Raw genomic sequence first — 52,939 nt, 5'->3', positions numbered from 1 at the left:
TAATAGTAGTAGTAGTAGTATTTATAGCCTTATAAAGGCCTATAAAAGTAATAGGTATCTAAGATAAAAGATTAGTATATAAAAAAAGTAATAAATATAAAAAATAAAGGACTTATACTTTCTAAGTAAAGTTAGTTACTTAATATATAAAGAGTATAGTAAGTACTACTAAACACTATATTCTTAGTATAGTAAGGCACTATAAGGTCCTTTACTAAGTAGTTAGTATATAACTAGTAAAGAGGACACTAGATAGTACTTACTAAAAGGTAGACCTTTTTTACTATAAGTAGTATAAAAGAAAAGGACTATTTTTAATATTAGTTATAAATCTACTATAATATAAGTATAAGTTAACTTATAGACTAGTATAATAGGGGTATACTTAAGGTTAATAGTAGTAATAAAGTCTTAGGTATAAGCTACTTTTTACCCTTAGGTAAAGGGCTTTAGCTAAAAGTAAAAGGCTATAATATAATAAGTTAATAATAAATTAACAGTAGGTCTATATATATATATATATATATACTTATAAAAGTAACTTACTAGTATCTTCTAATTTTAATTATCTTTAATTAATAAAGACTATATTAGTAAAATAATTACTTTATAATAATAATATATAATAGTAAAAAAGGATACTTATAATACTAAAGAAGAGGCCTAAAAAAAGAAGAAAAAAAGAAAAAACGTTAAGTAGTCTACACTAAGTAATAACTATAGGCTAAGTTTCTATAGTTATATATAACAGAGGGCTAGTAAGGCCTAGGAACTTTATTTTTTTAACTACTAGTAGGGAGAGGGCATATATTATAGGCTAAAGCTATAGTAAGTGTAGTAAGGCTTTACCTACTATAATACATAAGCTAGTAAGGTAGGCGTACTTAGTTAGCGCTTAGTTAGTACCCCTATTTAACCTTATGTATATAATATATATACTACTATAAATAGCCTTTCTTCCTTAGTCTAGATTAATTATATTAAGTTACTATACACTTGTTAGAAGGTAGTACTAACCCCTTATAGTTAAGAGGAGGTTTCTTAGATATTCTAGTACCTTCTTCTATCTTTTAGTAATTATATAATTAGATATACTTATGTAATTAATATATATATTAATCTACTAAGTTAGTAGATTATATATATATATATCTTATATATATATAACCTCTATAATAGAGGAAATATAAGATAAAGAAGTATTAAGAGTATAAGAGATACTCTTAGTTCTTATACTTCTAACAGTAAGCACTATATCTTTAAGTATAGACTTAGTATATACTTAGTATATACTTTTTAATATAATATTTATCTTTTATAACTATAAAGAACTTAGACCTAAGTCTTTTAACTATATCTTTTATAGTTATAAAGAGTAAATACTATATCTTTAAGTGTAGACTTAGTATATACTTATTATAAATTTTTTAATATAAGACTTATTTTTAAGAACTATAGAGAACTTAGACCTAAGTCTTTTAACTATATTCTTTATAGTTATAGAAGATAAATACTATATCTTATAGTATATACTTTATATATACTTAAATTATACTAAGTATAATTTAGTTAGTTTTCTTTAGTTTTTATAGTGCTTAAGGCTTTACTTTTCTTAAACTTTTACTTAACTAGCTAGATACTCTTTTCTAAAGCTAAAATACTTCTTTATAAACTAGGTACCTAGTTTAAAGCTAAATATAGATTTATTTATTTTTTTAATTAATTATAGAGAGAGTATAAATAAATACTTAAAAGTGTAGCTACTAGATCTAAGAGTATCTTTTACTCTAGGCCTATAAAAGTATATACCTAAGTTATTTACTTTTAATACTTAACTAAGTCTATTTATATTAAAGTCTATTTATATTAAGTCTATTTATATTAAAGTCTATTTATATTAAAGTCTATTTATATACTTCTACTATTATTTTCTTCTTTTACTACTATATATATTTTCTAATTAATATTAAAGAGTTATTTAAGTATTATATAACATAACTTACACTTAAATTAGACTATTATAGAAATTTAATTAAACTATTTAGTGTCTTTAATACTTATAGTTCTAGTAAGCTTGTACAAGGATATAAGAGTATTAGTATATAAAGCTTTATATTTAATAATAAAACTATATATTTAAGATTATATAAAATACAGCTACTTATTTTAAAGCTTATATAAATATATACTATAGTTATTACTTTATTATATACCTTATTAAAGGTTAAAAAAAGTTTTCTTTTATAATATATTCTATATATACTTATATAAAGAACTTTATATTTTTAACTATATACTTATTTTAAGAGACTAAAGAGCTAGGTATTAAATAGCTAACGCTTATATAATAAACAAGGTAATATATAAAGTATAATAATTCTTTACTCTCTCTAATATAGCTTAAGATTAATAAAATAGTAGTATTAAATAGGCTTTATAGATATATATACTTAGTAAAACATAGAGGTAAATTAACTTTTTATTAAGTAACTAAATAGGTCTACTTTACTATTATTATATAAGTAGTTATATACTGCCTAAGTATAACTTAAGTTATTTTAGCTAAGTAAAAGTATAATCCCCTCTTAATATAACTAAGGGCTTAATAACTAGTCTATGCCCTTTAACCTTAAATTATAAACTATTTATAGTTACTTAACTAGGTGTTATATAATTATTAGTATTAATATTCTAATAAGTAGCCTTTATAGTTATTAAGAATAAAACAGTAGTATATACTTTTTATATAACTCTTTATATAAAAATAAAGTACTTTACTTATTCTAATATTAAATACAAGTAAGTAAGCTATATAAGTAAGTAAAATACTTTCTTATTATACTCAAAAGACTACTTTTTTTTATTTATTTCTTAAAAATTAAAACTAGGCCTAAAAAGGTCTAGTTTTAAGTGTTATATACTATTAAGATTTAAATTATTAAATAAGATACTATATAAATTACTATTTAACTATAACTATACTATCTCTTACTTAGGTCTTATCTAGACCTATAGATAAGAGTCTAGAGTTAGAGCTTATATATAGTAGAATTAAAATATTTCTAATATTCTTATTTATAATTTAAGCCTTATTAATATATAATACTTAAAACTTAACTGTTTTAGGCTTAATTTTAACGTTTAAAAATACCTAAAAACATAGTCTTTTTAGTATAATAAAGAAGTAGCTTACTTACTTCTATAGCTTACTTACTTATCTTCTATATTAGGTCTTTCTTATTTATTATTAAAGTATTTTTATAAAAGTAACTACTTAGATAAGTAAAAAAGGACTATTATATATCTAAAAGTTAAAATAAACTTTACTTATAAGAGTAATATTTAGTAAAATAAGATAGCTATATAACCTAATACTCTAGATTTCTATAATCTATTCTTAATTTCTTTATTATACTTCTAGTAGTGTACTATATTATTTAGAAGCTATAATAACTATTTTAAAAGAAATTTTACTTATTCTAAACCTAGTCTTATTAAAGTTATAAATATTATTATTATATATACTTTATTTATAATTATATATTATATAAAAAATCTAGGTATAATATAAACTAGAATTTTAAGAAAGAACTTTTTAATAGTTGATTTTTTAATAAAAATATTTCTTTAGCTTAGGTTATTATTATATAAGGCTTAAGACCTAGTTAGTCTTAATATATTATATATTATAGCTAGAAAGAAGTTAATTAGCTACTTATTAAATAGTACTTATATAGAGTAAAAACACTTATAAATCTAGGTTAATAATATATTAAAGAATAGTATTCTCTTTACATAAGGTTAATTTCTAGTTTTATAGTTAACTATTACATTTTACTAGTTCACTATAATATTAATATTAGAGGGTTATATAATATATATTATAGATTAATATAGCCTTTTATATACTTAATTTTAGATTTACTTTAAGTGTATTAAGCGCTTAGATAAAATTAGTTTTATTTAAATACTATACTATAGTTACTAGTAGAGCAAAAAATAAATAAAGATAGTATATATATTAGTGTTAAAAAGTAACCTAGTTACTTAGATAACCTAGTTGCTTATAAACTATATTAACCCCTTACTAGTCTTTCAAAGTATTGTATTAATTTTATTTATTTAAATAGTTAGGCTAGGGTAGGCTAGATGTCTATATTGTTTTTTACCTATTAACCAAGGTGCAGAAGGGCTAGGATAACCTCAAATCTAAACTGGCCCTTCTATAGCAGCAAGGCAAGGCATTATAGGCCTAGTTAATAACTAGCGGCAACACAAGAGAAAAAATGTCCCTTTATTGCCTAACAGCACCTTCGTAACTGTAGCCCACGTACAGCGAGCGCAAAGTACGGATTCCGCAAATATATATAGTCCGGCCATATCCAGCCCATCAAGATTACCCAGTGTAGCCGAAAGTCGCATATGAGTGGGCGGCAAGCCTGGCGAAATAGGTAGTGGGAGTGGTGGTGATGATAGTGATATTAACAATGGCTCGGAAGTAGGGTGGGGGGTTACGTAGCCTCTCCCTTGCTCAAAGTCGTCAACAACCCAACATATTTTTGAAGCAACACCTCGGCATCACCCTTCCCATACAGGCTTCTCTGTAGCTTGACGGTGACAAGAGGATCTTTGGTCGGGTCATCGCTCATCTCCAACACAACATCGTACGGCGTGCGCTCCCGGCTCGCCAGCACTTCGACGATACTCGCACCGCCGATAGTGCCGGACTCAGCAGCTCCTTGACGGTAGTCGAAGACGGCCTGGAAGAGCGGCGCGTGCGTCATCTCCTGCGGTGAGACGCTGTCAAGTCCCAGACGAGAAGAGACCAGGTCGTGCGGCACGACAGAGTGTGACATGGCCTGCCGCACCGCCTCCTTGGCGGACTCGATGGTGGCCGTGAATGTATCGGAGGAGACGAGGCGCAGGGGCAGCAGGTTTGCAAAGTAGCCCATGGTGGACAGGTCGGCCACGGACGAGCGGTTCGTGTCCGCCAGACCGATCGACACCTGCTCCTGCTTAGCAAGGTCTAAAAGCAGCGCGGCGTACGCAGCAAGATAGAACATCATGGGCGTCGTGCGCAGTTTCTTGGTGCACTCTTTGATTCTGAACGCAAGCACGGCAGACAAGCGGAACATGGCGGTGTGCTGGTCCCAGCTCACCAACCCGCGGGCGCTCTTCGCGCTGGGCAGGGGGAGCAGGGAAAGCGGTGCGGGCAGGGGCGTGTAGAGACCCGTCCAGTACGCGATGGACGCGTCCATCCCCCCCGAGGAGAGTAGGGCACGTTGTTTGACCGCATAGTCGGTGTACTGCGGTGCAGGAGGGAGGGTGATGCCCGAGTAGAGCTGGGAAAGCTCCGCGACGAGGTTCTCGGTGGTGGAGCCGTCGCCGGCCAGGCGGTGGTAGGCAAGCACGAGGAGGTGGGACGTGGGGGACCAGGTGAAGAGGGCGATCTTGAATGTCTCGCCTTTTTCCAAGTCGTAGGGCTCCCTTTGCAGCTTGGCCAGCTCGGCCTCTGCCTCGGCGCGGGACGCGACGGAGACGGAGCGCAGGCCCCAGGTTGGGATGGAGAGTACGTGCAGCAGTGGTGTGGGGGAGGATTCCGACTCCGAGGGGCGGAAGGCTGTTCGGAAGATCTCGTGGCGTGCGACGGTTGCCATCACGGCCTGCGCGAGCTTGTCTTTATTGAGATTGCCCTCCATCATCACTCCGATGGTGTTGTGAGAAATTGTGACGTCGGGAAGGGAAGCCTGCCGCGTGTACGAGTACTGCTGGATCAGCGACATGGGAGCCTTTCGAACCACGCCGTCGACGGTCTCTTTCTCTTCGTCCGGTGAAGTCATTGGGGTCGAGGCGCCGTCGGAGGACGTTTCGGTGGAAGAGTCGCCAGGGGAGGCGTTTGTAGCACACTGAGCGTCGGCGACTAGGGGTATGGCGGTGGCGTGAAGACGAGAGGCGCCTTCGGCTGCTAGGTCGTCGATCGACGCGCCCGAAAGGACGCGTAGAATGGGAATGTCGACTAGGAGTTGTTTGGAGAACCTGTGCTCGTGTGGCGAGTGAAGCTTCTGATTAGCGGACTGTGTGTGTGTGTGTGTGTGTGTGCGTGTTCTGTTATGTTGGAGGGGACATTGGTGCCATGTGTCAACTTGTTACTTACCACGAAGCGACGGTGATGGCGCCGAGCGAGTCAATACCTTGGTCCAAGAGGGGAACAGCCGCGTTGACGTTCTCTTCCGGCGGAATGTGAAGCACGCCGCGCATCTTGTCGGAGAGGCTCTCTGTTGTTGTTATCGTTGCACAGTCAGCCCCATCCATCACAACCAACCCACGATGCCGAACCGTCTGGAAGGCAAAACTCACCAGCGATAGCCGCGCGGACCTGGTCCATTGTCGTCGCCATTGCCAGCATTTCCTTCACACTCATCTTGCCCCCGCCTGCGTCAGCGGAATCGCTCCTGTTCTCCGGCGTCTTCAGGTTCCCGAATCTCGGGTCGTTGTAGAACTTGATCGTCTCCTTATGCCGCGACTCCAGCGCGGGAATACCGCTGCCAATCTCCGTCTCTGACATGTCAATGACCTTCTCGGCGTGCACGCCATTGACGCCAGCAACCCGGCGGCCCGACACAACTGCCTCGGCGAACAAGGTTAAGAATTCGGCTTCGCCGAGGGTGTCGACGTCGGATTTTTGTTGAAACTCGGCTTCGCGGCTGTTGCGGGTTAGGTAGCCGATACCCATGACCGCGCCGATGTGAATTGTGGAGGCCTTATTCCCCCCCCCTTTTTGTTAGCTTATCTCAGTTTACACATACAAACGATTCTTCCATCAGGATAGAACTGAAACCACTTACAGCGAGGCCCTTGCTTCGTCTATACTGCCCAAGCGCCTGGAGATACGCGTTGGCAGCGGTGTAATTCGTCTGGCCTGGGTTACCACCAAACAACGCGGCACTCGAGAACATGACGAAGAAATCAAGCGGGTCGTTGTTCGGATCGCAGAACCGGTCGTGAAAGATCTTGGCTCCGGGGACTTTGGACTTGAGCACCATGTCCATCGTCGCCAAGTCCATGTTGTTCAGCAGTGCGTCCTTGAGCACCAGCGGGCCGTACGCCACACCGCCCACCGGCGGCAGGTTGTGTACGTCGCGAAGAGTGGCGAGCCCGCCATCGACGGATTGTTCGTTGGACGCGTCCCTATGATTTTGTTTGTCCTAGTTAGATTACATCCTCTCTCTTCAACATGCCGCTGGACGGGGACAGGGGAGTCACTTACATGGCGAGCACGGTAATCTTTCCGCCCAGCCTCTCCATATCCTCAACCCAACCGGACTCAGGCTTCTCGGGATTTCTGCTTGACAGCACGACATGCCGCCCGCCATGGCTGATAATCCAAGCTGCGATCGAACGCCCCATTGACTGCGAAAGTCCGACGAGGAGGTACGTCTTGTTCCTGGAGAAGAGGGTGCCGGCGTCCACGGGGCTAAGGCGTGCGGGGGCTCCGGACTCCATCTGCCAGTCGACTACTGCGTACGGGGCGTCTTGCGCGTCGGTGGGCTTGTTGACGGGGCAGGAGGCGATAGTTTCTGCATCCAGAGCCGAGATGTTGTGGATGGATTCGGCGACGAGCTGCAGCTGACTTGCTTCCGTGGCGTCCGAGTAAATAAATGCCGCTGCTTCGGCGCGGCAGACGTAGCTCAAGTCCCGTGCAGTGCAACCAGTCATACGGGCCAGTCGTGGGCCGAGCGACGCGGCATGCTTGTTGGAGGACAGATCGTACAGAGCCGCAATACCACTTGGAATCTTCTGCTTCAGCGCCCTCTCAGTATCGCGAGGATGGAGTACAACAGCCTGAGACAATGAGGCATCTGCAGTAGCAACGTGGACACGCACATTACTAGTCTCCGCGATTTGCTTAATTGCGTCCAGGCAGAACCTCGGCGGGTCGTACACCAGTGTCGATGTGCCCGGCGGCGTATTGACTACGCCCTGCGCGATCAACTTTGCAACGGCAGATAACAGGGTGTTGACCGAGGTATCCGCGACAGGAAAGATGTGCTTGACCGGCACGTCAACGATAGACGCGTGAACCTCCGCCAAGGCCAGCACAGCGCCGTCGGCCGTCGTGCCGGTGACGATGTGGAAGTACCCCAGTGCGAACACGCGGATAGCCTTGACGGTGGCATGGTGCACGCGGATCGTCTGCTTGGCTGCATCTCGTGGCACACCCAGGGGTCGGGATGTCTGCTTGACGACCAGGACTGGGGGTGAAGTGCTCTGCAGCACCACGGGGACGACGTTGGCGTCGACAGCATCAAGGATCGGACGGCGGACAGAGTTGAGCCGGTCATTTCGAGCAGTGTCCTGCTTGATACGCGGCACTTGGGGCCGGCCGTTCACGACACAGATCTCCGGCTCGAGCGTCCAGACCGTGTTCTCTGGCGTGCCCTCTTCAAGGCGCAGAATCTGCTCGACCAGGAACTGGAAGTCCAGGTCCTCTAGCCGGTCCACATCAAGGCACTGGAAAGCAACATCCGGGTTCTCCAACCTGACAGACCTTAGCATACCGATTCCCATCGCCTGGCGCGGGTTCGAAACCCAGGCGTCCTCGGTCAGCCAGAAGATCCCGCCCGCTTGAGACCCGAAGAACAGTTTCTTAATAGCAGCGAGCTCCTCCTCGGCCAACTCCTCAAATATGGGGCTGTCAACCTCCGAGAGGATCACGTACGTTGCCTTGGGCTGCACTTCGACGGACGCCAATTCGACCAAGCTGGGGACGACGAGCGGGTCACGGCCCGGTAGCATCTCACAGATCTTGTTCAAGATGGGAGCAGATGCCGCGCCACCGCCACCTACGATGACGAGTTGTGGGTATTGCGGCTTGGGCGGAGCGGAGAGGGGATCGTCGAGGCGTGCTTGCTCGGGCGTTATGGCGTGCGTGCTGAGCAAGGTGTTGGGGAAGAGGTGGCTCTCGCGGTCGGTGGTGACGCTGTCAATCCCCGAGAAGCCGGTATTCTTGAAAATAGCATCCCACTCTTCGCGGGTAGCAAACGGATCCAGCGTGCGGCCCTCGTCAATACCCGCCCACCAATCGGCAAACAAACCAAACAAGTAGCCGACACGCATATGGTCCTTATTCGTGGCTTCACAGATAACCACGTGCCCACCAGGCTTCAACAGCGTGCGGGCGTTGGCCATGGTCTCGGTCAGGTTTGGCGTAGCGTGCAACACGGAGCTCGCAACGACCATGTCGTACGCGTGGGTCTTGAAGCCCTGCTCCGCAGGCGGTTTAGATATATCAAGCTTGCGGAATTCCATGCGGTCAAGGAAGGGGGCGAATTTCTCCTTTGCTTTCTCGAAGAAGGCAGCCGAGATGTCGGTAAAAGTGTAGCTGTTAAAGCCGAGCTCCGGGATCGCGAGGATCGAGGCTGTTGCAGAGCCTGTACCACCGCCTTTTTATGGTGTTAGTGGTGTTGTCGGTAAGACACACAGAGAGAGAAAGAGGGAGAAAGAAAGGAACAAGAGCACTCAAGGGAAACATACCGATCTCTAGGATGTCCATGTTTTGGAACCGGTGCGCAATCTGGCCAATCAAATGCTGCCCGTACTCCCATGTCGGGCCGCTGGTCAGGTAGCTTGTGTAGAATTCCGTCAAAAGTCCGTTCGCATTCATCCAGATGAACGGGTTCTTGTTCTCCCGGATCGTAGACAGGCTGTTCTCGCTGACCAGCTTGGCCAGCCGCAGGTGGGGATGGTACCAGTGTCTGTCGTTCGCATATCAGCAAGTGTATACAATGTTGTGTGCCGGCGATAGTGGCGTGGGGGAGAGTGACTTACGCCTGGACCAGCTTGTCGATGCTTTCTTCGGTATCTTGTTCCCACTCGGGCTTGTAAAACAAATGTTTGCCGTCCCTGGCCAGCTTGAGAACATGCTCGTGCCAGTAGATATACCGCTGGTTGCCCACACTCGCGTTCTTCCTATCTTCCTCCGTCAGTTCGGACAGGAACTTACGGACAAAGTAGTAGACGGCCCGTTCAATAATGGGAATTGCCTCCTTATCCTGCTCCGTGGCCCACAGCCTTTCGATATCAAGAATCTTGTCTGGGTTTAGCGGGCCCCAAACCGTCTTGGTGAAGGGCCTGTGGTCCTCGGATGCGGACGGCGGTGTCAGCGGCTTGAGGTGCATGTCTTCGACGCTGTACAGCACCGCATTGCTCTCCTTGTCGAACACCTCGACGTCGCCCGAGAGGTAGTCACCGCCGTCGTAGGTGTTGACCGCATTGTACCGCACACCTTCGAGCGAGTCCAGCGTGCTGGCACACACGGCCGGCACCAGTGCGATCCGACCAACCCGCGTCGGAACGTACAGCGAACGCATCCGCTTATCGCCGGGAGAGGAGTAGGCGCCCATGACAGTCTGGAAGGCCAAGTCGAGATTCGCGGGGTGCAGAACAATGGGGTTCGCACCATCGACCAGCCGCGGGTGTGCCATGTGGCCGGACGCCCGTGATGTGCTACGCGTCATGCTGTAGACGCATCGGTAGTTGTTGCTGTAGTCATAGCCAATGCTGTCGAGCTCTTTGTAGAACAGCTTGATGTCGACAGGGTTGGCGTGCGATGGTGCCGGGCCCGGCTCGGGGAGCACCGCGGGCTCTCCTAGGGCGACGATGATCCGACCGCGCGCAGACAGGAACAGTGACGACTCGCGAGACAGACAAGAGGCAATCCCGAACTCCAGCTCGATCTGCGCATCATTAGAGCACGTAACGCTCGCAGTAAGCATCAGTTCCGCCATGCTGTCCGCGTCATCAAACGTAATGGCTTTATCAATGCTCAGGTCCAGCATCTCCACCAACGCCACGCTTCTCCCGGCAGCAAGATACAGCGCTGCCTCCATTCCCATGACCACATAGCCTGCGGCGGGGAGTACCGCCTGGCCCTGGAGCTCGTGTCCCTGCATCCACTCGTGATCTCTTGGCCGGATGAAGTTCCGCCATTGGAGGGTGGTGGCCGTGCTGCTGGGCAGCAGTGTGCCGAGCATGAGGTGCGGGCGTGGGCCGTGAAGCGCTGCCTTGGCCGCGCGGGATTCCGACCAGTAGACGCGCGAGTGGTCCCACGCGTAGGGCGGGAGCTGCTTAGAGATGTCGAGGACCGGCACGCCGGATTGCGTTGCGGCGACGAAAGTGGTGCCGTTGATGACGTTGAGCGCACCAAACCGCTCCCAGATGTACCCCAGACACGCGGCGAACGCGGCCAGGTCATCGCTGCCGCGCTGCAGGCACCCGGTATACGGCATCTCATCCGTCATAACGGTAGCCAGCGTATTCTTCGCGGGGGCTTGGAGTGTCGGGTGCGGACCGATCTCCACAGCGGCGTCTAACGTCACCTCCAACCCTGCCTGCTCCAGCGCTTGACGGAAGCGTACGGGCGAGACAAGGTTATCCCGCCAGTACTGCGGCGTGACGTCGGCCATCGTCATGATCTTACCATCACGCACGGAGGAGTACCACTTGACCCCTGTGTCAGTCCCGTCGGCCACAGCACAACCGCACTCGTTAAGGGCGGTTATATACGGGTCTGAACAAGGGAGCATATGATGGGAATGGTAGGCCTTGTCCACACGTAGCAGACGCGCGAATTTGGACTCGTCCTGAAGGATCTCCACTACCTCTTCAAGGGCGTCCATGTCACCAGAGAGGGTAACACTGTCGGGCGAGTTGCACGCCGCGACGCACACGCGGCCTTCGAACGCCTCGAGCTCGACCAACTCCCGCGCATCCTCAAGGGACATACCCGCCGCCAACATGCCGCCCACTTGTCCGGTGGGGGAGGCTGCGTGGCACGACGTGAAACCGCGCAGGTATGCAACACGAATGGCCTGCCTTGCGCTGATGAAGCCCGCTGCGAACGCGCAGCCTATCTCGCCGGAACTATGGCCAACAATCGCCTTAAACCGAAGGCCAGCCGCGGACAGCAACCTGACAAGAACGATCTGGACCGCCGCGCAAAGGGGCTGTGAGTAGGCAGCCAAACGCACGTTGGACGCTTCCCCTTCCAGAAGCAACTGTTCCTTGAGTATCCAGGCAGGCCGGTACTGCTCGGGAAGGGTTTGCAGTGCCGTGTCAAGCTCATCGACAATGGCCTCCACGAGGGGGACGCGCACTATCATCTGCTTCATCATGGCGGGCCACTGCGCGCCCTGGCCTGTGAAGATGCCGAGGATGCGAACTGTGCCGGTAGTTTTGGGCGTATACTCTAGCCCCAAGTCGCCCTCAATGGCCGCTTCCAGAGCTACGCGGAGGGATTCGACGCTGCTAGCTGCGATGGCGTGACGCAGAGGGAGGACGGATCGTTTGTGGAGAAGCGTCCATGCGAGGTCTGTGATGTTGACATTCGGTGTCTCTCTGATGAGGGACAGAATGCTTCCCATGTTGGATTTGAGGGAGCGTTTCGTACGCGCCGAAAACACCAGCGGCAGCACAATGGTTGAGTTGCCGTTGGTGGAGGTTGAAATAGAGGAGGGAATGTACTCCTCGATGATAGCGTGGGCGTTTGTGCCTCCGAAACCTGTTGTCGTTTGACACATATAGTTAACATCACGTACGATCAAAGCAGATGAAGAAGGGAACAAAGAGAAAGATTGAGGGAAGGGAAAGCCTACCAAAAGAATTAACGCTAGCCCTCCTCGGCTGCCCTTCAGCGAGAGCCGGCCACGGTGTTGCCTCCTTGGGGACACGCAGATGCTCGCAAAACGGCTCGACGCGCGGGTTGAGTCTTTCGAGTAGCATATTCGGCGGCACGATACCATTCTGCACAGCCAGGCTGCACTTGAGCAAGCCTGCAATGCCTGCCGTGCCCTCTGTGTGGCCGATGACCGTCTTGATAGATCCCACGTAGAGGTCCTGCACGTTCTTTGTCGTGTCGGGAAAGAAAGCGGTCGCTATGGCTTCGGCTTCTTGAGGGTCGCCTGCCGGCGTGCCGGTTCCTAAATGTTTTCCCTCAGTCAGTTTGCTGCGATTTGCTGAAAGGGTCAAGTACAAGGACAGAAGAATCATAGAAATAAGAGGGAGCAGGGGGACGTTTTGCAATCCATACCATGCGCCTCAAAGAACTGCGGTCGCCCCTCAGGTCTGCTCAGATCCAACCCAGCGCGTGCGTAAGTAGCGCGAATCAACGCCGCCTGTGCCACGTTGCTCGGCATGGTTATGCCAGTTGTCCTGCCATCCTGGCTGACGCCTGTCTCGCGAATCAGGCAATCGATTGTGTCGCCGTCGGCGAGGGCCTGGGAGAGGGTTTTGAGGACGATGCATGCTATTCCCTCCTGTGACGATTATAAAAATGTTTCAGTCAGTCTGTTCAGCTATTCTCTTATATGTGGGTATATATGTATATGTATATATATATATATATATATATATATGTACATATACTTATAAAGGAGGGAACCGGAATCACTCACCCCTCTTGCATATCCGTTCGCCGCAGCATCCCACATGCGTGACCTCCCTGTCGGTGAGAGCATGGACAGCTTACTTTCCGTGATGAAGTTTACTGCAGTTGGTTCATGATATGAGCTGTTGACCGTGGTAGACGGGACTTTTGAGAGACAAGGGGGGGGGGGGGGGGGACTTACAAGGCGAGAGCATCAAATTCGCCCCAGCCGCAACGGCAACCTTGCTTATACCACTCCGCAGCTGTTGGACAGCATGATGAATGGCAACTAGCGACGAGCTGCACGCTGTATCGATCGTCATCTATGCCCGTCAGCATGACAAACACACACACACGCACGATGGCAGTTCAATGCAATCGGTCCAAAGAGAAGAAGAAGCAGAAGTAAAACGTACACTCGGCCCATGCCAATCAAAGAAATAACTCAAGCGGTTACTCGCGATACTCGTGGCGGCACCGGTAGCCAGATACGTCGGAATCGCATCCAAGTCCCCAACCTTCGTCAGCTCGAAATCATGCGTCATGATTCCGACGTAGACGGCCGTATCGGATCCCTTTAGTTCCGTGAGCGTTTGCCCAGCGTCGCACAAGGCGTCATATGTGGTCTCCAGCAGCTGCCGCTGCTGCGGGTCCATGCTCTCAGCCTCACCGGCCTGGACATTGAAGAACTGGGCGTCAAATGTCTTGATGTCCGAGAGGAAGTAGCCGTGCCGAGCATTGGTGCGCCCGTGGTGGCTACCGTCGGGGTGATGGAAGGCATCGATATTGAAGCGGTCTTTTGGGACTTCGGATTGAAGATCATGGGGCTTGGAGAGGAAGGCCCATAGCTTGGAGGGCGTCGTCAGGTCACCGGGGAAGCGACAGGCGCTACCGATTACGGCAATGGGCTCTGGGGTCATGGCGAGATGATATGAAGTGAGGTGAGGTGAGATGAGGTAGAATAATGCCAAGGTGAGCGGGATGTGGTCGAGAAGAGGGGTGCAATAATATGATATCGTCGAGAGAGACTTGAGGATCAGTCAAGATAGGACGGGAGGAAGGGGACGCCGAGTGTGGTTCATTACCTCGGACGAGGAGAGCGTGAATGGTATATTTATCGCAAATGAGGGCAAAGCATGTCCACAATGTGCTGGCCGTTTGGTATAGTGATCAAAGGCCTCCATACTAAGCTGTTGACCGCTCAAAGGGTCACCTGGGACCATGATTTTCACTGAGTCCCTGCCGTATGATCTAGAGGTCATCAAGTAGAACCCCGCCGCTAGAATGATTTGCATATCCTGCCGTTGAGGCCTGGCGGAGGTGGACATGCAACGAGTCATGATGGGTGTTTCGACTGCGGATGATTGTATATAGGGTGCAATTTACTCACGAAAACCAACGAATTTACACCCCCGGCAACAGCACACCCCCCGAGTGAGGGAGATGAGACAAAACAGCCTCGAACCGGTACCATGGAATATAGGATGCCTGTCCCTCTGGTGGAACAAACAAGAACGACGTCGTGTCATTCCACACAATGTCATCGCTCAACTCGACGATCTCTCGACTCATGACCCTCACCTTAGTCCGAAGCGAGATCTAGGGGAGTTGTTGTCGTTTGACATAGTACATCGTACAGGCTACGAAGAAGCCCTATAGACTAGTCATAATAGGCTTAGAGGGTTATACAAATATATAATCCTTCTTGATTAGGTTAGACACTGGCACAATACCAAAACTGCACTGGCATTTGACCTGCTAATACCATCCGGGTGGGCTGACCTACGCACACTTGTCAACTGCGAGAGTCCGGGCGGATAGCGCGATATAGAAGGGAATGGGGCCATTGTTGGCCAGCACCAGGGACACTCTGAGTGGAGCTGGCCTGTGCTGGCTACCGCATAAGCGGTATGACTTTTGTCAGTATTGTTGCCGTTGAATATCGGGGCTATATCGTTGATCCGGGGGAATGCAATCAACAAAATAACAACTCGACGTCCCCTCTACACCTATCTCATACCTGATTACATACCTGAACGTCCTCAATTCAATGCGAACGCTGTAGACGGCCACTAATCCTGAAGAGCGCCTGGTAGAGGAGCGAACTGCAGCAGAAAAGAAGAAGGGAGAAAAACAGGAGAAAACAAGAAAAGAAAAAGACAGAAAAAAGAGCCCAGCATGCCAGAAGGCAAAGTGACCTGGGCCTCCCTCCCGCGAAAAGATCAGCTGGTCATCCTCTTCCTCGTCCGCTTCTGCGAGCCAATTGTCAAAGTATCCATCTCATCATATGTCTACTTTCAGCTGCAATCCTTAGACCCGTCGCTCCCCAGCGCTGCCATTGTCCAGCAGACGACGCTGCTGCAGGCCGCCTACACCATCGCGCAATGTGTGGCGAGCGTCTTCCTCGGAAGCCTCGCGGACTCGCCTAAGGGCGGGAGAAAGGTTGTTGTCGTCCTGAGTTTGCTGGGGTCTTGTACGTATCTTCATTTCTTCTTTTCAAACACGTTTGCCTTTTCATCAACGCTTGATGGTAAATATCGTGTCGACGTGGTACTGACGCCGGATGAATGGCGTATGTAGTCATCGCCTGCTCATTATTCGGCTTCGTCGCCAACTTCAAACAGGCCCTCGTGCTGCGTTTCGTCGAGGGTCTAACCAATGGTACCGTCGCTATGGTGCGAACCATGACGGCCGAGGTTGTGCAAGAAAAAAGGTAGAAAATAAAGTGTTGCGTAATATGGATTCCCGTGGCCATTTTTCTTGGCTGATGGCATTGGAAACCCCTCACTAACAAAAACCAGATACCAAGCAAGAGCCTTCGTCCTCCTCAACATCAGCACCAGCCTCGCCATCATTCTCAGTGCCCTCGTCGCGGCCGGCACCGTCGAGCTGATGCCGAAGGCTCATGGCGGTGGGTTGCTGAGCCGATATCCGTATGCCTTGCCCGCCCTTTTGAATGCTGGCTTTCTACTGGTGGTGTTGGTGACGGCTGTTTTGTTCCTCGAAGAGGTAGGTATACACTTGCACACAAAAGCATATCTATGTCTTCCCGTAATGAAGACACCGCATACCCTGCCAACAAAAGCTGACCAAGTTCCAGACTTCCAAGCTTGTTTGTCACAGGTATGATCCTGGAATTGCCTTGTCACGCTATATTCTCTCTCGGCTCCGACTGCTGCGCAATCATGGCAACAAAGAGGAGGGCGCAGCAGGGTACGCCCTCGTCGACGGAAACGAGGAGGAGATGGCCTTCCTCGACAGAGCGGAACCGCCGCCGTCGCCGTCAAAGCCGCCGTCCGAGACCAAACCCGTCGCCAGGCTCCCCAGCAGCCGCATTCTCACCAAGAACATGGTGCTCGTCCTCCTCGCGGCCGTCATCTTTGAATTGCACCTCGGGACCGCGAGCGTCGCCTTTCCGAATCTCCTTGTGACGCCTGTCTCCAGTAGGGAGGAGGAGGCGCTGCGAGAGCTGCCCTTCTTCTTTGGCGGAGGCGCTGGGTTCACGCCGGTGCCTTTGGCCGTGTACTCGGTCATGTACGGTGCGTACAAACAAAACCCACACTACTCCGCCACTCACCCATGGCCTTTCCTTTTTATTGTCTTTTTTGTCCCTTTTTTCCTTTTGGAACTATGTGCTGACCAAATCGTATCTCGATTCTTCCCCCCAAACAGGCATCTTATCCGTACCACTCCAACTCATCCTATACCCACGCTTAGCCCAACGGCTCGGAGCCCTGCGCGTCTGGCGCACCTTCTACCTCGCCTCTCCCCTCTTGTACTACGCATTACCCTTTGTGGTCCTTGTCCCCTCCAGCACGCCTCCGCCGTCTGGAAAGACTGGTGTTGCCATCTGGGCCGCCATCACGCCCATGCAGGTGGTCACGGCGCTACTGACTAGCACCGTGACTCCGTCTCTGACAGTCCTGATCAACTCGGCGTGCCCGCACCCGTCTGCGCTCGGCAGGACCCACAGCATCGCTTTCTTTTCCTCAATGGTGACGCGCGCGGGGAGCACAGCGCTGGCGGGTGCGTTGCTGGGGTACGGAACGTCGCATAATCTGACCGGATTGGTGTTCTGGGGATCTGCGGCCGTTGCCATGGTAGGTGCTTGTCTGAATCCATTCTTGACCGAGGGAACAGGTCACGAGATCCGTTTAACGGGGGATAAGTAATTCGCCATCCATCGTCGGTGACTCGATGGTGAGCAGCAAGGATAGGGGGGTGTGGGTATAGGTGTCTAACTGTGGGTGACGAGTCGCGCGAGAAGTAGGTAGAGAGGAATAACACGTGCGATGTACCACCCCGGCTATTTCTGTTTCGAAATCTGCAAGAGAAGAAAAAAGCAAATAAGAACATAAGGAGAAAAACAGGGCTGTAGGGGAGGAGGAGACGGGAAAGGAAGAAAAATGTATTTAACAGTGAATCGACGCACTGTATGATGGCGCTGTAGTACGTAGGGTAAATCACAGCGGCATTTTGCAGCAACATTTCCCTCGTTATAACCTACCTACCTACCTACCCACCTACAACGGAATACTATCATCAAAGAGAACCAAAAGTTTGAGAAATCATCTTGTCGGCATCATACAATAGCCAAGCAGCCAGCCAGCACCGCTGCAACAGTACTTGGAGATGGCCCGGTTCACCGCCAAGATCGCCCTCGTGACGTCGTGCGCATCCGGCAGCGGCGCAGCCATCGTCCGGCGGCTGGCTTCGGAAGGGGCGGTGGTGATCGCGGCGGACAAGTCGGGCCACGAAAAACTGGCGGCGGAGGTCGGGAGCAACGTGATCCCACGACACCTAGACGCGGCGTCCGAAGACAGCATCCGCGAGCTGGAAGAATACGTGCGCGCAACGCATGGGCGGCTGGACATTCTGGTCAACAACACGGGGATGGGGGGGCCGCGGTGCCCGATCCTGAACGTCACGGCCGCGGACGCCGCCGAGGTGTTTCAGTACAACATTCAAGGCGCCTTTCTGATCCTCCAGCTCGGACTGCGGTTCATGACGGCACAGGCCAGTGGAGGCTCGATCGTGTGCACGGCATCGGTAGCAGGGGTCCGCAGCGCGCCTAACTCGGCACCGTACGCCATGTCCAAGGGCGCCGTCATCGCAATGACCAGAACAGCAGCGATCGAGTACGCCAACGCGGGGATACGGGTCAACGCAGTAGCGCCCGGTCCTACGGCGGTGCCTATGGTGGAAGCGCTGGGGACGACAGCGACCGCGGGGCTGAGGGCACGGATCCCGCAGGGGAGGCTGGCAGAGCCGAGGGAGGTCGCCGCGGTGGTTGCGTTCCTGGCGGATGATGAAGATGCGAGCCACGTTACCGGCCAGGTTTGGAGTGTTGATGGGGGGTGGACGGCGTCTTAGTGGGGGGGGGGGGGGTGACGGCAGGTGGTGGGGTAGTGATAGAGGGGTACTACCTAGTCGGGCGGATACAGGGTAGTGTAGCGGGCCGATGATCGGCGACTGGGGAGGGGGGGGAGTGCTACCGTGTTAGGCAAGTCATACGTAGAGATCTTGTATGATCCTTGCGGGATTTACCGAGAATGCCTGCCTCTAAAGATATCCGTACTGAACCTAAACCCTGTTCTTATTGTGATCTGCACCTAGTTGCCATAGTGTGGTAGCATCCGGCAAGTATGCCCCCCCCCCCCCCGATTTAGCTACTGATACTGCATACTCCGTGCAGCCCCGTTAATAGCATATGCATGGTACATCCCACGTCACCGCCTCCCCAGCTATGCAGCCTGTCTGTCTGTCTATCTGTCTGATTGTTTGTTTGCACTTCCCTGTCAAAGAGCGTGAGCAATATCTACGCCTGACACAGGCCCTTTGGCCCACCTGGCTGCAAAAGGCAACTTTTGCGTAATGAATGTTGGTGATCTTTCCTATACAGCGTGTGTCTAGCATTGTACAGATGGGTGTCTCCACTTAGACCGAGAGGATGTCCTATGTAACAGCAGGTGTATGACAAGCCACAGCTAGGAGCAGCATGTGTACAAGTAGGAAATAACGTAGCAAAACGCTACACACAAAGACACCAGCAACAAAAAGAACAAGGATATCGAGGCAATCATACAGTGTATGTACCCCATCACTAGTTGGAGCGCACAGCAGGCATTAGAAATGTCAAGTGTAAGGTTTTCGATTATTACGAGAAATATTGTCTGATGAGCTTGACACACAACATGCCACATGAAGAAGAATATCCACACAGTCCAACATCATCAAGCGCTTCGTGACATAGACTGACTTGACGATTAATGGACCCACCACTAATCCACCAATCTATCATCCCGCCATTTGTACGCCCTTACTTAGAGGGGGAAAAAAAAAAAAAAAACCGTCCCGGCTCACGCAGTACTTACACAGCAGCACCACGCACGCAATACACTAGCCCGTAAGCCAAAATGCTCTACAGAGACCAATACGCCTCCCTCTCTTCCAACAACGCCGACTGCGCCAGCGACGGCGAGCCGGAAGAGTACCCCCTGACACCTAACGGCCTCCAGCCTCGCCCGCCGCCCCGCCCCAAGTCCAGCAACCGGTACACGTACGCCATCCTCGCCGTCCTCGCCCAGCTCGTCTATACAACTCTGGTCCTCGTCGCCGCTCGCCAGTTCTATTACAAGAGCATCTGTCCAGCTGTCGCGGCGCCGGATCGCTATCGCGCGTGGGTACGTACGTCTTCCGGCCGTGTGAAATGACCCTTTGACGTTGAAACGAGTAGGATGCCCTACAATACGAAGAGGTTCCCGCCGACCACGAGGAGCCTGACGACCACCACCCGTATCTCGGTGCTCCGCGGCCCGAGCTCGATCGGAATTGGAACACGTTATTGACGAGTAAGACCACGCCACCCGAAAAGCCTGCATGATTTGGAAAACTGCCCCGTCGCTGATGACTAATCATGATTGTATTCTTTATCAACATCAGCGTTCCGCAACCGCGTCCCAAGTGCCGAGATCCACAGGCTGGGTGTGGAGGAGGAGTCCATCTGGCTGGATGACGATGATGGTCAATAGTACGTTTGTCACTGCGCGGAATTGCTCGGACGATGATGACGATGACATTGAGAGGGAGCGAGGACAGAAAACTAACCGTTGTAGTTATGGAAGTGTGTGGGTTGGGCACAACCTGCACTGTATTGTAGGTCGAAATGTATCTGGTTCATTGTATGGTTGCTGACCGAGCATGGTAGAAATATCTATACAATGGCCTGCATCGCGATCATTACTATCACAACATGACCGCGGCTGAGGAGAAGTCGCATTCCAGTCATTTGCGTACGGCTCTTGCCCCCCTTTTTCACACATACACACTTCTTTACTCACTCTGCATCCTTTTTCTTTTCTTCTCTTCTTCCATGTTACTGCACCTCTGCATGTACTGACCAACAAAAGACCACTGCCTCCAGCGGCTCATGGACGCGCTGAAATGCCACCCAGACATGTCCCCGCTGACTCTGCACTGGGTCGTCAATGAGGCCGCCCCCATAGTCAACTGGGACGGGGCGCGGCACACATGCGCCAACTGGGACCGCGTCATGGAGTGGGCTAGGAGCACTCACATTGTCCCCGCTGGGAAAACTAGTCTCGCCGAGGGTAAGCAATCACCCAGGCCAGCGCCAAAACCGTGGACAAATCTGCTGACTTTTATCCCTCTCCTTCTTCCTTTTGTTGCAGTCGCCCGGCATCCACTCTACGGTATGTGCTGCTTGTCAAGACTGACGACCACTCTCTTTGCCTTTCTTTTGCAGGTCAGTGGCTGACGGCGACTAGCGACGTTCCTCGATGAGCACGGCCACGCCGATTTCTTGAACCAGGATGCAATCGTCGAGTGGGATAAGTTGTTTGCCAGACCGGATTGGCAGGCGTGGGCCAGGGAACATGGGATTCCGGAAGGAACTATTCCCGGGAAGGAGATGCTGAGGAACAAACATGTTGACGGGTAGATGCCTTGGTTGCTGTTCTGTTGATTGAGTTGGGTTGCCCGGATGGCGTGGCGGATGTGACTTGATCAATGCGGTGTGTATTAAGTCATTGGTAATGTCGATCAACATGCGCAAAAGTACGTAACAGTAACATGGTGTTTTGATGTGAGGGAATGATTTGGTACGGACCATGACTGTCGAACCCCAAGTGACCCAGAACACACAGATCTAATCTTTCCCGACGGCGACCCTCATCCTCCCGACCTGCGTCCCTGGCCAGCTGTACACCGCAAAGCCCTGTCCCTTGCCGCCGGGCTTGAGACTCGGCAGACCTAACAGCGCCCTCTGACGCTCCGACAGCTTGGCCTTGACCTCGTCGCTCAGGATGGACTGGTAGTTCTCAATTTGCCGGACAAAGAACCTGCAGAACGACTGCAGAATGACCGGCCGCATCTCGCTGGTCGTGTTGACGCCCGTCGAGTGCCACGTTCTGCTGTCGAGAAGCACGCAGGAGCCTGCTGGCGCTGCTATGGGGATGGATGTGCCCTTTTGTGGCAAAACACATGTCAGCTTTTTTTTTTTTTTTTTAATTCTTCCAAGGCCGCGGGGGGGAAGACATACGACATGATTGATATCCGGTAAGACGTTCATCAAATGACTCCCCGGATACACGCGCGTCGCGCCCTTCTCGTCGGAAACATCAGTCAAATACCACATGGCATTCAGCACATAGGCATGCGCCGTCGTGTCCGGGGCCATGACCATCTGGTCGCGGTGCATGTATATGCCCGACGTGCCGGGCCGGGCGATGTTGGCCGACATGGTGAAGAGGTTGAAGTTGCCGCCCAGGAACCACGGCATGATGGCGTCGATGAGCGGGTGGTTGAGCAGGTCGAGAAACTCGTCGCCTTTGTTGGGGAGGTTCCTGTTTTGTTTGTTTGCGACAAATCAGCAAATGCATCTACACGACGTATAACACGGAAACGAAACCACGAAGAAAGAAAACAAGAAAAGGCAAGCTAGGATGAAACAGGGGAAACCAAGACCGACTGACCAGACTCGCTGATTCGGCTGATCCCCCGCGCTCTTGTGCGCGGTGTCCAAATGCCCGACCCCAACCAGCCTCTCAGCCTCGGCCTGCTCCTCCACGGCGGTGCGGATAACCTGCACCTGCTCCGCGCTCAGCGCGTTCCCGCAGATGGCGTAGCCCCATTTCGTCAAGTCGCGCTTCAGCTGCGCCACGTCGTCCGTCGGCTTCGGCAATACGCCGGGGTCAACGGCCGCGCAAGGCGCCGGGACGCCGCCTGGGGCGAAGCACGCGGGGATGGCGCCGAGAGTGGGCGGCGTGGCACGCTTCCCGAAGGCGTGCTGGCTGTGCATGCGCCCATCGATGGCGTCGAGGATGTACTCTGGCAGGATGGTGATTGACCTGTGCGCGGTGGAAGGTACGGTGCTGGAGAGCACGGGCGGCGTCGTGGTGCAGTCGATGGTGAGGGGCTGGTGGGGGAGTGTGTCGGAGCCGAGCTGGAGGACAATGATTTCGTCCAAGTGGGAGAAGTTCTTGGATTTGGTTAGTTTGCTTTAGTCGACGTTGTCCGCCGGGGGGGTGGGGGCGTGGACTCAGGATCACATCACGTACTGAGAGGTTGTCTTGGATCCAGCGCCGGACCTGAGCTACGTTATCGTGGAAGCGGGCTAAAGGGTCGACGCGTGAGGTGTGATACGGCTTGTCGGCGAAGTCGAGGCCGGAGGTTGCCGGCGGGGACGGGGACGGAAGATTATAGGACATTGTCTTCTTGTTTTCCTGCTTTTAGATGATGGTGAGTATAATGACCGAGTGAAATAAACCAACTGGGGCTTAGTTGGATACAATGTTGGTCTCTTCCGGGTTGTCGATATCCAAGCACAAAACAACGGATGAACATGGCGGACGTCTTTGAGCCTTCATCGATGACGCCGGGCTTCGGGGTTCAATGCACGAGCTGCGCCAATTTTGGGTTGGCCTCGTACAAGCTTGTGATCCCTGCAACATAGACTTCCATCGTTAACTACAGAGTACGCAGTAGTACTCTATCGTTATCTCTTTGCTTCGGACTTTTCAACCCAAAGTACTCTGTAGACTGCTCCGCTTGACTAATACGAGTCAGTGGACTATTCTTTGGTTACCGGCCGAAGTTTTAATGCCTGAATTAGGAACCCTAATACCTAACCCCCTACTATTTAGGGTAAAGTTCACATTGATAGTACTTTTTATACTTATCAACTAACCAGTTTAGCTATTGGTGAATTTTTCTCCGATTTGTTATGTATCACTATCACGGTTACTTATTGTCACTAAGTAGCTAATTATTACATAAAATAAGTATTAAGTACTGATTATGCTACTATACGTACAGTTTTTCTTAAGGGGCATCTCAAATAGTAATAAATTACTAGCCGGACCGGCTTTTCTATTACTCAAGTTACAAGGTGTATATATAAGTGACCTAATTGGGTGTATGCATGTTTAAATTACCCCTGTAACCAAGTAAGTTGACAGAGAGAGAGTATCTTGAATGGATGCGCTTCCCACATTATATTACTCCTCAGTTAGACGTCGTACAACAATACGAGATGAATCCACATGAAACTCATCTCCCATTCTACACCGCCCCCCCGTTCTCCGTAACAGCTAAACCGAGACCCGCAGCACATATTCAGCAATCTTTTTGACATCCCCAACCCTCCTCGGCACCTCATGCTCGCCGTCGAACTCGACCAATTGGGCGCCCTTGTAATGGGTCGCATACATCTTCCTCGACTGAGGCAAGTTGATGGCATCCTGGCGCCCGTGGAGATGCAGCGTTGGCAATTGAATCATGATCCCCTCCTCACCGCGGGATTCCTGCTCGCAGATTTCCCGCATGTACTCAGTGGCGACGGCACTGTACCCGGGGCAGAGCAGCACGCCGAACTTAACGTCGGGCAGCCACGTCACCCGGCCGACCTCCCGCTGCCACAGGAGCATGGTCGACGCCACGGCGCCCTGGGAGAAGCCCAGGACTCCGACAATCTTGGCGCCGGGGTTGTTCCTCGTGTAGTTGTCGACGCTTTTGCGCACCGCCTCGTTGAAGGTGACGACCTCCGAGGCAGGGTCGTCGTGCACGGGCCTGAACCAGCTGTAGAACGGGTCCATGCCCGCGAAGAACGGGAGTATGTCGGGCCCGGGCGTGGCGATATGAGGTGCGGACGCGTAGAGAAAGTCGTACTCGTGGGCCAGTGCGGCGTGCAGGGAGGAGGTCTGGAAGCGGAAGACGTCGGGCGAGGATCCGCCGCCGTGCATGCAGAGAATTGCTTTGGAGGGTTTTTTGGAAAGGCCCATTGTGAAGGGACAAGCAGAATCAACTTGAGAGAGTGGGAAAACTGTAATGCAACTGTGGTCTCACGCTGTCTTGTGACATACGCTTCACGACAAATGGTTGCACACGAGCATGTGTGTGACGCAAGCTAGCGAGTGGTGATGGGACCAGATTAATATACGATCTGTCTGAGGGGTATAAATACATAGGAGGATATGCCCGCTATCATGCTGAATGACTGGGGTGAGGGGTGGAAGGGATTGTTATATCTTGGATGTATACAAGCGAACGTACATAAGGCGCACACATTATTCATCTAATTATGACCTTAAGGTCATGGCCATCACCGCCTCCAGATGATATAAATCAAAGTCCAAAACTGGTCATCGCAAGCAATCTTTTGATTTATCTTACATGTACTACTATTCCGTCTCTTGTCCAACCACATCCACAACCCTGTCTCCCTTTCTCTCTATCCTTGGTCCAGTTAATACCACTTCCATTTCTTTCTGTTACCGTTCGATAAAATGACGACAACGACCACTAGCCCGTTTGTACCGCCGGCCACCCAACCGGGCCTCGTCGTCGACGACGACGACAATGTCATCATCCGCCCCGATTGCCCCTTCCCCTCCCTACCGCCAGACCAAGTGCTGGTGCGCGTGCACGCCGTTGGCGTCAACCCTAGCGACACAAAGATGCGCGGGCCGTTCGCCCTCGCCCACGCCATCCTGGGCGCCGACTTTGCAGGCGAGGTTGTGGCTACCGGGGCGGACGTGAAGGACGTGCAGCTGGGCGACCGCGTGTGCGGGGCGCAGAACGAACTTTTCAAGGCGACCCCGGAGCGCGGAGCCTTTGCGGAGTACAACGTGACTCGCGGCCGCATGTGGATGAAGATTCCTGATGCGTGGAGCTACGAGGCCGCCGCGAGCCTGCCCGTGGGACTGTGTACTGCCGGGCTGGCGCTGAAGCTGCTGGGCCTGCCACTGCCTGACCAGCCGGTGGACAAGGGCGCGCATGTGCTGGTGTACGGTGGGAGTACGGCCACTGCAACGATCGCCATTCAGCTGTTGAAGTTGTGAGTCATTACCAAGGCGGGGGGCCCTGAGCCTCTCCACGTTTGGGGCTGGGTATGTACTAACACGGAGGGGTGTTTTGTCCAGGTCTGGCATGATTCCTATTGCTGTGTGCTCGCCCAAGAACTTTGCTCTGGCGATAAGTAACGGTGCCGAGGAGGTTTTCGACCGGAACGATAAGGAGTGTGCGCAGAAGATTGTGAGTTGGCTTGTTTTATTCCCCTGCTTGCCTACCTGCGTACCCCCCTCCTTATTCATAACCCGCCAGTGGGTGCAACGTATTCGTATACTCAGGAGCGTTGACCAAGTCTCATGTCTATATCCCGCTAACCAACAACACGATATAGAAGTCGTATACCAAAAACAATCTAAGATACGCCCTCGACTGTATCACCAGCGTCGAGTCAACGATTCTCTGTTACGCGGCCATCGGGCGCGCCGGCGGCAAATACGTCTCGCTGGACCCGTGTCAGGAGCACGCGGCCACGCGCAAGGTCGTCAAGCGCGACTTCACCGTCGGGCCAAGGGTGTTTGGCGAAGGATGCACGTGGCCTGCGCCGTACGGCAGCGAGCCTGATGATGAACTCAAGGAGTTCGGCGTGAGGCTCTGGGACGTGGCGAGGAAGCTGGTCGCTGAGGAAAAGCTCAAGAACCATCCCCTCAGGGTGCTGGACGGGGGCTTCGAGGCGATTATGGCGGGTATGGAGCTTATCCGGGATAAGAAGTTATCGGGGGAGAAGATCGTCGTGCGCATGTAAAGGTCATATTATAACAACGAATGAATCGAAACAGTCAACCAAAATCGCGAGTAATCAGACGAGTGATCAACAGTGACCCCCCACCAACCCTCCTCTCCCCCTAGTTTATCTAATGGCCTTGGAGTAATGAGCTTCTCACTACCTTGTCCAAGTAGATTTGCGGCCGCTCATCATGGGGCTGCATTGCCGCCATTCACTCACGGCAGGCAAGAATAGGGCGTGAACCCTGCCAACGCAGCTGGCCGTGGGCCTGTGGCTCGAATGGGGGAGCTGGCATCATCAAATCTCCGTTCAGAGCGACTCAGTAGTTTTCGGAAGCGTCCGGTTAAGGGTTGGGTCATTCGAAGGGGATGAGCCTTGTGTGCGTCTTTTATAACGCCACGGGGAAGGGTCCTCCGTAGCCTCGTTCATCGATTGATTGATTATACCTTTCTTTTTGAGACGAAGCCCACTTCTACTTTTACTTATCTAGTAATGTTATTTAGGCTTCCAAATCGAAGTCTTCTGCAAAGTGCAACGTGAATAAGCACGCTTCCCAAAAGTATAGCCTGTTCATCCCATCGGCAGCAGAGGTATCGCTGTAAACATGATTTTCCAAAAGTCTGACCGCAACGAGGACGGAGACGCGGATTTAAGAGACTCCAGTGAGGAGGACGCCAGGTTCATTCAGTTCGAAAATGAGCCGGCTTCTGCGCCGAGACCCGCCAGGCGACGGACCTTTGGCTCGATGTTTTTGCTGTCGCTGTCGAACCTGATCTCGCTGTCGGCTTTGCTGTTTCTGCTTGTCACACGCGATGGCCCAAAGCCTTGCGTGATGGATAAACATCCGCAATGGATGGCGCCCGAGAGTTAGCCGCCATTTACGATAGGCTATCATAACGCTTGAATTGGCTAACTGCTTTCATAGTCCCGGTGACCAAGGTCCTCGAGGGTGAGGAGATGTATACGCGCCCGCCGGATAAAGACGAGTTGAAGGCCTGGGACCACATCATGCCGTGTGAGTAACTCCCAAATCTTCCAAGTTGATTTGGGGGTCACTCGACTAGGCTGACCTTCAAACAGTAGGCAGAGGCCTTGTCATGGTCAACAAAACCGGCCTCCCTGATATGCCAGGTCTGAACAAGTCCTCTGCCCGTGGCACGTCAGGTTGGACCGGCATCGCGCACCAACTGCACTGTCTTGTAAGCCCATCACGATTCTCACACACTTGGCTTCACCCTTCAGCTAACTGAAAGAAAAAAAAAATAGTACTCTACCAAGCATGCCTTCTACGATCTCTACTACAACCGCACCGGCGATAAGACAGAGCCTCTTTTCGGCGTCGGCTGGCAGCTCGAGCACCTTAACCACTGCTGGGACTATGTGCGGCAGACCATCATGTGCCACCCCGATTTATCAGTCGAGTGGCGGGGTGAACAAGAGGGGACGGGCTGGGGGTATCAGCGACAGTGTAAAGACTGGGGTCCGATTTACGACTGGCTCGAGAAGCACCGGATTACAAATGATCGGGGTATCTTGGCTCTTGGGTATGAGAGAAGGCCGTTAGATACGAGTATCGTGTCCGGAGTCTGGACGAGTGAGGATCTGAAAGGCATTGATGTGTAGCGTCGCGTGTGATGGTTTGCGGCTTTCAAAAGCGGCTTAGCAGCAGTTGAACAGAACTGAATCGCGCTCAGGTATGATTAATTATATACCTAGAAAATCGCACAAAAATTACGATTTCCCGCCAAGCAAGCAGTTATTGCTCATCCATATTCAGATCGGAAAGAGGACCCCAATCGTTTACTTCATAAACTCGGCAAATTTCTCCCGGCTATCCTGCCCCTCGTTCAACCTCGCGTACGCCGCTTCGATCTCGGTCTTGTACTCCTCCTCGGCCTTGGTCCGCCGGACAAGCTGCTTGATGCTCAACGGCAAAGGACGCCCCTCCACCGTCAAAAAGACCGTCTCCGATGGGATCTGGATCTCCTTGACAACCTGGCGGTTCAGCGGTTCGATGACCGTTTCCCAGATCTCCCTCGCGACATCTCCCCTGTGCCGTCCACGCACGGCATCGTCGTACATGTCCAGGATGACGAAGGGCGCCGGTCGGCCAGCACCCCCGACAAATGCGAGCCTAACGCCGGGGTGCCTCTGGATCGGCGTCTCAAACTCGGCCGCGTCGAAGGACACGCCGCCGAAGAGCTTGACCGAGTCGTCGGCTCGCGCGAAGAACTCCCACCTGCGCTCCCCGTCGCAGTCGACCGGCCGCCAAAGCTCCTTGGTGTCGATCGTATCAACCCCGTCATACATCCTGGTGTTCCAGAAAGCGCACATGTAATCCCTAGCCTCCCCCTCCGGCCGGTCAATGAACATGCGGTGCACGCTGGCGTCGTCGGTAGCGTTGGTCGGCAGCCCCGACTTGTCGATCGAGACGAGCCGCACGTGCGCCTCGGGGATGAAGTCGTACGTGTACCAGAACTTCTTTCCCCGCGGCACGAACGAGAAGCGCCCGCCGGTCTCGGTGGCGCCGATGACGGACCCGAGGCGCGTGTGCTGCACGAGCGCATCGCCGACGACCTTGTCAAGCCGTGCGCCGAGGTACATAACGAACTCGAGGGACTGGAGTGTTGGGCGGGTCGTGGCGTCGTTGAACAGCTCGACAACGGTAAACGGCGTCGCCACCAGGCCGTCGACGTGGTTGAGCTTGGTGAGCTTATCGAACATGGCCGGCGGCAGGCCGACGGCATCGGCCGGAGGAAGCACGCAGCAGGTGTTGGCAAACACACCAAACGAGTTTGTTAGGATCAGCCCCGAGTTCCAACGCATGGGGCAGGCCAGGATCAGACTCCTACCCTGCAGGACCTCGGTGCAAATCGCCCTGGGCCAGTTCTTCTTGGCCAGTTGCCTCCATGCGCAGGCCGCCGCCCAGAAGCCGTTGTTCATATAAATGGGCTTCGGCGGGCCGGTTGTGCCGGAGGTGTGGATGATGAGAACGTCTTCCCATTTGTGCTCATCGTAGGTCTTGGTGTAGAGGTACGGCGCGGTGTCCTCAGCGTCAAGACACCATTCCAGGGATGGGAAGGCGTGCAGTGCGATTCCGGTTTCTTCCAAATCAAACGGCGTCTGCGCCGCGATCTCGTCCTCAGTGTACAGCCATGCTTTACAGTTGGACGCCGACAGGAGGTCGTGCAGTGCGGGTTTCATGAGGCGGCCATCAGGGGTGAGCAGCTAGTGTTGTCCCCCACACTTTTAATTAATACTATGCATTTCGGGAAGTAATGTCTGAAAGGAAACCAAAGAAAATGGAAAAAGCAAGAGGTGCCAACACACCTTACGGCTAGTCTTATTCAGCGCAGCAAAGACAAAGGCGTAGCGGATGTCATTGGACCCGAAGTATGACACGGTATCATTGTCCACCGACTTGCCGAGCGTCTTGTCCAGCCAGTGGGCGATCTTATTGATGCCGTCGTTGTACTGCTTCCACGTAATGGAGCGGTAGCCGTCTCTTTCCCAATCGTTGAGCGGGACGCGCGCGAAGATGTTGGTGGGTGTCAAGCGAGCTCTCTCTTCTATCTTGCGAACGAAGAGTTTTTCACCCGTTGCGAATGACATTTTGACAGATGCGGTAATGAGACGAGTTTGGGATGGCTTATAGTGTAGTGAGTTGTTCTTCACAGTCTTTGTATTTTGCTTCGAACAAATGATTGGTTTCAGAGCATCATGGGGGTGGCATCTCAGAAGTACGAGCGGTTTGTGGTGGTCCATGCCGAGTATAAATACACCTGCATCACCCCACATAACCTACAGTAGGCATGGTGGTTAATAACTCATGTCCTCCAAAACCTTATTAATATACTAACGCGGACCTAACCGGCAGCCGCCTCCTAGAGAACTATAACCATTGCCAAGAACCCGGGATAATAAGGTTTAGTTCCCGCGGCACTCAAGCCACCTCTCCCCCCTTGCGTTATCAGGTTGACGCCATCAAACTTAAAGCTAAACGACAAAAAAGACAAGATGTCAACGACAGCAACAGACCCTCCACCCCCTCACCCGCGCCTCTGGGCCGGCGGGATAGACCAATACCTCACTGACAACAACATCACCTGCGAATCCGCGACGCCCATTGAGGCTGGCACTTCCTGCTATATCTGGCGCCTGGACAGCTTCTCGCACCCCGATTACCCGCCATCCGAGCCGGCCGTGCTGAAATGCGCCGACAGCACCCCAAAGTTCGGCGACGCTGCCGTTTCGCCCGCCCGATTGTCCACCGAGGTCCGCGCGCTGACGTGCAGCGCCATGGCGGAGGCGTCGCGAGCGGAGCCGAGCGTGCGCGTGCCGCGAGTGTTGACGACAACGGAGAACGGATTCGTCATGTCCTGGGCGGGAGATTTGAACCTGCTGGACGCTTTCCGGAGTGGCGATCCCAAGCTTGACATGGCGGACATTGGCAAACGCATCGGCAAGTGGCTGGGCTGTCTACAGGTGGCGAGCGCCGCCTCGGGAGCCCCTGGCTTTGAGCCGATGAATCCGGAGTTGGGGCGCTTCTACAACCCAGGCGGGTTCATGGATCAGCTGGTCCAGTCCGTCGTGACTGATGGCGAGGAGAGCGACAAGATCCTGGCCGCGATGCGTAGTAAGGAGACGGTGCGCACACTGACGGCGTGGGATTTCCGGCCCATGAACAACCTCCTCCGGTGCTCGGGTGCTTCCAACAACGGCAGCAACAATAGCACGCCCGACATATACATCGTGGACTGGGAACTTGCGCAGTTCGGCGAAGCGGCGGGGGATGTAGGCATGTGGTGCGTCGAAGCGATGGTGTTGGAGGCCAAGCACGGCGACCGGGGCTTGCTGAGTTCGTTCCTGAAAGCGTATAAAGCGCACGCGGGGGAGATCGTGCGTAATGATGTGTTTGTGTGCAAGGTCGCCATGATTATTGGCCTCATGTTGGTCTACTTCATGCGCATTGCGCCGCGGCTCTGGGGCAGTACGGAGCAGGAGGTCACCAGTTGGCGGGGGGCTGCTGTGGACTTCCTGAGGGCCGGCGCCGCGGGTGATTTGGCGTGGTTAAAAAGGAGTTTGGTTGGGATTCTCTTGGAGTAACTTTGTGGTTCGCGTGGTCCTGTCCTTGCTAGACTTTGTACAAAGCGCTTGTTGGGCTGTGACTACACAATGCCGCCCTCTAGATAGACAAATTGAACAATACAAATGGACAAGCTATTCTTATTTTACAGAGATCATGATGTTATTACATGTTGTTTTCCTGCTGCGCCGAAATGCACTGTTTATGTATCATGTTCTTTTCTTTCTTCTCTTTTACACAACTCGGGTTGCTTGCAGAACGTACCTTTTCCAAAGCTTTACTCCTACCACTCATAGGACCAAAGGCCTAGCTGCCCATACATGACATTCACTGGTCATTACAGAGAGTCGCGCTAACGCCGTTGCACACGGTTAGACTATTTGCAAGGAAAATCAAAACCCCGCTAAAGCAATACACCAAAAATGATTTACATTCGTTTGCGAGCTATCAAGGTCCGCGGTGGGGATACAGCCCTGACTCAAGTCATACCGGCGGCTAAAGCGGCTGCGGAACACTTAGTGGCACGCAGTTCTTGTCTGAAATTGGATCTATTGCTATCAAGCAACGCATGACTCAAGACTGACTGGAATACATTTGTCAAAGTGAGTGATATACATAGTACCGTTAGGGGCCCTGAAATCATAACAGGACAGCAGTTTCACACGCGTGATTTTGCGTATTACGCGAGTAATAATCCATTAAGCCGGTTCTACTTCATTCTGCTGACAGTTAAAAGGGGTGTGAAATGCGAACAAGAAGCGAGCGGCAGCAAGGATTATACAATAAGATTAAGGAGTACGGGTATTTTGACGGAGTAGTTTTGGTACTTTGCGCCGCCTCTAACCACTTCTAGTAAAGCACCCATGTAGAAAAAGTCCAAGCTTTTTTGCCCTATGAAAGGGCACTAACGGGTCCCACCACCTAGACTCAATACACTTTAAATACTCTTTAAGTAGAAACTAAGATATCTTGAGAAGGAAAAGAGTAGTCAAGATATCAAAAAGAGGATAGATCTATAGGGTTAGTGCTTAGCTTGACCAGAAAGTTTAGGGTATAGAATTTATTCTAAGGCTTTCAGGGCTGGCTGAGAGAAGTGTGAGGAAAGTCTTGGTGTGGGGTAAAGTCTTGGTATGGGGTAAAGTACTCCGTACAAGTACTAAAACTACCCTATTATAATGCCCGTACTTAACAAGAGACCCTGAAGTGCGTTTTCTTGTGTCCCACGGGTAAGAATTGACCCCATGACTTGGCTGGCTGGGGAACAGGTGCTTAGAGCGGCGGTGAAGCCACCAAACACAGTAGCAGGACTTGCCTGATCTCGATACAACAGTGGCGAACAATTACACCTGGTAATGATCTTACTACATACATGTACTTTATTATGGAGCGTAAGGGAGGGGGAAACAAAGGTGGGGGGGGGGGGGTCTTCCTAGGCAGTCAAGGATCCAAATCCCCAGTAACTTTGTCGATCATGTACAGTATCTGTCACGCCGCGTGCGCCAAGCCGCTAGCAACGCTTTGATCTAACTAATTTAGACGCACAGGCAGGCGAGTCAGATCTTGTCGTTACTAATCAGACTGGACCTGGTCAACTTCATCCCTCGACTTCATCTACATAGCCTTAGCAGCACCCTGGGGCCAATGTTGGGGCACTGTTTTGAGACGATCAGACATGGCTTTGGCCGACGGTGTCTAACTAGTACATAGTATGATTTTCGACGGTTAGATTCAACGATACGCACGGAACGCCGAGGTGGGAGTGCTTACATCAAGGTTTGTTGTTGCCACGAGACATCTAAATGGCTTGACGTAGCTTTAATTTCACAGCCCCTGGCGAGTTATTCTTACCCCCTTTTCCATCAACGCCCCTCCAACGATTACTTTGTGAGCGCACCCATAGGCCGTCATCCTTGCTGGTACACCACCAATCTTGACCCTGCCGCAAAGTGTATTTAACAAGCTGCCACCCTCGCCGTCCCGTTCCGCTGATCATCCGCAACTTTCCTATACCTAATCGTGACTTCTATCCTATCTACCCTAGAGCGGTATCGGCAATGACGTAGTGGGCCCTATCCGGAGTCTTAACGGAATCCGCAGCCCCGGAGACAATCGACGCCTCGGTGCCCCCGAGGGAGAATAATACGGGGACGAGCTCGATGGAGCCAAGCGAGTCAGTCGCTGCAGCGCCAGCAAAGGGGCTGCGTTTCTGGGCAATTGTCATTGCCCTAGCAGCCAGCAAGCTCATGCTGGCCCTCGAGGTCACCATCGTCTCTACAACCCTACCAACCATTACGCACACCCTCGGCATGGGATCGAGCTACGTGTGGGTTTCCAACGGGGCTGCACTCGCCAGGTTCGTTTCTCAATATCCCCCCCCCCCCCCCCCCCCCCCAAACTAGTCATCTTCCTTGTCTTTCTTATCCCTTCAGTTCCTGACCAAATATTCTTGGCTCGTCCACGCCCCCTTTGTTTCACCGCCCTATTCCCGTGCACCGATCTGACAGACATACTCGACGATTAACACCTCGATCTGCCCTTCCTATACAGTACAGCGATCGCCCCGCCCCTAGGCCAACTGTCTGACCTCTTCGGTCGCCGCTGTCCCACCTGCGTATCCGTGCTCCTCTTCGTCGTTGGCGGGGTAATCTCTGGGGCGGCATCCTCGGGCCCGCAGCTCATCGGTGGACGAGTACTCCAAGGCCTCGGCGCAGGCGGCATCAACGTCATGTCGAGCATCGTCGTCTCCGACCTCGTCCCCGTCAGGCATCGCGGCAAGTATATGGCCGTCATGCTGGCGGCTTACTTACTGGGAGCCGTGAGTGGTCCGTTAGTGGGGGGTTTCCTGGTCCAGAACGGCGCTTGGCGGTGGGTGTTTTGGCTGCCCGTCCCGTTCGGCGTGGTGAGTCTTCTGGCCTTGGTCGTTTTACTAAAAGGTAGCGTCAGGCCTGCAAACACAAGCCGTCGTGAGCGCCTTCGGCGCGTGGATTATGCCGGCAGCCTGGTGCTGGTAGCCGCGACCGGTGCCATGCTGTACGCAGTCACCTACGCCGGGTCCGAGTACCACTGGTCTGATGGCCGGATAATCGCCGCGCTCACCGCTGGCGTCGCGGGATTGGTTTTGTTCTGGCTCCTCGAGCGGCGCCTCGGGCGCAGCGAGACGGTCGAACCGGTCATGCCGCTCCGCCTGCTGAACCACCGAACGGGCGCTACTGTGGCGGCCGGCGCGTTTGCCAGCAGCCTGCTTAGCAACTGGACCAACTTTTTGCTACCCGTGTACTTTCAGGGCGTGCGTATGTCGACACCCTCGCGGGCCGGTGTGCAGCTGCTACCTATCATTGCTGTCGCTGTGCCTGCGAGCATTGTGTCTGTCGTCTTGGTGAGCAAGCTCGGGCGGTACCAAATGCTGCACGTGTCTGGGTTCGCGGCTATGTGCATCGCGTGCGGGCTGTTTAGTATCTTAAATGAGGCGTCGGGAGACGCCGAGTGGATCTTGATCGAGGTTTTGTTCTCGCTCGGTCTAGGTATGGTGGTCAACACGTTACTGCCGGCGTTTCAAGGCGCCGTGAAAGAGAGCGACCAGGCGGTAGCTACTAGTACTTTCACATTTGTGCAGAGTCTGGCTATCATCTGGAGTGTGACGATTCCCGCCGCAATATTCAACAACAGATTTGAGGAGCTTGCGGGTGGGATATCGGATGAGCGGGTCAGGGAGCAGCTGGGCAGCGGAAAGGCCTACGGATCTACGACGCGGGCATTTATAGAGAGCCTACAAAGGCCGGTGAAAGGCGAGGTCGTGAAAGTCTTTGGCGAGGCGATTAGTGGCGTTTGGTACATGGCGGCCGGCATTGCTGGCGTTGCTTTCTTGTTTGCGTGTGCCGGGGGGGAACTTGTTTTGAGGGACAAGTTGGAGACGGACTTTGGGCTGGAGGAGAAGAGGGATAAGGGGATAAGAAGAGGGGATGAAAGTAAAGTCGGCGCATAATCTTACACGTAAGGTGCTGGTAGGAGTAACGACAGATACACACACACACACACACACACACACACACGATCACAACATACATGGATGGAATCTGACTTCTGGGAACTGTTTGACGTACATTGTTCTCACGGCACATCTCGACCAACACACAAAAACACACATTACCCATCACGACGAACTCTCCTTGTCCAGCGGAATCCTCTCTCCCTCTCCCCTCAACAAGCCCCAATTGTTCGACGTCCGTCTCTCCAGCACCCACTGCGTCAGCGCATCCCAGTCCTTGCACTGGTGCTCATACCCCCAGCCCGTCTCTACCTTTTCATTCCATCGATGCCACTCGAGCGTCACGTCTGCCGCGCACATGATGTTCTGCCGCAGATAGTCCCAGCAGTGGTTCAGGTGTTCCTTGTTCCAGCCTGGGTCGGCGGGAAGCTCGCGACGTTGCTTCGGGTTGTCGATGCGGTCTAGAAGCTCGTAGTAGCCACGCATTGTGCTGTACTGTCCAGCTGTCAGCGGTGATTTGCATCTCTGATGAGGGGTGTTGAAAGGATTGGTACGTACGAGGCAGTGAAGCTGGTGGTATACCGATGGCAGCGCGATATGCTCTGGCAGCGACTGGTTCAGGCCAGGCATGTCCGGGAGAGCCGTCTTGTTACGCATCTGGACCCAGCCGCGGCCCTCTGTTTTTCCTCTCAGTCAGCCGACTTCTCCTCACATGGCTGTCACAGAGACGACCAAAGCGATTCGGGGAAGACGTACTTGGCAAAAGTGAATTCCAAGCAGCAATGCTCTCATTGTTGGGTTCCTGCCCGAAGATCGGCTCACTCTGCAATATCTTTTTCGTGGGGACTGATTTTTTCCGTTAGCATCTCGAATACAGATCGATAACTCTGCACATATAAGAAGCGAGACGAGAAATAAGAAGATGAAGAGCAGCAGGCTAACAAGCAGATGTAGAACGTACTCTGCGGAGGGAACCAGTCCGGCTGCGGCGGATACACCGCCGTTGTCTGCATGGGCTGTGGACTCAGCGCGGCTTTATAGAACAACAAACATAGCGTGACGGCGTTGGAAATCGCCAGCAATATGAGACCATAGCGAATCCGCGGTGATGCAGTTGGTTGGCTGCTGGATACGGTGCCGTCAAGCAGACTGAATTTCTCCTCGTCATAATCAGAGGATGAGCGCGCGGTACTGTCCTCGCCGGCACTGTCCTCATGAGAGGGCACTCTTGGAGATGTGGACATTGTCAATTTGGAGCGTGAAATGTTGAATCGACAAACAAGTGGTGGCGGACTGGTTGTACAACCAGCAAAGCCAAGTCATGACAGAAAATCGATAGATGGAGCTTAAGCCTGACACGCACGGGGAGACGTGGGAGAGAGAGGCATGAGCGGCAGAACCTGTTGTGGGCATGGCCGGTGCCTTACCCCATACTCAGCACCATAACCCTCGTTTATCATGACTCGGAAGAGGCTGGTGGGTATTACTGAAGCGAGCACATGTAGTAATCATAGAGAGGCTGCGTAATCACTATCATGAATACGTAGCATGTACGCCCGTTCGAAAAAGGGAGGGGCTAAACCACCGGCCAAAAACTCAAATGACCATATGCATCCGACAAAAAGCCCCCACAGTTCCTTCTAGACAGTTAGCGGCTATTGACTCTGATTGAACGGGCGTGTGTGTTTCCATGGGGACAAGGGGGGGGGGGACCCAAGCTTGCCTGGCAGCGTACATCGTACGTCCTCACTCCGCTCAGATACAGGGTGGATTCTAAATGGGAGATGATAGTTTCAAAACTCAGCTTTTATTGAACGTTAAGGAGTAATGATTTTCGTTCGAAAAGGCCTCAACAATCAGATCCTGACTAGTAAAACATATGTCTCCCCACAACTTTGCCGGGTTAAGTTTGTCACATTGATGCCGGCAAAACAGACGACGGGCCATTCATTCCATTCAACAGTGCGTATTCTACTTCACGGTTTCATGAATTCATCAGTCAGTATACGCAAATCCGGTAATACTGCAATTTTACCACTACCTACCTAGGCGAAAACCTCGCAAATCCCCCGAAACCAACTCTCAGTGATGACCATAGTACTCATTCTGCTTCTTGGCAAACTCTTTCAGGAACCGCTCCGCATCCTCCTTCCCCGGCCCGATGCCTTCCTCCCTCGCCCAATGTTGGTAATCCGCTCTTTTCGAGAACTCCCCAAAGTCCACCACTCCCTCGAGGTTGGCGAGAATGAACCTACCGTGCTCGTCAACGAAGTGGCCTGTATATGTTAGAATTTGTTCTGCTTTCATGTCAAGCATAAGCGAGGGTTATCCTACTGTAGATGGGGTGCTTCATCTCTGCAATTGGTTGCGAAGTTAGAAAGATATGATTTTGAGGTGGCATCAAGGAGAAAGAGGAAGCGAAATGCTGCTGCTTACTAGAAACTGACGGCATGGTCTCGGAGTGCGTCATTGAGTTTTCGTTCCCCCACTTCATTAAGCTTTCCCAGTCCACGCAGGACCGTTGCACGCCGTCCCATTTCAGAACCGGGACGTGGTCGTCCGCTGTCCAGTGGAGCAGCACCGGCGTCATGTCAGCCTGGCACTTGGCCGAGGACATCAAGTGATGAAGGCAGTGTGCTGTAACAATGGTCAGCACCATCATCGACACCAGTTATTCCACAAAAGACCTACAAAGATGGCTTCTTTGTTTATCTCGCTGCTTCTCCGTGACGTTGGGAAAATAGTAGTCTTCGTGTATTGTCTGGTAGATGTAGTTCTGGCAAGCGAAGTGTTAGCTGATTAGCACCGCAGCAGACGAACTGGGATTGAATTACGATGCAGTGTAGGTTGTGGACCACGGCGATGCCGCCAACACTGAAAATGTCATTATATCTCCTTCAATCGCGGTGTATCCATCTAGACTTACAAACCGCCCTTGCCGTCATCGAAAGGAATGGCGTCCGAATCGGGCCCCAGCCTCTGTGCTTCGGAATTGGGGAGCCGGCTCGAGAAGGCTTTGCATCAAGTCAGTCTGTCTAGTTGTGTAAAACATGCGCAAAAATGCGCGATGAAAGACTTCGAACTTAGTAGTAGCTTGCGCCAGTTGGCGTCAAGTTCGGCGCTTGGAGTGCCGAGGAAAGGGTCGGAGTGGTGTGGCGTGGCTGGATTGAAAGGCGCAGGCTTATACCCGATTTTGTCCTGGCATTTTATGTCAGAGAGGAGAAACACCGTCAGCAGTAGAATAAGGAGATGCAATCATCCCGAGGAAACTCACCCACAAGTGAACCGTGTCTTTCGCCGCAAACCGCGGGCAGTACGGCTTGTGGATGAACTCTTGCGCATAGTAGAGCACCGCCGCCGTGTAGAAACCTAGCCCCAGAAGCGCAACCAGCAGCCACAAAAAACAAGCGAGAATAGACTTCTTCCTTCTCGGGATATATTTCTCCTGGTCGGTGAGAGAAATAACGTCCAGCTCGTCCTCTCTCGACGTCGAGAGTTGGTGATACTCGGATGAAGGCATGATTGGCAGTCGTTGGAATACCGGAAACATGAAGAAGAGAACACAATACGAGTATAATCTGAGAGGGAACAGGCGGGGAATCCTTTGAGTAGGTGGTCAGAAAAGTCGTGTTGGCCCGATACTGGCATCGTACCTTGCACCCAGTTCAAGTGACTTGCCTCTCACTGTGGGCTTGGACTGGCCTGAACCCTGTCAACTCTCTGTTTTTTTTTTCATAAAGGTACATAGTACAAGTAGGTTCTTCACTGGCAGGGACCCCCCCTTAGACGCTTCTATGCAGTAAGTGAATATTCGAGAAGCATTCGGAAAACTGCAAAGAGTAACTCTGCTGTTACGCAGCTGGTGCGGTGTAAGCAGACGGCGACAAGACCTCCCTGTCTTTTTCTGCATCTAGAACGGAGCGATCGGGTAACAACACTGGTTCAAGACCGGCTCCTCAAAGTAAACAATTCTCTTGCTCCAAAACAGAGTCATTCTTATCATCAGTAGCAGCCAGTCCAGCAATGGCTGCACCTACAGAGGAACCATGCCTTACACCAACAGAAAGCCGCCCCTCCGAAGAACATGAACAACTCTTATTCGAGCTCGAGAACGACCTCGAACCGCACCCAGTACTATCCACACGTCGTCTTCTTCTCTTAACATGTCCCAGCCTCGGGCTCCAAGTCTGCTGGTTTCTACTACAATCAAGTGTCACCGTGTGCCATCCATCCCTTACTCATCACCAACGGAGTGATCACTGACAAATGATTAGCCCTACATCCGCTCCCTCGGGCTAAGCCCCTCTCTCATTGCCTTGATCTGGGGCCTAGGCCCTATCTTTGGGGCCTTCGTTCAGCCCATCGTTGGCCAGCTGAGTGACGAGCTCCACCACCCACTCGGCCGCCGGAAGCCCGTCATGGTGGTCGGCGCTCTCAGCACCGTCATCTCCATTCTGCTAATGACCTGCGCCTCCGACCTCACCGCGCCGTTCACCGACACATCGGCCGCAAGACCCTGGCAGCCGCTTGCACTGGCCGTTGTCTGTCTGGTGATCACTTTGTTGGGGTTAACCGCCTATTCCGTTGGCGTCCGCGCTATCGTTGTCGACATCTGCCCGCAATCCCAACAATCCGTCGCTGCCGCCTGGTCCATGCGCTGGAACGTTCTCGGGTCTGCCGCTCTCTCCGTTGTGGGCTTCGTCTCTACCATGCAATCCTCTGAAGCTGACCCTGTGGTCACGTTCCGCACGCTGGCGTGCGTCGCGTTCATCTTCTCTACCGTTACTGTCGGGCTGGTCTGTCGATTCGTGCCGCACGATGCCACGCAACCTCTACAGCAGCCCAAATCCGGGTCCAGCATCCAGCGGGTCTGCGCCATGCGTCTGCCAGGTGAGCTGGCCCAACGCTGGCGGCGACTGCCGCCGCTGACGGGGAGAGTTTGCGGTGTGCAGCTGGTTGCCTGGCTTGGCTGGTTTCCCGTGTTGTATTACATGTCTACGTAGGTACTGCCCGCCTTGTCTTGTCCGGATCCAGAGACGAACTAACGTAGCCTACAGATACGCATACGAAACAGGTAAGCTCCCAATTTCCCCCTTTAAATACTTCGTTCTGTTCAAGATTGACACCTACTAGCACTATCTGAATTCCTTCAAACTCCTGGCCTTGAGGCTTCATCCCTAGAGAGCCGAGCAAAATCCTACTCTCTCTACGCATCCCTCTCTTACTCCACGGGAACCCTCCTGTCTACCCTTCTCCTGACATTTGTCTCCCACATCCTCGTTTTACTCCACCCCGGCAACCTACCACACCTTTGGTTGCTATCCCAACTTCTCGCAACGATCTCTCTCCTCCTGACGATTCCCTTTCAAACTTCCACAGCCTCTCTCGTCCTCCTCTTCCTCATCGGCGCAACCCAGGCCGTGACGATGTGGGTTCCGTTCGCGCTAATCAACACCGAGCTTGCCGAGATACCTATTGGCGTGGCGGGTGTTCAGGGGCTGCACAATATGGCCATTTCGCTCCCGCAGATCATCAGCTCACTGCTTTGCTCAGCAGTCCTGGCGGGGTTGGACTTGCTTCGGGTTGGAGGGAACGTGGTATGGTTGTTGAGGCTTGCAGCAGTGCCAATTGCCTGGTCAGCGTGGTTAATTTGGCAGTCCATTAAAGCTATCGCGTAAGGCTTAATTCTTTATTAAGGACATAAGTTGTTCTGCTTATCTCTAGTGGCTTTCATTTCTCAGCGTGTATGAAGCCGAAAATGGTTCAAGAAAATAAGGGCCTAAGTTAGTAAATATACTTTTGACTAACATCACCAAGTTGAAACTTTGAAGACCCAAGCACATACATATTGATTATGTTGTTAAAGACTTCTTAGAAATTAATTACATTTGTATTATTAGACACTAACTCTCCATTGTATTTATAATAGTCCAGCCAAATAGATACAGATGAGTATGTACTCTATACTTCACTGTAATAACACTTTTTTCTATATTATGAAAATACTCTAAACAGGTTGTCTTATACATTAAATTCTCCCTAAGAAATATAAAATTAAATATTATTAAATATATTAAATTACTATAGGAACTATACATAGAGCGTATATTATATAAACAATAAAGTAGTTCTCTCTTTAAAAGATATTTAAGTAATTAGAGAGTTAGGTTTATAATAGAGATTCTTACTTAGAAGTAGAAAATATTTAAGGTTTTAAATATATTTTCCTAAAAGAATAAATATTAAGATTACGTTTAAATAAAACATAAGAAATATTACTTTACTAAAAAGTAATAACTAAGAGATTAGTTATATAACCAATATATATAATAAGTAAGTATATTAATTTAGTAAGTATACTACTATTATAACCTAATAAGTTATAGGCAACATTAGCCCTACTAAGCTAAAAGCATAGGTAGTATAGCCTTTATACTAAGGAAAATAAACAAGGTTATCTAATAAATAACTCCTTAGAACAAAAGAACTATAGTATAAGTTATATAAAGATAATATAGGATAATTTAGATATACTCCTTAGTAAAGTATATATAATAATTTATAAAGCGTATATAGACTATAGAATTCTATATATAACCTTATTATTAGTAACACCAAGGGATAGGTTAATATAGTTAACTATAGATATTAGTAGCAATTAATAAATAATAGGGGTAACTATAGTTCTCTATTATATATAAAGAAAAGAAGGATAATTATTATAGGTTAGTTAGTTAAATAACTAACTTATTACCTATAAATCCTTAGAGAATCTATAGCTAAATATCTAAGGATTTACTAGCAATAAGTTATTAGGGTTAACCTAATAACTCTAATATTTATCTATAATAGTTAATATTATAATACTAGTAACTTTCTATAGTACTAGAAATCCCTTATTATTTATATCTAAAAGAATAGCTAAAAAACATAATAAAAACAAGAAGCTAAAAAGTATTTAATACTTTTTGCTTATATAGTCTATTATATATAAGAAACCTATTTATTTATTTATATCTCTAACTACCTGTTACTAACTAGCTTCTTTAATATATTATTTAGTAATAACTTTATAAATCTATTTACTAGGTTATTACTACTATAAATCTATTATATTTTAAAAATCTTATAGTGTTTATATAACTAGTAAAAGGCTATAATATCTATTATAAGTTACTTCTTCTTTATAGTACTAAGTAAGTATAAGTTAGTATAAAGTATTATAGGTATCTATAGTAGCTTAAGGTAGTTAGTAATTATTATAAGAGTATTACTAATTATATAGGTAACATTAGCACTAGTAACTATCCTATAGACCTTAGAGGTAAGTATACTATATATAACTTTTTATACTTTATTAAGCTAAAGTAAATAATATTACTAGTTAATTTAAAGCTTTTACTATTAGTAGTAGGTTACTTAATAATTTATTTATTAGTAAGAACTATAATAAAGCTAAGTTAAAAAGTAAAGTTATTATTAGAATATTAATACTAATAATTATATAACACCTAGTTAGTTAACTATAAATAGTTTATAATTTAAGGTTAAAGGGCATAGACTAGTTATTTAGCCCTTAGTTATATTAAGAGGGGATTATACTTTTTAGTTAGCTAGAATAACTTAAGTTATACTTAAGCAGTATATAACTACTTTATATAATAATAGTAGAGTAGACCTATTTTAGTTACCTAACAAGAAGTTAATTTACCCCTATGTTTTACTAAGTATATATATATATAAAGCCTATTTAACACTAATTAGTAGTTATATAGTAATTATAGATTAGTAAAAGTAAAGAGTTAAGCTATATTATATAAAGAGTTAGTTTATATAGTGTCTAACTATAGAAGGCTAAAGAACTACTCCTTATTATAACCCCTTATACTAAGATAAGTTATAATTTATATAAAGATCTAGTTTATATAGTGCCTAACTATAGAGGGCTAAAGAACTACTCTTTAGGATAACTACTTATACTACTTTCCCTGTATATAATAGAATAGGAAGACTATACCTTCTTGTATATATACAAGAAGTAAGTAGTTACTACTATAAGTATATTACCTTTATTAACTAGATATTATATAATTTAAAATAACTACTAATATATTAATATAGAACACCTAGAGCTAGAGAGGAACCTACCTAAGAAGAATATATCTTTATATATAAAGATATATTAGAGGTAGTAGTATTATAATTATAACCTAGAGATCTTAAATACTACCTTAATACTAGACTAAACATTAGGACCTTACTAATAACTTATCCTAGAAAAAGATTATAATATATCTAGTGTATAAGATATACTAGATTATTATATAAATCTAGACTAACACTAACTTAAGGTATAATTATAATTAACTTTAAGGACTAGATAGCTAACTACTAGAAGTATATATATTATATATACTTTAGGGAGTTTATTAGTAAATTATAAAAAGAGGATCTTTATTAACACTAAGATAAAGCCTAAGAATAACAAGTAGTTAACCTTATATAATAACTTTAAGAGTAATATTAGAAGAAGTCTAGTAGTTATATAATAAATATACTAATAACTACTATTAGTAATCCCTAAGCTACTATATAATAGGACCTAGCTAAGACACTAATAAAGTTAATTAAACTCTAGGATACACTAGTAGCTTAAGGGACTAGAAAGCCTATTATATAAATAACCTTATATAAAGTATAACTTACCTAGGAGGTAAAAGTTTCCTAAGATCTTAAAGCTAAACTATACTTATACCCTAAAGAATATCTATAACCTTTTACTAAAGTAAATAATTAATAATAGACTATATAAACCTTATATAATCTTTGTCTTCTAAAAAGGCTAAAAAAAGAAGAAAAACTATATAAGAAAGCTATATAATATACTTTATAATAAGGCTAAAGTATTTATTAGTTTTACTACTATCTCTAGATTATAGAAGACTAATACTATACTATTTTTCTAGATATCTTATCTAATTATATAGAGGAGTTTTACCTTTATTATATTAGACCTATATAAAGGTAAATAAAATATATACTATACTAGATATATACTTTAATACTAGTGTTAACTATAGTCTTTATTAGACTAATTAGACTACTATATCTTTATATAAGTTAAATAAGAGAATCTAGATAAGACACTAATAGAAGTACTAGAAGTATTACTAGACAAGTTACCTCTTATATAATAAGCACTTAGTTTAGGTTTCTAAGGGAAATTATACTTTATATATAAGTTACCTAGGCTTACTAAGGTATTCTAGAGCTAGAGACTACTCTTAGTAATCTTAAGGTATACTATTTATATAAAAGTTCTTCTTTAATCTTAGGGCTTCTCTATAGGTTACCTTAGACAAGAGGACTATATTATATAATATTAACTTTATAGACTAAAGGTATACTTTAAACTATAAGATAAACTATAATAGAGACCTTTATATAATTAACTACTTTACTAATCCTTTAATAGAGAGAAAAGGATAAACTATTTTAACTAAGACCTTTTTATATAAATATACCTAAGAAGTGTTTTATATATAAGAAGAAAAATACTAGTTAACTAACTATATAAAGAAAAATATAATATATAAAGACTTAATACCTTTAGGTATATAATAATTACCTAGGACCTATATAAAGACTTTATAGCCTATCTCCTTAAAGTAAAGGAGAAAGCCCTATAAAGGAGAAAGAGGAGAATAATAACTTATATAATAAAGAATAATTCTTAGATAACTAAGAAGTCTCTTAGTATTTACTAACTTTAGCTTTCTTTTATTATATAACTAGTAAAGATATATTTTAGCTCTAAAGACTATTAAAGTAAGTTAATTTTACTTAAGGACCCTTATTATATAATATACTAGGGAGAACTATAGGATACTAAAGTAGCTAAGTTTTTAACTATAGGAAAGCCTAGGTACTAGTGTACTTAAGAGAGAACCTATATATAAAGATCTCTTAGAACCTAGGTTCTACCTATATATAATTTAAGTAAATAACTCTATAATATTAATAAGAACTATAGAGATAAAGAACTAGCTAAGAATAGTTAAGTATTATATCTTAACGCCTTAACCTTATTTTATTTTTATTATATAATATAATTAACTAGGTATATACTTTAATAATATTACTAACACTATTATATAAAAAGATAGTATATATATACCTATTATATAAAAATAAGGACACCTTTTCTTTAACCTTAGTTATATAGAGGCTTTAACCTTTTTTACTAAAGAGTAGCTCTAAAGCTTTATAGATATTTAGACACCTTTATATAGATTAACTTTACTAGCTCCTAAAGAACACTAGATATAATAATATTAATATATTAATATTAGAAAAGATCTAGAAGTTTTATTATTATTACTAATTATATAACCTAGTACTATAATATTTTAAGTTCTTTATTAAGGATAAGAGCTACTTTAACTATAAGATAGTTATAAACATTATATAACTTAAAGACAAGAATATACTATATATTATTAATATAGAAATAAGTTTTTAAGGTATAACTTTTCTTAAATTATTATCTATATAAGACACCTAGAATACTCTCTTAAAGTGCTAGATAGCTATATATATAGGTCTACTAGACTATATTATATATAACCTAGGTATAAATTTTATATTAGAAGAGTTTAAGAATAATACTAAGATTATAGGTATCTTATATAAAGAAATACTATAGAAGCCTACTAGGTAGTTAGTAAAGTAAAAAAGGTATATATACCTTTATAATATATATATAATATACTTTATAAGGAACTTAGCTATAATATAGACAAAGAGGTTATTCTCTAGATAGCTATAAAGGCCTTAAATAATACTATTAGCCTACAAAGGATTATACTAACCTTTTTATCTTTAGGATATATCTAAGGATTAATAAGGATTTACCTCTATTATATAATATTACCTAAAAGGCTAAAGTAATTTAGAAAGCTATAAAAATACTATAAGGTATTTATATAGAGGTAAAGATTAACTATATAATTAACACTAGAATAGCCTAAATCTCTAGGCTATACTATTACTTTTTATCTAGAGTAAAGTCCTAGTGTAAAGAGAAAGAAAAGATAAATAGGCCTATATAAAATCTAAGGTATTAAAGATATATAATTACTATTAATATAGTAAATAGTTCTACTTAGTTTTATATAATATATATTAAGCCTTATTATAAAGAACTAACTCTTAATAACCTTTAGATAATAATATTACTTAACTAACTTTATAAGAGTAACCTAGACAAAGGGAAAGGCTAAAGAAAGTTAACAGAGGCCTATATAAAGATCTTAAAGGATATTCTTAACCTAAAAAGAAAAGGATTACTATAACCTTACTATTAAGCTTTACTTAATAATATTATTATAACTCTAGGAGCTCTATATAAAGAGTTAAATAAGGTTAAATTAATTCTTTAATAAGACAAAGTATTTTAAAGGTTATATAATATAACCTAAAGGACTACTAAGGTATCTATATCTATAAGATATATATAGTACAAAGGTAAAGAACCTTAATAATAACTATATAAGAAATCTAGGCTTATTATACAAAGGTTTAGTAATAAGGAGAAGAAATTACTTTTTACTTAAGCACTAACTATCTAAAGGATAAGCTAGTGCCTTATACTAGCTCTAGGCCTAACCTTTATATAAGACTATAAGTACTAAAGGAGTTAAGAGATATTACCTAAGTATATACTTAATTAAGGACCCTCTTAGTAAATAATTCTTATATAACTACTAAAAGAGTTAAAAGAATAATACCTAGAAGATATACTCCTTTAGGTAGTTTTACTATTATATAGCCTTATAAAGTTAGGCCTATACTAGTATAAGACCTATATTAAATACTATAAGAGAAGTTAAAGGTAACCTAGTCTATATATAATCTATACCTATTATATACTATAGATAAGGATAACTTTAGAATTATAGTTATATAAACTAATAATACCTTTTTATTTATAACTATATAATTTTAACTAAAGAAGAAGAGAAGTTATTAAAGAAAGGATTTATATAAAGCTAAAGACTATTTTATCTTTAGGAACTTAGGCTAACTTTAATAGTAAATATATTTATATATATAATAATAAAAATATTACTTTTACCTAGAAAAGTTAAGTCAATTAACTATAGTTAGTTAATAAGACTTTAAATAATTCTCTTTAGTAATATATCTCTTAGAGGGCAAAAGGAGTATATATTACCTTAATCTATTAACTAGAGGCATTATATAATCTAGTAATTACTACTTAGACTAAGGAAAATACCCCTTAGGTAATTAAGGACCTAAATATATAAATTAAATAATAAATAGATAACCTAGAGAAAGGACTTACCTATATACCTCTTTTTTTTACTTATATAAAGATATATATTTTACTAATAGATTATTTACTAATAATATAGACTTAACATTATAGCTTAGTTTTATTATTATACTAGTAAAAAAAGTTACTTATATAAAGACTAACTTTAAAATCTAAGGCAATATTATCTATTAGAGCTTTACTAAGTGTAAAAGAGTTATATAAAGTGTACTTATAAGTAAGCTCTATAGTATAATAATAGGTTTTAATAGTAGGATTACTTTAAGTATAACACTTAATAAGATCCTTTGTACACTTAATATTCTAAGGATTCTAGTTATTATATATTTAGACTTTTATTTATTATATAAATACCTTATATAATTAGAAATAATAGACAAAAAGTAACTTATAATTAATATTATAAGCCTATATAAATTATATAAGAAGAAAAAATATTAAAGGTTAAATAGATTAATAGAAGAGATAACCTAGTAAATATACTTACTAAGAAATTACTTAACTTTAGCCTTAAAAAGCTAGTTAATATAAATATACTAAAGATCTAAATTAAAGTATATATTAAATAAATTAAGAAGACTAATTAATAATTAATTTATATAAAGTATTTACCTTTATACTATAAAAAGGGTATTATTTAACTCTAAAACCTTAAATATATATTCTAAATCTAACTAGACTAAAGACCTTAACTATAACTAGAGTATATAAATCTACTATATAAGAAAATATATTTCTACTAGGTTATAGAGAGTATATAAGCCTTTTATATTTACCTATTACTTAGCTTATATAAAGGAAAATATACCTTAGATCTAATCCTAATTAAGGATTAGGGGCTTAGTACTAAAGCTAAAGAAGAAGCCCTTTTTTTAATACCTTTTCTTAAACGCTTCCTTAGTGTACAAAGGTTTTAGCCCTTAGAGACTAATAGTTTCTTATAGTTACCTTAGCTATTACTACTATTACTAGAATTACTACTATTATTACCTAAAGAAACCTTTTCTTAGCTATAATAGCTATATTAAGCTCTATAGCTTATCTAGATATACTTACTATATACTTTTCCCTAATAGTTATTTAGGTAATAGTAGTTAGTAAAGTAGTAAAGTGTATTATTTATATACTTTTAAGAGTAAGCCTATATAAGTTAACTATAAGACTAAATAAGTATTATATAAAAGTAGCCTTTATATTAAATTACTTTAGTAATTAACTTTTAGATAAAAGTATTAGTATTAAGATAAATAGTAATATTATATAAAGGTATATTAATAACCTTTTATTCTTTATCCTAAAGGTTTAATAAAAGTTAGTATATATAAACTATAACAAGGAAAAAAGAACCTTATATATTAATAGCAAAAGCTAAGAGAAAAGTATAGTTTTAGGTATTACCTATTAGGATATAAAGCTAGGTTATACTATTCTAGTCCTATTAAACCCTAAGGGAACTAATAACTAAAGGCTAAGGTCTAAGCTAAGCTATTATAATATATAAAAAAGGTCTATTATAAATTAGTAAAGTTAATAATAATAAGAAGAAAAAAATATATATAAAGTAATAAATAATTAATAAGTTAAGAGAGAAGAAGGAGTTATTAATTAATTAATATACAAGAGAAATAAAGAAGAAGAAGTAGTAAAGTTACTATACTAGTAAAGTTTTATATATTATTTATTATTATTAAAAAGCATAAGGAAAAAAGAGAAAAAGAGGAAAAAAGAAAAAAAGGTAAAAGGTAAAAGGTATTTATATAAGAGGAGTTAAGGCTACTAATTATATAAAAGAAAGAAAAGTATATAAACATAAGGTAAAAGAAGAAGTAAAAGTAAAGTAAACACTTGTTATATAAGTAAGTAACTATTTAAAAATAACTAAATAGTAAGGTATATATAAAAGAATAGATTTAATTAGCTTAGTAAGTATTACTTTATATTTACTCTTAGAAAGGGTATATTTAGAGTTTATTTTTATTTAGATAACTTTATATATAATAGTAGGCTACTAAAAGTAAAGTTATTATAAGAACTAATTAGGACTATCTAATTAGTTAACACAAAGGTATATATAATTATAAAAGAAGAAAAGTAAGTGTTAGAATATTAATACTAATAATTATATAACACCTAGTTAGTTAACTATAAATAGTTTATAATTTAAGGTTAAAGGGCATAGACTAGTTATTTAGCCCTTAGTTATATTAAGAGGGGATTATACTTTTTAGTTAGCTAGAATAACTTAAGTTATACTTAAGTAGTATATAACTGCTTTATATAACAACAGTAGAGTAGACCTGTTTTAGTTACTTAACAAGAAGTTAATTTACCTTTACGTTTTACTAAGTATATATATATACAAAGCCTATTTAACAGTTATAGTTATTTATAAATAAGCTATTAATAAATATAAAAAGCTTAGTAGTTATAAGGTTAATTAGTAAAAATTATAAGCTATAGTTAAGGTTTTTAATTTACTATTTAATTTAGTAGTTTAAAGCTTTAATCTCCTCTACTATAGGTAATTAGTGTTAAATAGTAACTAAATAGTTAAAGTAGGCTTTAGGTTAATAAATAAAAGTAATATATATACTATAGGTATATTACTAAATATAATCTTATTAAGCAGTAAGTAATTTCTTATTAATAAGTTAAAGCTTTTTACCTTAGCCTTTTTAGTAAAGGGTAAGCTTATTATTAGTAGTAATAAATAATATATTACTATTAAAGGTAATAAAGTTATTAGTTATAAGTAACTGCTTAGGTTTTACTATAAAAGTAGCCTTCTTAAGCTTCTTCTCTTTATAGGTAAAGAATTTACTATTTATAAGGCTAATTATATTATTTATTTATATACTAATTAATCTAAAGTTATTATTATTAGGTAATAATATTAATAAGTAAAAGTTAAAAGTTAATAAATCTGTCTAGAGATTCTCTTTATAATAGTAGTTATAAGTTATCTACTAGTAGGTTTTTACCTCTATAATACTATATAATAGCTTAGTTATTATTATTATTATATTTACTAAGTAAAAATAGTAAATTTATATAAGTAAGTAAATAAAAATAATATAATTTAGTAGTATTACTAATTAGATATATACTTAGGTAATATTATATAACTAGAGAAGAAATCTATATTAAAGTAGTAAAGAAGTAAAAGTAAGTATTAATTACTAGGCTATTTACTAAATAGTAAGTAACTATATAAGAATTATTTTTTTACTATTATTTATATAGCCTTAGATAATAAGCTATAATTTCTTATAAGGCTACTTATTTTTACTTTTTACTTTATAGACTATATATAATTTAAATATATAGGTGTTACTATAGGATTTTTTATTATAGATAATAATATAAAATATACTAACGTATATATATAGTAAGTAGTATATTATAGTAAGTAGCATATGTCTACCTTATTTCTACTAGCTTTATCCTTATATTAACCTTTCTCTATGTACAACAATAGAATCCTCTTCTTAAGAAAGCTAAATTATCCTTGTAATTATAGCTATCTAAAAAAACCAAAATCTATTTGTACAAAAGGCAGCCTTTATCTATAATATACCTAAAACTACACTTTGTTATTAACACGCTAGAAAAGTTATATAAGCTAAGACGCGTTTAAAATTAATAAAGATAACTATATCTAAAGAGGAGGTAATTCTTAAAAAGGTTATTAACCTAATTAATTAAGGATTTCCTTTGCAACAAGAAGATATATAAGATATAACTAATTAACTTCTTAACGTATATAATAGGATATATATTAGACCCTAATAGGCAGAGAACTTTATATAACGACAACCTTAATTAAAAATACAATTTTAACGTTAGATTAACTATTAGAGGGCCTTAGCTAAGGATCCTGTAATTATATAAGGCTAGTTTACACTTATATAAAACATAATTATAAAGTATAGGATATAGGATTATAATATCTATAATTTTAATAAGACTAGGTTTTTAATAGGAATACTATTATATATAAAGGTTATTATAACTTCTAACTAATATAGAAGGCCTTATATAAAGTAGCCTAGTAATTATAAATAGGTTTCTGTTATTTAGGGTGTATATATAGATGGCTAGGTAATACCTCTGTATATTATTATAAAAGGTAAATATTACCTTTTATTATAGTACCTTAATAGTAAATTTCTAGCTATATAGTGTATTTACCTAAGTAAAAACAGATAGACTATAAACAAGATTAGCCTAGATTAGCTAAAGCACTTTAATTAGTATATAAAGTCTTATACAAAGGGTACTTATTGCCTTCTAATCCTAGATAGCTATAATAGCTATAAATTAACTAAATTTAATAACTACTGTACTAAAGAAGGTATTATTACTTTATATATACCTCCCTATTTATTATATAAGCTTTAGCCTCTTAATATTAGCTATTTTAGCCCTTTAAAGCACTTATATAGTAAGGAAATTAAGAAAATAATATAGATATAAATTATATATATTACTAAGGATAACTTTTTTTCTACCTTTAAAGTAGTATTCTTTACTTTAATAGGTAAAATAAACGTACAAGTAGGTTTCTAATAGGCTAGTCTTATACCTTTTAATCCTAAAGTTATTATTTTTTGCCTAGATTTTAAGCTAAAGACACTAACACTAGTTAACTTATATCTAACTAGCTTAGGCTTATAGGACCTAAAGATACTAATAACAGTAATTAAAGGCGTATAAAGCTCTACCTTATTAAAAAAAAGGATTAGGGACTATTAAGGAAGTTTACTAACACTAATATACAAGGTAATTAACTTATAGTTAAAGGTATTAGTAAGTTAGTATATTAACTTACTATTATTAAGGTAAAGAACTATTAACTTTATACAAGGATAAAGGTACTTAGTAAGCGCTAGAGGGCTAAAAAGACCTAACTATATCTTAGAGGATCACTTAATATAGCTAAAGTAGAGGTACTATAAGGAGAAAAGGACATTATTAAAGCTAGAGGTAAGGAA

At 45.2% G+C, this 52,939-nt stretch overlaps 15 protein-coding genes across 15 annotated transcripts; 8 read left to right on the top strand and 7 right to left on the bottom strand.

The window, feature by feature from the left end:
* Positions 1-4,511: 4,511 nt before the first annotated feature.
* On the bottom strand, positions 4,512-14,343 carry LY79DRAFT_529724 (beta-ketoacyl synthase domain-containing protein; the record flags this gene model as incomplete). Its single annotated transcript, XM_060556140.1, has 12 exons — positions 4,512-6,036; positions 6,155-6,275; positions 6,358-6,760; positions 6,846-7,188; positions 7,268-9,431; positions 9,520-9,755; positions 9,829-12,559; positions 12,654-12,977; positions 13,088-13,313; positions 13,452-13,543; positions 13,626-13,746; positions 13,840-14,343. 12 exons carry the CDS (start codon positions 14,341-14,343, stop codon positions 4,512-4,514), a joined length of 8,790 nt encoding a protein of 2,929 aa, XP_060407203.1.
* Positions 14,344-15,418: 1,075 nt separating this feature from the next.
* On the top strand, positions 15,419-17,894 carry LY79DRAFT_654213 (major facilitator superfamily transporter). Its single transcript, XM_060562639.1, has 5 exons — positions 15,419-15,896; positions 16,004-16,136; positions 16,225-16,432; positions 16,524-16,962; positions 17,096-17,894. Exons 1-5 carry the CDS (start codon positions 15,602-15,604, stop codon positions 17,593-17,595), a joined length of 1,575 nt encoding a protein of 524 aa, XP_060407202.1. The 5' UTR covers positions 15,419-15,601; the 3' UTR covers positions 17,596-17,894.
* Positions 17,895-18,055: 161 nt separating this feature from the next.
* On the top strand, positions 18,056-18,796 carry LY79DRAFT_529723 (short chain dehydrogenase; the record flags this gene model as incomplete). The annotated part of the gene is made up of 1 exon (XM_060556139.1): positions 18,056-18,796. The coding sequence occupies one exon, from the start codon at positions 18,056-18,058 to the stop codon at positions 18,794-18,796; it is 741 nt and encodes a 246-aa protein (XP_060407201.1).
* Positions 18,797-19,789: 993 nt separating this feature from the next.
* On the top strand, positions 19,790-21,533 carry LY79DRAFT_619759 (uncharacterized protein). Its single transcript, XM_060562043.1, has 8 exons — positions 19,790-20,106; positions 20,160-20,274; positions 20,366-20,453; positions 20,539-20,578; positions 20,631-20,715; positions 20,833-21,033; positions 21,115-21,135; positions 21,211-21,533. The coding sequence occupies exons 1-8, from the start codon at positions 19,840-19,842 to the stop codon at positions 21,381-21,383; spliced, it is 990 nt and encodes a 329-aa protein (XP_060407200.1). The 5' UTR covers positions 19,790-19,839; the 3' UTR covers positions 21,384-21,533.
* Positions 21,534-21,590: 57 nt separating this feature from the next.
* On the bottom strand, positions 21,591-23,151 carry LY79DRAFT_529704 (phytanoyl-CoA dioxygenase; the record flags this gene model as incomplete). Its single annotated transcript, XM_060556136.1, has 4 exons — positions 21,591-21,908; positions 21,984-22,287; positions 22,417-22,922; positions 23,002-23,151. The coding sequence occupies 4 exons, from the start codon at positions 23,149-23,151 to the stop codon at positions 21,591-21,593; spliced, it is 1,278 nt and encodes a 425-aa protein (XP_060407199.1).
* Positions 23,152-24,033: 882 nt separating this feature from the next.
* Positions 24,034-24,723, bottom strand: LY79DRAFT_675055 (oxidoreductase; the record flags this gene model as incomplete). Its single annotated transcript, XM_060564390.1, has 1 exon — positions 24,034-24,723. One exon carries the CDS (start codon positions 24,721-24,723, stop codon positions 24,034-24,036), a length of 690 nt encoding a protein of 229 aa, XP_060407198.1.
* Positions 24,724-25,227: 504 nt separating this feature from the next.
* On the top strand, positions 25,228-26,534 carry LY79DRAFT_529701 (alcohol dehydrogenase GroES-like domain-containing protein; the record flags this gene model as incomplete). Its single annotated transcript, XM_060556135.1, has 3 exons — positions 25,228-25,778; positions 25,864-25,975; positions 26,124-26,534. 3 exons carry the CDS (start codon positions 25,228-25,230, stop codon positions 26,532-26,534), a joined length of 1,074 nt encoding a protein of 357 aa, XP_060407197.1.
* Positions 26,535-27,120: 586 nt separating this feature from the next.
* Positions 27,121-28,139, top strand: LY79DRAFT_529717 (uncharacterized protein; the record flags this gene model as incomplete). The annotated part of the gene is made up of 4 exons (XM_060556138.1): positions 27,121-27,382; positions 27,442-27,531; positions 27,597-27,715; positions 27,783-28,139. The coding sequence occupies 4 exons, from the start codon at positions 27,121-27,123 to the stop codon at positions 28,137-28,139; spliced, it is 828 nt and encodes a 275-aa protein (XP_060407196.1).
* Positions 28,140-28,316: 177 nt separating this feature from the next.
* On the bottom strand, positions 28,317-30,128 carry LY79DRAFT_529732 (uncharacterized protein; the record flags this gene model as incomplete). The annotated part of the gene is made up of 2 exons (XM_060556141.1): positions 28,317-29,744; positions 29,847-30,128. The coding sequence occupies 2 exons, from the start codon at positions 30,126-30,128 to the stop codon at positions 28,317-28,319; spliced, it is 1,710 nt and encodes a 569-aa protein (XP_060407195.1).
* Positions 30,129-30,342: 214 nt separating this feature from the next.
* LY79DRAFT_573056 (uncharacterized protein) lies at positions 30,343-31,732 on the top strand. Its single transcript, XM_060559432.1, has one exon. It carries the CDS (start codon positions 30,534-30,536, stop codon positions 31,620-31,622), a length of 1,089 nt encoding a protein of 362 aa, XP_060407194.1. The 5' UTR covers positions 30,343-30,533; the 3' UTR covers positions 31,623-31,732.
* A 1,869-nt stretch (positions 31,733-33,601) lies between these two features.
* Positions 33,602-34,296, bottom strand: LY79DRAFT_573055 (uncharacterized protein). Its single transcript, XM_060559431.1, has 2 exons — positions 34,150-34,296; positions 33,602-33,955 (listed from the first exon to the last, which is right to left on the bottom strand). Exon 2 carries the CDS (start codon positions 33,908-33,910, stop codon positions 33,635-33,637), a length of 276 nt encoding a protein of 91 aa, XP_060407193.1. The 5' UTR covers positions 33,911-33,955; positions 34,150-34,296; the 3' UTR covers positions 33,602-33,634.
* Positions 34,297-34,327: 31 nt separating this feature from the next.
* On the top strand, positions 34,328-35,584 carry LY79DRAFT_529707 (major facilitator superfamily transporter; the record flags this gene model as incomplete). Its single annotated transcript, XM_060556137.1, has 1 exon — positions 34,328-35,584. The coding sequence occupies one exon, from the start codon at positions 34,328-34,330 to the stop codon at positions 35,582-35,584; it is 1,257 nt and encodes a 418-aa protein (XP_060407192.1).
* A 168-nt stretch (positions 35,585-35,752) lies between these two features.
* On the bottom strand, positions 35,753-36,831 carry LY79DRAFT_529744 (uncharacterized protein; the record flags this gene model as incomplete). Its single annotated transcript, XM_060556142.1, has 4 exons — positions 35,753-36,082; positions 36,146-36,264; positions 36,344-36,433; positions 36,549-36,831. 4 exons carry the CDS (start codon positions 36,829-36,831, stop codon positions 35,753-35,755), a joined length of 822 nt encoding a protein of 273 aa, XP_060407191.1.
* A 770-nt stretch (positions 36,832-37,601) lies between these two features.
* On the bottom strand, positions 37,602-39,130 carry LY79DRAFT_573052 (uncharacterized protein). The gene is made up of 8 exons (XM_060559430.1): positions 38,862-39,130; positions 38,671-38,785; positions 38,514-38,601; positions 38,422-38,461; positions 38,279-38,363; positions 38,024-38,224; positions 37,922-37,942; positions 37,602-37,863 (listed from the first exon to the last, which is right to left on the bottom strand). The coding sequence occupies exons 1-8, from the start codon at positions 39,105-39,107 to the stop codon at positions 37,670-37,672; spliced, it is 990 nt and encodes a 329-aa protein (XP_060407190.1). The 5' UTR covers positions 39,108-39,130; the 3' UTR covers positions 37,602-37,669.
* Positions 39,131-39,473: 343 nt separating this feature from the next.
* On the top strand, positions 39,474-41,340 carry LY79DRAFT_644564 (general alpha-glucoside permease). Its single transcript, XM_060562425.1, has 4 exons — positions 39,474-39,805; positions 39,862-40,586; positions 40,645-40,661; positions 40,721-41,340. Exons 1-4 carry the CDS (start codon positions 39,611-39,613, stop codon positions 41,263-41,265), a joined length of 1,482 nt encoding a protein of 493 aa, XP_060407189.1. The 5' UTR covers positions 39,474-39,610; the 3' UTR covers positions 41,266-41,340.
* Positions 41,341-52,939: the final 11,599 nt, after the last annotated feature.

This window comes from Colletotrichum navitas, assembly GCF_030913465.1.
Source record: "Colletotrichum navitas strain CBS 125086 chromosome Unknown LY79scaffold_175, whole genome shotgun sequence".
NCBI lineage: Eukaryota > Fungi > Ascomycota > Sordariomycetes > Glomerellales > Glomerellaceae > Colletotrichum > Colletotrichum navitas.
The sequence above is the reverse complement of the archived record's forward strand: the minus strand, read 5'-3'. Positions and strand labels throughout refer to the sequence as shown.

Bases quoted from the DNA above. Each gene is read 5' to 3' on its own strand.
- LY79DRAFT_654213 (XM_060562639.1), top strand. From the start codon at position 15,602: ATGCCAGAAGGCAAAGTGACCTGGGCCTCCCTCCCGCGAAAAGATCAG. The intron at 16,433-16,523 runs GTAGGTATACAC...ACCAAGTTCCAG, and splicing joins CTGTTTTGTTCCTCGAAGAG to ACTTCCAAGCTTGTTTGTCA. The intron at 16,963-17,095 runs GTGCGTACAAAC...CCCCCCAAACAG, and splicing joins CGTGTACTCGGTCATGTACG to GCATCTTATCCGTACCACTC.
- LY79DRAFT_619759 (XM_060562043.1), top strand. From the start codon at position 19,840: ATGCTCTACAGAGACCAATACGCCTCCCTCTCTTCCAACAACGCCGAC. The intron at 20,275-20,365 runs GTAAGACCACGC...TATCAACATCAG, and splicing joins TTGGAACACGTTATTGACGA to CGTTCCGCAACCGCGTCCCA. The intron at 21,136-21,210 runs GTATGTGCTGCT...GACGGCGACTAG, and splicing joins CGCCCGGCATCCACTCTACG to CGACGTTCCTCGATGAGCAC.
- LY79DRAFT_573056 (XM_060559432.1), top strand. From the start codon at position 30,534: ATGTCAACGACAGCAACAGACCCTCCACCCCCTCACCCGCGCCTCTGG.
- LY79DRAFT_573055 (XM_060559431.1), bottom strand. From the start codon at position 33,910: ATGCCGAGGGTGTGCGTAATGGTTGGTAGGGTTGTAGAGACGATGGTG.
- LY79DRAFT_573052 (XM_060559430.1), bottom strand. From the start codon at position 39,107: ATGCCTTCATCCGAGTATCACCAACTCTCGACGTCGAGAGAGGACGAG. The intron at 38,462-38,513 runs GTAAGTCTAGAT...TGACATTTTCAG, and splicing joins GATGACGGCAAGGGCGGTTT to TGTTGGCGGCATCGCCGTGG. The intron at 37,864-37,921 runs GTAGGATAACCC...TAACATATACAG, and splicing joins GATGAAGCACCCCATCTACA to GCCACTTCGTTGACGAGCAC.
- LY79DRAFT_644564 (XM_060562425.1), top strand. From the start codon at position 39,611: ATGGCTGCACCTACAGAGGAACCATGCCTTACACCAACAGAAAGCCGC. The intron at 39,806-39,861 runs GTGTGCCATCCA...ACAAATGATTAG, and splicing joins TACTACAATCAAGTGTCACC to CCCTACATCCGCTCCCTCGG.